Source organism: Stenella coeruleoalba (genome assembly GCF_951394435.1).
Source record: "Stenella coeruleoalba genome assembly, chromosome: 16".
Lineage (NCBI taxonomy): Eukaryota > Metazoa > Chordata > Mammalia > Artiodactyla > Delphinidae > Stenella > Stenella coeruleoalba.
In genome coordinates, this window is record NC_137162.1 from 12,006,120 (window position 1) to 12,073,034 (window position 66,915).

General features: G+C 45.1%; 3 protein-coding genes across 11 annotated transcripts; 2 read left to right on the forward strand and 1 right to left on the reverse strand.

The window, feature by feature from the left end:
- The first annotated feature begins 4,320 nt into the window (after positions 1-4,320).
- PRDX3 (peroxiredoxin 3) lies at positions 4,321-13,209 on the forward strand. Its single transcript, XM_079900247.1, has 7 exons — positions 4,321-4,384; positions 5,778-5,913; positions 7,439-7,580; positions 8,516-8,651; positions 9,492-9,595; positions 11,742-11,907; positions 12,233-13,209. The coding sequence occupies exons 1-7, from the start codon at positions 4,349-4,351 to the stop codon at positions 12,284-12,286; spliced, it is 774 nt and encodes a 257-aa protein (XP_079756373.1). The 5' UTR covers positions 4,321-4,348; the 3' UTR covers positions 12,287-13,209.
- A 2,259-nt stretch (positions 13,210-15,468) lies between these two features.
- Positions 15,469-39,908, forward strand: SFXN4 (sideroflexin 4). 2 transcript variants are annotated; one of them, XM_079900877.1, is made up of 15 exons: positions 15,469-15,625; positions 16,982-17,047; positions 18,921-18,995; positions 20,108-20,134; positions 20,218-20,272; positions 20,836-20,861; positions 21,778-21,831; positions 21,916-21,972; positions 22,100-22,165; positions 22,834-22,912; positions 23,894-24,009; positions 31,174-31,259; positions 33,021-33,138; positions 34,203-34,282; positions 39,133-39,908. In XM_079900877.1, exons 1-14 carry the CDS (start codon positions 15,587-15,589, stop codon positions 34,278-34,280), a joined length of 942 nt encoding a protein of 313 aa, XP_079757003.1. In that variant the 5' UTR covers positions 15,469-15,586; the 3' UTR covers positions 34,281-34,282; positions 39,133-39,908. The 2 variants fall into 2 exon arrangements, with proteins under 2 accessions (XP_079757003.1, XP_079757002.1); XM_079900876.1 differs by lacking the exon at positions 15,469-15,625 and having other exon boundaries at positions 15,648-17,047.
- Positions 26,933-55,051, reverse strand: DENND10 (DENN domain containing 10). Of its 8 annotated transcripts, none has more exons than XR_013824380.1 (10): positions 54,763-54,844; positions 52,264-52,460; positions 50,858-50,937; positions 47,560-47,708; positions 46,140-46,251; positions 44,210-44,310; positions 41,495-41,602; positions 39,520-39,614; positions 35,617-38,070; positions 26,933-27,167 (listed from the first exon to the last, which is right to left on the reverse strand). XR_013824380.1 is itself a non-coding variant. In XM_079900869.1 (10 exons), the coding sequence occupies exons 1-9, from the start codon at positions 54,815-54,817 to the stop codon at positions 37,894-37,896; spliced, it is 1,074 nt and encodes a 357-aa protein (XP_079756995.1). In that variant the 5' UTR covers positions 54,818-54,844; the 3' UTR covers positions 35,205-37,462; positions 37,892-37,893. The 8 variants fall into 8 exon arrangements, 7 of the variants coding, with proteins under 7 accessions (XP_079756995.1, XP_079756994.1, XP_079756997.1 ...); XM_079900869.1 differs by lacking the exon at positions 26,933-27,167 and having other exon boundaries at positions 35,205-37,462; positions 37,892-38,070; XM_079900868.1 differs by lacking the exon at positions 26,933-27,167 and having other exon boundaries at positions 35,205-38,070.
- Positions 55,052-66,915: the final 11,864 nt, after the last annotated feature.

Genomic DNA, 66,915 nt, shown 5'->3' on the forward strand with positions numbered 1-66,915 from the left:
TGTGGACTTTGTGTTGGGTTTTCTTTCCCTTTTAAAATAGACCTCACATCATGGAAGTGACCTAAGCCTTTTTGATCACCAAGAGGCCCTAAGAAGCTGTGAAAATTCCAGGGGAGAAATGACGGTGGCCTGGGCTGAGGTGGTGGCAGTGGAGGTGGAGAGAAGACCGTGTATCCTTTGGGTGCTGGTCGACTGGGATGGTGGGGAGGGCGCCGTGAGGCATAGCTTTGAGGAGAGAAAGCAAGAGTTTGGTCTTGTGTTTGGTAAGTCTGGGCTGAGTAAGAGCCATCTGAGTGGGGATGTTGGCAGGCTGGATGGGAGACACAGCTCTAAGAAGGGGATAGGTAGCCAAGGGTATGGGGAGGGAGGGATGACTGGGGGGCACAGAGGATTTTTAGGGCAGTGGACTATTCTGTATGATGCTATAGTAGTGGATACACGTCACCACATTTGTCCAGACTTGTAGGATGTACAACACCAGAGTGAACCCTAATGTAAACTAAGGGTGACAATGACATTATCAGTGTAGGTTCATGGACTATAACAAATGCATCACCGTGGTGTGGGATGTAGATATGGGAGAGGCTGTGCAGGAGCGGGGACAGGGAGGAAACGGGAAGTCTCCTGTACTTTCACTAAATTTTGCTGTGAACCTGCAACTGCTCTAAAAAATATGATCTACTGAATAGGGAGCCGGGGGAGAGGGAATAGGCAATAAAGACAGGAGGGGAAAGGCTCAGAAGGAAGCCGAGGTGTGTCGGGGTGGCAGGAAGGGAGCTGCCCTCTGAGTGAACGTGAGGTGACCAGGGGCCTCCAGTGGGCAGGCCCTCCCAGCCCAGCCTCACAAGAAGCTTCACAAGAAGCCTGTGAGGTGAGTGTTCCTGCATGGAGACTCTCAGACTTGGGAAGGTGAAACAATCTGTGGGTCCGTGGGGTTTTTTTTTTTTTTTTTTTTTGGCTACATCATGTGGCTTGCAGGATCTTAGTTTCCCGACCAGGGATTGAACCCACAGAGTCCTAACCACTGGATCGCCAGGGAATTTCCCCATGGGGTTTTTTTCTTTTTTAGTACACGGGCCTCTCACTGTTGTGGCCTCTCCCGTTGTGGAGCACAGGCTCCGGATGCACAGGCTCAGCGGCCATGGCTCACGGGCCCAGCCGCTCCGCGACATGTGGGATCTTCCCAGACCGGGGCACGAACCCGTGTCCCCTGCATCAGCAGGCGGACTCTCAACCACTGCGCCACCAGGGAAGCCCTCCGCATGGGGTTTTGAACTGAGGACAAGTCGACTCCACCCGCTACTCCGCTGCCTGCCCTTGAGGAGCTCACCGTGGAGCAGCACGAGGCCATGCAGTGGGAATCCGGGGGATAATGTTCTCAGGAGAGGCCTTTGCTAGCAGACATGGCTCAGTGTTGAGACTGCATCTTCCCTGAACCCAGGGGCCCTCGTCAATGGGAAAAGAAGAGGAAAAAAATGAATGTTTTTTGCCGTGGAAAGAGGAAGAACTCAGCAAAACCCAGAGTAATGTTTGTCATCTCTAATTGTAGCCCTACTTACCAGAATATTAACTTGTGGTTCCAGGGAGGTATTTTCCTAATCATCATAAAAAGTAGCATATATCTTTTCATTTGCCTTTCCCTCGACTAGGTCCAAAAATTCTTCTCCCAAACTCAAAAGCAAGAATTTCAGTTATTTTCTACCCTTTTGGTAATGAGGACAAGTTCAGTTTGTCTTTTTTCTTCAGGGGAACAATCTGTGTCCTTGTTGTGACAGCTAGAGAAAACTGAATAAAGAGATGTCTTTTCCAGAATGAATGTGGAAAGAACGTTTTGGCCACCATGTCAGCCACTGCTTATTCATTCATTTGACAAATTTTTCTGAGCAGTCGCTATGAGCCAGGCACTAGCCTAGCCATGGGGACCACAGAGCTGAGCAAGACATGAGCTCTACCCTCATGAAGTTCACAGTATGGTTAAGATCTAGAGAAGACTATAGAAAATTCCAGTGTGATGTGGCAAGAGCAATGAGAATGAGAAAAACGTGAGAAATGAGAATGAGAAAAGCTTTCTAGGTACCTGCAAGGTTTCTCTAACCCAGACCCATGGGGGGGGGGGTAGTCCGGGAAGGCTTAGCAGAACAGTGCTCAAATACCAATACTAATTAAGATGATCTGTTCTTGGAATGAACAAGTGGAGGACTCTGCTTATCCTCCCAGGGGAAGTCCTTGGCTGTAGCCTGAGATTTAGCTGAAGGCCACTCACTTTGCAATTCTGAACAGGCTTGAAAGGCTCTGGTATGAAATTCCTTCTGGGCCTCTGGGCCTGAGATTCTAGGTTATTTCATTCCTTTTAGGACAAGGGAGATAAGCTTTAGACAGATATCAGCAGACCAACGTGTCCAGTGAAGAGTTCTCAGTTCTAATTATCCCCTTGCCAATGGATCCCTGTGTGACTTGAGGCAAGCTGTTGAACCACATGCAATTGCTTCAGCTTTCTGTTTAGAAAAGAAGCGATAAGCAGTGAAACGTCCTCTCCAGTGGCCAAAAGATCTGGGAATTGGGCTGCTGTCTTGGGCCTGTAAGTAGATAAGGTGGGGGGTCCTTGGAGAAAGAGAACCAGGCATGGCTTTCTTGACCTAACGGAAGCCATTTTTGGCCTAAGCTATTTTGTGATCTAAGCCTGGCCACAGAACTTGCCCTTGAACAGGTCTCAGTAATTAATGATCTAAAGGGAACAGAAGAATGCAGAAACAAATTACTTTATCAGGCAAGAGAAGAAACTATAGCAAAGATAATACATCAGTTGTAAAGACTTCCAGGTCTGTTTCAATGTTTAAGATTGGCCTGAAGCGTTCAACCACCAGATCGACTGGAACTTAAAGCTTGGACTTGGGGACTTCCCTGGTGGCACAGTGGTTAAGAATCCACCTGCCAATGCAGGAGACACAGGTTTGATCCTTGGTCTGGGAAGATCCCACATGCTGTGGAGCAACTAAGGCCATGTGCCTCAACTACTGAGCCTGCACTCTAGAGCCCACGAGCCACAACTACTGAGCCCGTGTGCCACAACTACTGAAGCCCACATGCTTAGAGCCCACGCTCCGCAATAAGAGAAGCCACTGCAATGAGAAGCCTGTGCACCGCGATGAAGAGTAGCCCCTGCTTGCCTCAACTAAAGAAAAGCCCGCATGCAGCAACAAAGACCCAACACAGCCAAAAATAAATATAAAAAATAAATTAATTAAATAAATTAAAAAAAAAACTTGGACTCTTTCTACCACCCAAGCCCCTTCATGAATATGCATGTACCCTTAGCTTAAAACTTCCCCAGTTTTCCTGTTTGAGGAGATAATGCTTTGGGAAAGATCCCTGGTGTTCTCCTTACTTGCTGCAAGTAATAAATCCTTCCTCCTCCGGATTTTGCCTCGGTTGTGTCTTTTGGCTCCACACCCAACAAGAGGCGAACCTGGTTTTTCAGGTAACAGGCCTGGTGTTTGAAGAATACTCACCTAGAATCTACATTTTGTCACACTTACTGTAGGGCCACTGTATGATTTTTATCATGTTTGATGAATTTGCTTCAAAGTACCCTGCTCACCACTGAGAACTTGGCTTTACTAATCAACAGAAAACAAATTTTAGATATGTCCTAATTCTCCCAATTTTGGCAAAAGAAGACAAAACGGAAGCCCATGCATCATCCTAAAGGTTTTGAGGACAACACAAACCTTGATGTGCCTGACCCACTCATCTTATTAACGGACTAAAATTGCATTAATAATTTTTTTTTTTTTTTGGCCACGCCATGCAGCATGCTAGATGTTAGTTCTCCGACCAGGGATCACAACCTGCGCCCCTTGCATTGGGAGCTCAGAGTCTTAACCACTGGACCGCCAGGGAAGTCCCTGCATTAATATTTAATTTCATTTCATCCAGAAGCCACAAGGCTACACCTCTGGCTGAAATAGGAAAGGGATTCTTTTACAGAAACAGTAATCCACAGGTTCACAAAAAGTAGCAAATATGGAAATATCTATCTTCCCACCTGGATTAGACCTTTTTAGGTTGGGGCGACAAATAGAAATAAAGTGTCGCTTTCCCAAGCATGCAGCTACTTAGAAGCTTTAACAGGAATTAGCCCCGTATGAATTGGGTCAAGGGACGCGACCACAAGGACGTTTACACGCGGAGGATCCCCAGAAGGCGAGGAGGATGCAGCTCTTCCCCGCCGCGTCTCCGGCCGGGCCCCGCCCCCGCCTACCTAGACCCCGCCCCTGTCCCCGCCCTCCCTGTAGACCCCGCCTCCTCTGCTTCTCCGTCTGCCCCGTGGGTGCCGTGCACCCTGAAGATGGCGGCCGTGGCGGGAAGGTTGCTCCGGACTTCGGTGAGTGGCTGGCGGCGGGGCACAGGCGCGGAGACACTGTGATGGCTCCGAGAACGTGCTTCCCAGATGGGATCCCGCTCCCCTGCGGCCTTGGGGTCTTTCACCCTTCTTGGAGTATATCGGAGGGTAACGGACCAGAGGCCTCCTCCTCTACGGAAGGCTCCCTGCGCCTGCGCAGAGCCGCCCTTCCCCCCACCCACCCTTCTTGTGGTGCCCTGCCCAAATCCCTTTCGCTCCAGGTCGTGGGTCCCCGGTCCCCTCTCTACCTAAGCATCTGGCTCTCGATGCAGGCGACCTGGCCCCTGGTCCCGGTTCTGTAACCGACTCTGTGACCTTGGACAAGTGACGTCTCCTTTCCGAACCTCAGTTAACTTTCCTCACCTTAACAAAGAAAGAATGATGTTTCCGTGAGCAGCCACTTAAATGCTGGATGAAAACCAAAATGCCAAAGTAACCAAAATGCTTACGTGCAAAAGGCGCTTTTCTCCTCCCCACCCAGGGCGGTCCCAGGGCCGTTTTCTCCAGGCAAAGCCTAGTACCCTCTTGCTACCCGCCCTCCCTTTCTCGTGGTGGGGTTCAGCGCAGCCTCTTTCTTCTTCCTGAGTCATGCTGGACCCTGAAATTGAGCAAACGTTTCCCTTGAGCCCTGTCCAAACTTTCCCGGAGGCTGAACTTTGCTCTGCTTGTTTGCTTCTCTGTGGAGCTGGAAGGCCCTTGTCTTTTCTAGGGAAAACCTTGACCATAGTAGAACATGCTCAGCAGATCTGCTGGTAAAGGGCTTAATACACAGGGCCTGGCAAAGTTTCCCGGCTTCTGAATCCTCTGGGTTGCTCTTAAAAGCATGGAGTCTTTATGTTCTTATAATTCTCTGCCTTGCAGTCTTTTTTTTTTTTCCATTCATTAATTTATATATATTTTTAAATAAAAATTATATACTTGAGGTGTGCATCATGATTTGATATACGTAATGAAATGATTACTGCAGCCAAACCAATTGACATATCCCTTCACATAGTTACTTCTCTGTGTGTGATGAGTATACCTGAAATCTACTCTTAACATATTGCCAGCTTCAATACAGTATTATTAAGTATAGTCAGTATGCTTGTACTTTAGATCTCAAGACTTATCCTACATAACTGCAACTTTGTACCCTTTGACCAACATCTCCCTTTCCTCCTCCCCAACCCCCTTTACAATCTTGAAGGATAAGGAAGCAGAAGGGAATTTTAAGAACATGGAGACTCAATCCATGCCCTTAGAGTTTGGAGTTTGGTATTTTTGTTCACAGGAATAAGGACAGCCGAGGCCACTACTGGCCTGATGCCCTCTCAGCTGGGATTCAGCCACCATTCTGGGAATACTTCCTAATTTAAAGTGTTTCTCTTTTTAGCTTGTCCGACAAGTGAGTGCCATTCCTTGGGGCATTTCTGCCTCTGCAGCCCTTAGGCCTGCTGCTTCTCGAAGAACGTGCTTGACAAATGCACTGTGGTCTGGCTCTGCTCAAGCAAAATTCGCCTTTAGCACCAGTAAGTGTTGTTATGCTTTGGTTTGAACCAGAAAATGGCAACATGTGTCATCTCTGTACAGGGGCTCGGAACCCTGGCAGTGTATTAGACTCCGCTGGGGAGCTTTTGCAAACATACCACTGCCCCAGTCCCACCCCAAACAAAATGAGTCAGTCTCTGGGGTGAGACCAGAACATCAGTATTTTTCAAAAGCTCACCAAGTGATTTTGGTGTGCAGCCAAGGGCTGAGAATCACTGAGGCAATCTGCCCTTGTGTCGCATTTCCTTGTTGGTTCCAGAGGTTTTAATCCCGTGTTGGGGAACTTGAAGTGGGGTGAGAACACTCAGAGGCCTCTGGGCCTGCTGTGTTTGAAGGGGTGTGAGCTGACTGGGGACTGACAGTGCAGCTCCTCTAAAGGCATTTGGATTCAAACTTGTGGGCGGGCTCCACTTGGCCATGTTAGGCCAGTCGAATGGACTGCTCCGTGATCTGAGTGACACACAGCTATTTCTTGAGATTTACACTCCATTATCTAGAATCTGAGGTTTGCTAAGTACAGCCTCAGATATCTGGAAATGCCTCCTTTAGATCTATCGCACCTTTTAAAAAGAGTGTATTTAACATGTAATGGTTTCGGGGGATATACTTTAGCAAACCCTCTGTGGGTGAAATGTTCTGAAAAATTTTACAATTTTACTTCCCCAGAGCTTTAAGAAATTTCTGGTAGCGATTTGATGCCACAGGTTTAAACCTTTCCTTGTCACCTGTCCCAAACCCCCCTCCCAACAGCTCCTCCTGTTTCTGAAGCAGGCATCTTGACCCTTGGCCTCCTTTGTCCCGCCTTCCCAGGTAGAAGCATGTCCTCTCCAATTCTGACACAGCTCTTAAATCCTTTCCTTTCTTTCTGTTCCTTCTGCCGTACCCTTTCCCTCCACACCTCTCACTTAGATGCCTGCAGTCACCTCCTAACATCAGGCTCCCCCCTCCCTGTTCCTCTTACTGTCCCCTGCAGACTGATCTTCCTGAGAACAGCCGACGCATCATCCATCTCCTACGTGAAAGCCTCCAGTGATTCCTGTATCTCTTCTTTTAAGAACAGATTCATCGGCCTGATATATAAGGGCCCTTGCAGCATGGCCTTCACCAGCCTTGCTTTGTCTCCCACATGTCTTCCCTCCATGCACACCTGCTCTCTATATCAAGCTCTGCCACGGGCTGTCCCCCACACCTGCCCTGTTCTTTTGTGCCATCAGCCCTGGTCTTGGCAAAATCCGAACCATACTTAGAATCCACCTCGAGGGTCATGTTGTCCTTAATTCTATGTTCATTCCATCCCTACTATCTCCTGTCATTTTAGTTTCCACAGCACTTTGAATTTGTGTACAGTCTAGAACTATGAAAAGAGAAAAAATTACCTAAGATGTATAATTGAACTGAACTTTTAATTACACTATTAATTAATTACTGTGAGAGGATTAAATAAAACCAAATAAGTGCTTGGCTTAACCATGAACTATATACGTGTGTGCTATGTTTTGTTTTCAGGTTCCTCATGCCATGCCCCTGCCGTCACCCAGCATGCGCCCGATTTTAAGGGTACAGCTGTTGTCAATGGAGAGTTCAAAGAAATAAGCCTTGATGACTTTAAGGGGAAATATTTAGTGCTCTTCTTCTATCCTTTGGATTTGTAAGTGTATTTTCTGTGATGCTTTAATGTCATCCTGAGAGCAAGCAGAGATCCCCGCCCCGCCGCTGACATTGCCTGTCTCTAGTTACTCTTGTCAAGGGGAAGGTTGCTGCTGACCCTTTGTCACTGATGGTCTTGTTGATACAGTTTCCATCTGTAGCTAATTTACAAGTGATAAATATAGGGGGTGAAGTGGCATTCCTCTTAATGGGGCAGGGGTTTAATGTACGGACTCTGGAGTAGTGGTTCCTGTAAGCCAGTCTGTGAGGAAGTTTTCACTGGTTCGGGGGGAAAATGAGAAAAGTAAGGATAAAATGAATTTTCTCATGAAGCTACTTTATTTAGATAAAATTTTGTCTTCTTGGAATATGCCTCCCCTACCCCCATTTTTTTAATATGATTCTTAAATAGAAAGGTGATAAATCTTTTTTTTTAAATTGGAGTATCATTGTGACCAGGAGTCCAGTGAGGATGGTTAACCATTTTGCCTTTCTCACCTTTAAGCAAACTGAACTAGTTTTTTTTAAATTAATCATTTATTTATTTTATTTTTGGCTGCGTTGGATCTTCATTGCTGCGCGCGGGCTTTCTCTGGTTGCGGCGAGTGGGCTCCTCACTGCGGTGGCTTCTCTTGTTGTGGAGCACGGGCTTTAGGCTCGCGGGCTTCAGCAGTTGCAGCACGCAGACTCAGTAGTTGTGGCTCATGGGCTCTAGAGCACAGGCTCAGTAGTTGTGGCACATGGGCTTAGTTGCTCTGTGGCATGTGGGATCTTCCTGGTCCAGGGCTCGAACCCGTGTCCCCTGTATTGGCAGGCGGATTCTTAACCACTGTGCCACCAGGGAAGTCCCTGAACTAGTTTTTAGACACCTATTGTTCAGATTTTAAAGCCTTGTTTTTCAATTCTCTGATGAAAATTTCTACCCTTTTTTCCTAGCACCTTTGTGTGTCCTACAGAAATTATTGCTTTCAGTGACAAAGCCAATGAATTTCACGATGTGAACTGTGAAGTCGTTGCAGTGTCAGTGGATTCCCACTTCACCCACCTGGCCTGGATAAACACACCAAGGAAGGTATAAACATCATTCACGCTGTGTCTGCACTTGTGATCTTAAAAACTCAAATGATCCCATTAAAGACCAACGTAGAAGCTGTTAAAGCACGACTAGCCTGAAATGGGCTATTTGTCAGGCCTAACCTACTGGCAAATTCTGTTAAACTCTACCCACCCGTATCTCCTTTAACATTGCATGTACTTACTCCCCACTACACTTGTATTTTCCAGAGTACAAACAGTAACAGAGAACAGACTCTGCAGGGCAGGGGAACAGTTGGGGTTCATTGCCTCCCCTCTCACGTGTACCCTGTAGGTCCCCGGGACCCTGCGAGCCATGTGGGACAGTGATTAAGTTTTCTGATTTCACTGCTGTCCACGGTCAGTATTCTTGCCTAGAAACTTGCTTGGGAGAATCAAAATTTCTAGCTATGCTGCCGGACTATCAATCAAATTATTCAAAGTATTCTTTTTTTTTTTTAAACTGTTCCATTTTTATGCTTCAGAAATTAATCTTCAACCAAAAGGATACTGTAAGAATTAGAAAAAGAAAGGTCTGTAGTATCAGCTGGGTTTAAATCCTGCCTCTGCCCCTTTCTAGCTGTGACCTGGAGCAAGTTACTTAACCTTTGTGTGTCTCAGTTTCCTCATCTGTACAGTGGTGGTGATGATAGTAGCTACTCCAGAATGCTTAGAGGAGGAAGTGAGACAACAGAAAGAGCTTAGAGCAGCGCTCGGCCCATTGTTGGTGCTCGGTCACCACTGTCCGTTGCCACCGTCAGTCAGACATCGTGTTGCCGGGCCGAGGCTGCTGCGGGAGCCACAGTATAACAACCAGCCCTGTTTGCATTTTTATTAGAATGGCGGTTTGGGCCACATGCACATCGCACTCTTGTCAGACTTGACTAAACAGATTTCCCGAGACTACGGTGTGCTGTTAGAAGGTCCCGGCCTTGCACTACGGTAAGATCTGTTTCTTATGAACTTAAAATTGGTTTTCATGTTTAGCATCATCCTACTTCACAGGGGATTTATAGACACCTTGGTAGGGAATTTTGAGAACCCCAAATCCTTAATTTGTCTTTTAATACGCACTGATGGATGCTTCCTGCAAGGGTTTGCAGTCTTTCAGAAATGGCTGAGACATGTGTGCCCCCTGCGTCACCCTGGGCCTGTTTCTGAAGAAGGATATCATGTCTTGATGGTCACACTGCTCCACTCTCCCTGACTGTCTGGGAGCCACTCCTGGTGGTGAAGCCATCAGACTGTTTGGAGATGAGCGGGGGCGGGGCGGGGGGGGGGGAGGTGGCCAGCAAGGGTAGGAGTCCGTTTTCTAGAATGGTTAGGATCTTGTGCAAGCACTGGAACCAGACTGGAGTTTGAATTTATTTAAACTCAGCTACTTAATAGCTGTATGACTTTGAGCAAGATATTTAACCTCTTTGAGTCCCATTTTTCCTGTAACTAAAATGAGAATGTACCTCCCAGGTTGGTTGTGAGGATTAAATAAGGTGAGGCAGCTATAGAGTTTTGGGCACAGGTTCTAGTACCTGTCCCAGCCTGTCAGCCTTGCCGGGAGGGATGAGAACTTAGGCCTTAGAACTGGCGTCCTGATGGCTGCTGAATGAAGGCGGGATTGGGCAAAACCTTACCTCCAGGAAGGAAGCGAGAACCCCTCTTGGATGCGCCTCCCAGTTTTGCTGGGGGCGGGCTTGAACCCGCTCACCTGCTTGCTCTTGTAGCTGACGTCTGGCCTGCTTGGGTCACACCTGCAATTTTAGCTCCAGGAGCCACCTTGGAGCTTGGGCCTTTTTGACTCCAAGGGGATTACAGTCTTCCTTTAATAAACTAAAGCCTAGCTTTGACAGAGGTGGCAAGGGAAGGAGAAGAGTGCTGGCATTTTCCTCCCAGGATCTCCTCCCCTGTAGAGTCGTGCTAATTTTGCAGTTACCTCCCTACTGGTTTCACTATCAGGATTGACAAAGGGGGAGGAGTCGAGTCTGACTTGTAAGATAAGGCTTTCTTTCTGGAGTCTGTGGGCCCTGATCCAGCCTAGCCCTGGGTCTGCATCTAAACGGTGGACTCCACCTTGCCTGCACCTGCAGGGGCATATGCGCCAGGACCCCTTAGCCTCAAAGCCTAGACCCCCAAAGGCCAGGCCCAGGGAGGGGGAACCACCTTTTTATCTTCTGAGTTCTCTCTAACTTGTCTTTTTCCTGAGTGATTAACACTTGGAATGCCACACCCTTTTAAAGATGGACTGTTAAAAACCTAGGAGTTTTATGACATCTGCATATGTCATAGTAACACCAGCACTCATATGGAAGATGAGCACAGACCCCAGGGTGGGTCACCTCATTACATTGCTGCCAAGTGACAAAGAGTGATGGGCTTGGACAATCTGACAATAAAAGTAATAACTAGAAGTGATTGAAACACATCAAATATGTTTAAATCGATGATTTGAAGAGTTCCAGGGAACCAATTCATTATTTTGAAAACTATTAATAATGGAATAGTACTAAGCACTCATTCTGTCTTTCCTGTACCAACTGTACCTCAGGGTAACCAAAATAAATAAAAGTGATGGGCTTGGTTTTTCCTTTAGATTTCTGCTCTGCATAGCCTCAAGGCCAGTAAATTTTCCCATGGGATTTTCCCCCCCTCTACGCAAGAATTCACTCATTTCATAAGTACTTACTGAATACAGATAAAGTACATCTCTGTCCCTTCCCAGTTGCTTGTGGTTTCTTGCCAAGATTTGATGCAGCAGCCCGAAGAATGCTTACTACATCACTAATAAGAAGTCTTCGGTCTCTGTAGTTCAGTGACTTACAGATTCTGCGACATATAGGTCACATTTGTAAATGTGACCGTACTGCCTGTTTTCCATGGTGGCCTTGTCCAGTCCTGTCTTTGTTAAAGCATCTGTCATCAATAAGAGATGATAAGCTGTTTGTATAGCAAGGAAAACCCCATTTTTAAGCATATGATAGAGTTTATTAATAAGTGCTCTATCAAGGATAATTAAAGACAAAAAGGGGTAGAAGTTAGAGTCTGTCTAGCTCTGGTAATGTTGAAATACTGATGATGGTAAATTCTGATGCAGAGGTCTCTTCATAATTGACCCCAACGGAATCATCAAGCATTTGAGCGTCAATGATCTCCCAGTGGGCCGAAGCGTGGAAGAGACCCTCCGCTTGGTGAAGGCATTCCAGTTTGTAGAAACCCATGGAGAAGTCTGCCCAGCCAACTGGACACCAGATTCTCCTACAGTAGGTTTATTTTCCAAAAGCAATGGGACCCCAGCAGAGGGTCCCAGGTCCTCACTGCCTCAAGGGCTGCTGGCCTGGAATATCCATGAAAGAAGCCCAACCTTGGAGCAAGGGTGTAGATGGTGTGCAAATGGGTGAAGCTGGTGCAGGTGGGGGTGGGACCAGGCACCAGGCAGGCTGTTAATGTAAGTTTCATCCAGGTATTTTAAAGGAAACAGACCAATCTTTAAAAAGTTAAAGAACTTTAGATTAAAAATTGATGGCTTTCACCTCACTTTTGAGATCATAAAGTCACTTACCCAGTGAAATGTTTTTGTATTTTCAGATCAAGCCCCATCCGACTGCTTCCAAAGAATATTTTGAGAAGGTAAATCAGTAGACCATCCCACGTGCACCTGCAGCTTCCCACACCAGAAAAGAACCACAGCTGGAACTCACTTTTAGCATTTCAAAGATTATTATTTATAGAAGGCAAAAAAACAATTATGCTTGTATTCGTAAATATTACTCTAAATGTTTTGTTTTTGTAACATTGGCCAAGGCTTTTAAAATGTGGTTAGTTACTAATGTAAGGAGTCCTTTATTAGCAGTGTATGGATGGATGGCTAGTTGCTATAGAATGTGCAGTTCCCCTATTTCTTGGATCATGTCTTCAAAGGGAAAAGGAAACAACTCTTCTTTATCAGCCTTACTTGAACCTTTGTGTACACTAGCGTAGTGTGACAGGCATCAAAAGCTTCTGATCAAGGGTCCTGAAATTTTCTTCTTGAGTTTCTTTATATTAAACTGAATTTTCTTTTAAGATCATAGTTTTAAGTTGTTAGCATCAATTGTCTAATTTAACACTTGCAGGACTTCCCTGGTGGTCCAGTAGTTAATACTCTGTGCTCGCAATGCAGGGGGCGTGGGTTCGATCCCTGGTCAGGGAACTAAGATCCCACATACCATGCAGTGTGGCCAGGAAAACCAAAACAAAACACTTGCAATGAATGTGTATGTGATTGAAGCAGATGTGAATCATGTTTTTTAAAAAACCACCTACAGTGGCCAAGTGACTTAACTGACCATGCATGTTCCCCAGTCCTGAGATTTATACTTTATATAATTATTTTACTTATTTTGTTAGCTGACTTAGTGCCTACATACATTTCTAATATTTATTGGGCATAATTATAAAGGATAATTATTGAATCCAGGGATTGCAGTTTGAATTTGAATCATTCATGCATTTGAATCATTGTAATTATTTTATTTCCTGAAGTGTTCAATGTAAAAAAATATAAAAATAAACATTTTAAAATACTTGCATTTTTTTTAATACTTGCATTCTTAACACCATTAATTTATTGGTTCAGCTTATGCTGTGGGACTCTAGTTTTCCTTCTCTGATTATATCAACAAACATTTATTGAACATTGAACTCAGTGGCTACAAAGATGAATAAGATGCTGGCTCCACATCCAAGGAACTCAGTTTAGGGGGTGAAAGAAACATGGAAGCATTTGTTAATTTTAATAAATCCTGGAGTTCCTACCATATGCTGTGTACTATTTTGGAGGCAAGAGAGTGAACAGAAAAGACACACCCCTTCCTTTATGCACTTAAATTCTAGAGGGAATAAACATAATAAAAATACATAGGGGGACTTCCCTGGTGGTCCAGTGGTTAAGACTCCATGCTTCCACTGCAGAGGGCGCGGGTTCAGTCCCTGGTGGGGGAAACTAACATCCCACATGTCTTGCGGCATGGCCAAAAAAAAATACATAGGATGTTTGGAAGGACAATAAAGTGGAACAAGGGACTAGAGCAGAGTGCTGCAGGTGTGTTCTAAAAGGGTTTCAGGGAGTCAGTCTCTCCAGGTCTGTTTTCTCATCTGTAAAATGAGGACTGTAATTGTACCTATCTTAGGGTTTTGATGATCAAATGAGATAAAACATGTAGGTGAGAGAGTAAGGAGGATAAGAAGGTTCTAGGCAAAGGGCATGGCAGGTGCAAAGGACCTGAGGCAAGGGTGGACTTGGGGTGGTGAAGAATTGAAGGGCCATGTGACCAGAGCTGTGAAGGAGAAGCATGGTAATGGGGAGCCCAGAGTGCTTTATGGGCAAGCTAAGGACTTTGGATTCTATTCTGAGATGGGAAATGTCAGGAATGTTCTTGAGAAGAGTTACATCAACTTGTTCTAAGAGGATCACTCTGGCTCCTTTGTTAAGGCTAGACAGTCCAGAGAGGGAAGCAGGTCAGGTGGGCTGGATCTGTGACATACCTGCAGGGAGAGCCAGCAGGATAATACAGGTGTGCTAAACTGTGGTACAATAGATAACATTCCTGGGGCATCGAACACTGGGGAACAGCGAGGAGGGGGCACCTTACCCAGCTATGGGCATCAAGGAAGTCTTCCTGGAGGACAAGATGAAGTCTTGAAGCCTATGGAAAAGTGAGCCAAGTGAGCTGAGCAGAAGTGGGAGCTGAGAGGCCACATGGGCCTCTGATAAGCTGGTTTCATGTTCCCAGAGGGGAAGGCAAAGCAAGGGAGGGCAAAGGCCAGCTGCCTGTAAGTGGCCCAGACGGAGCCAGCACTGTTAGGGCTTTTACACGTTTTATCTCATTGGATCCACAACAAAAACAAAATAGGTACAATTGCTGTCATCATTTTACAGATGAGAAGGTAGATTTGGAGATATTGATTTGACCAGGGTCACACAACCAAGTAGTGGACGGTGCTGGGTCCCCAGCCCAGGACTCCTGAGGAGCCCCCTGGACACCCTAAACATCCACACGTCTTCCACAAACACACACAACCCCCCCCCCCCCCCCAGTGCTGGGGGATGGGGTGGATAGGCGGAAAGAAGGCACGTTTTTCTCTGCAGATGGTCCCTACCTGATCTGGTATCCAACAGAAGGAGCTGGATTTGCCCCGGCGCTGGGGAAAAACCCTTGGGCAGAGAGAGAGAGAGTGCACTGAAATCAGGGCCAGCTTCACGGGCTGGCGGCAGGGCCCGACACTTAACTTAGAGGGGCCCCGGGGTTTCGGTTTAATGCTCTGATATCGACTTTTGAAAATTCGCAGTCTTTTTTTAATAAGGGGCGCCACGTTTTCACTGGGCCACGCAAATTATTTAGCGAGTCCTGACTACCCCTGATCCCGTGTACGCTGGACTTTAGGTGCAACTGAAGGGATTTTCGAGGGTGATATCCAAAAGCCTGTGCTGGGGTTGGGGGGCGGGGGGCGGTGGTTGGACGCTGCAGGAGCGCAGGGCGAGGCTGTGGAAGGCGCCACACGCCACCTGATCGGGTCTTCGCGGTAGGTACCGTGATCCGGGGGTTCCATAGGTGACCCCTCTAGGCCTGGAGGCGACCAGGCTACCCGAAAGGGCTGAGCAAGGGTGGGAGGCCTTGACCTGTGGGAGAGGTGAGCTCACGGCAACAGCAGACGCGCGGGGCCCGGGGCGCCAGAACAGCAGGCGCGTGATGCCGAAGGGCGGCGGGCGCGCGGCCCCGGGAGCGGGGAAAGGGGACGCGCGTGCGCCCGGGGCGGGGCTCGCCGCCCGGCTCCTCCTCCGCGCCGGGCCAGGCGGCCGCGGCCTTTCCCGGCAGCTCGTAGGTCTCAGGAAGAGGAGCAGCTGGAGGAAGAAGCGCGGGGGATGGGCGGCTCCTAGGGTGCAGCAGCGCCGCAGCCCGCATGGAGCCCAACGTGCGCTTCTGGATCACCGAACGCCAAGTACGGCCCGGGCCTGGCGCGTCTGGGGACGGGGAGGGCGTGGGCCGCGCGGCGTGGAGTCGCCGCTGGCCGCGGTGACCTTGGGCAGGCCACGTGGTCGCAGCACCCGCCTTCCCATTTCAGACCCCGGGAGGGGACGAAGGAAACCCAAGTGTGCCGGATGCCGACGGCCATGGCTGTTACCGTGCGTGGCCTCTGCCCCAGGCCTCGCAAGCGAGGGTCGCACAGTATCCCCCTGCAGATCGCACGAACTGAGGAGTCACTCCCCACCACTCAGGGGTCTGCCTTCCGCTGCCTAAGCTGTTGCAGGGCATCAGGTTGGAGAGGAACAGGTCCTCCCAGGAGGCCCCAGCTTCCCCGAGTCTGTAGGCTCAGCCACCGGACAGTGAGACTCGGGGCTGCGGGAAGCCGCCATGGCCGGAAAGTAACCTGGGCCCCATCTCAGAGTGGGGCTGGGCGGCGCTGTCCAGTAGAAATAGGATGGGAGATGCATAGGTAATTCCAAATTTTCTAGTAGCCACATTAAAAAACGTGGCTTTTAAAATTTAAATTTTAATAATATATTGCATTTAGCCCAACAGATATTAACATTTCAACATGTCGTCGATATAGAAAATTATGAATGAGGTATTTTACCTCCTTTTCTGTAGGAAGTCTTCGAAATCCCGTGTATGTTTTTACACATACAGCACATCTCAATTTGGCCTGGCCACGTGTGGCTAATTGGACAGTACAGTTCTAGAGTGTTCTCTTTCAGCCTTTACCTAAAGTAGAGCCTAGCCTGGTTCTCTTAGGTGGGGATGTTGAGGAAGGACAGGGTACTCAAGGTGTCCTGGCAGAGCCAGGCGTCAAAGCTGAAACCACTGCAAAATTTGGGGACTTTTAGGAGCAAACCATGCCTGCTTTCTCCATATGTGAACTGCCTTTATTGAGCCTTCACTGGGGTGTCTGGTTCTTTATGACTAGAGTTAAGCCTTATAACCACTGCAGGAGGGTGAAGAAACAGATTCTGAGACCTTTCTAGGTAGTGCTTCAAGGTCATATGTGGGGTGTCAACATAGGCCCATTTGACCCCAAAGTCTGGGCTTTTAACCCTCAAGAGCACTTTGATATTGGAGTGGTTAAGAGCACAGGCCATTGGGTCATTTCCTGGTTGGGTTTCCTTGAATCCATTCGTGAGTCCTTGGAAGCCTCAGTTGCCTCACCTGTAAGATGGGGTTGTTGTGAGGATTCCAGGAGATGCTGCAAGAGGAAGGCCCTATTAGGTTCTCAAAAATAATGTCGACTGCTCTTATTACCATGTATCTTGGTTTTTCTGCTGCCATTAACCTCTCTGGTGCTCTTGCCCCTCTTAAGTCTTTTATTCAACGATTTCTTCAGTGGACAGAATTATTGGATCCTACAAATTTGGTCGTTTCAATTGTAAGTATTTTCTTGTTTTCAGAGATAGTGAATTTCACATTTTATTCTGAAACGTGAAGACTGTGTGTCCCTTTTGAAAGCAGCTGAGATAACAGAATCCATATATATTATCATGTTTTTATTCCTTGCGAATGAGCTTGTTGGATTGGAAGGGTGGTACATAAAAGCAGACGTCTATTCAACAGGTAGTAACAAAGGGGATCCAGACAAACCTCCCTGGTAATGGAGAACAGACCGGCAAAGCTAGTTGCAGACCTTGACCTAGGGTTCTGAGGGCAAAAGGTATAGCAAGGAATTGGGGGAGGTTGTTTAGAGAAGGCAGGGAGGGAGGGAGGGCGGGCCAGGGAGGAAATGTCAGGAAGAGCGGACTGTAAGCAAAATGGGGGAGGGGGGGCCAGGTGGGCCAGGTCACCCAGTTACTAGGGTTTTGTTTTCCTTTTTTTCTGCTGCGCTGCACAGCATGTGGGGTCTTAGTTCCCTGACCAGGGATCGAACCCGTGTCCCCTGCAGTGGAAGCGTGGAGTCTTAGCCACTGGACTGTCACGGAAGTCCTACTGGGGCTTTTATTTTAATTCAGGTGAACCAAGCACTTCTTGAAGGTCCTTGTGTGTCATTCAGATGAGGGGGGTTTGTACCTAGCCAGGTGGTGAGTAACCAGAAGGGACCAGACTGAGAGCAGTTCCGGGGATGGATGGCTCAGCTGTCCAGGTAAAAGATGAGAGTTTGAACTAGCTGTGGCTGAGTGATGAGGAGGAGGAGAGACCCTGTCACCAGCAATGACCCTCGGGGCCAGATCCACAGGGATGATCCTGTCCTTGTGCTCAAATGTTCCATATAGTCTTGTTTACGATAGAGAAAAACAAGAAACAAGCTGAATGCCCATCGGTAGGGAAATAGAGAAATATAATGTAGTATATTCATGCAGTGGAATACTGATTAGCTGTTAAAAATGATGATCTGGTGATCGACCTATGATATGAAGTGGAAACATATGATATGTGTGATGTTAAATGGAAAAGCATGGTATCCATGATGTTTTGTAAAGAAAGCAAGATGCATATAGTACAGCATTTATGCAAATTACAACATAAAAAACCAAAACTACATATTTGTTTTATGGATACATGTATTCATGTACGTACAAATATAAACAATGGACTGGAAGTTTATACCTTGAATTCATAATAGTGGTCGCCTCTGATAGCATGGAGGGGAAATTGAGACTGGGGGTGATGGATCTTTTGGGGGAAAAAATTAGAAACAAATATAACCGAATGTTCACAGTTGTTAATTCTGGGTGAAGGGATTGTATGTAATCATTTTTTAAATTTCCTTGTTTAATTTTTTTTCTCAGATTAAGTGAAAAAGAAGAGAGAAAATAAGACTGAACTGATTAGATGTGGGTATGCGAGAGAGAGAGAAGGGACTTCCAGGTTTCTGACCTGTGTAGCCAGGAGGATGGTGACAGTCAGAGAGGAACCGGTGGAGGAGGTGGGGCAGGTGGCAGCAGCAGTGGGGTAAGCCGCTGGAGCTGTCTAAGAAGCAGGGTGGGGGACTTCCCTGGTGGTCCAGTGGTTAAGGAGCTTCCAGTGCAGGGGGTACGGGTTCAGTCCCTGGTTGGGGAACGAAGGTCCCATATGCCGCGAGGTGTGGCCAAAACATAAATAAATAAAAATTAAAAAAAAAAAAGCTGGGTGGTCTGACTCTGAATGACACACAGGACTATCTAATGGAAACTCAGGGAGTACAGAGCCTTAGCTCCACGTTGCTTTAAAATTAAAATCAGGTGTGAGTGAACATGCGCTTCTTAAATCTGTGGATAAATCGGAACAGTGTTGAGATCATTGCTTGATTTCCTTATCTCCGATTATAGGAAAAAATAGAAAAATCAAGGCAGCTATTGTTAACACATGAAGATGCATCCGGAAGTGACCTGGAGGACAAAAGGGTACGGCTCTTATTCCCAGGTGTGCCTGGCTCAAGGCTGAGTGAGGTTGCCTTTAGGTGATTTTACTTGCATGGTCTGAAATCAGGTGGGATTTTGCCATTGTAAACACTGCCCAGTTGGGTTAGCTTTTTAAATGTAGGTAGGATTCCTTCTCGTAAACCAGATTAATATTAGTTACTAGTGTTAGGGACTGGTATTAAGAAGAAAAGGCATAGGGTTCCTCCTGTGCAACAGATATTTGCAGTTGCAATATCTGTTGTGAGGATTCTCTGTAGCTGATTCCTGGAGCCCCATGGCAAATTCCAGAATTCAGGCAGGCCTCCAGAGTCAGAACCTACTTCCTACTGGAGGCAGCGAGGTTATAGTCCTGCCCAAAGACTCAAACCAAGTGTTTGTTATCTACCTTGCAGTGTACGGGGCTTTCCGGAGGCCACAGACATCAGTCCCTCAAGGCAGCCTGCGGAAAGCGCACACTTTTTTTTTTTTTTGCGGTACGGGGGCCTCTCACCGTTGTGGCCTCTCCCGTTGCGGAGCACAGGCTCCGGACGCGCAGGCTCAGCAGCCATGGCTCACGGGCCCAGCCGCTCCGCGGCATGTGGGATCCTCCCGGACCGGAGCACGAACCCGTGTCCCCTGCATTGGCAGACGGACTGTCAACCACTGCGCCACCAGGGAAGCCCAAGCTCACACATTTAACTTGGTTTTTCTGGGAACTTGCTGGGGCCTCTGAGCTCGCAGCCTGGCTCTGTTAAAAGTGACTTGGCTAATGGCGTGGTCTGCACACAGTTCACTCTGCTCTGAGCCAGGGAGGCTTGCTGCGCTCAGGGACTCGCCCGAGGGACGAGTTAGGTGTTGGCCTCTCCTCGGTTAGAGACTTGGGGCTTTTTAATGCTTTGGTCATTTTCATGTGGATCTTCTCTTTGCTTCCTGTCAGTTCATTCGTTTGATTCATTTGACTCACTTGTTTTGATTTGTTCAGTCCGTGTGGTAGAGAGCAGTTTGCCCTCCAGCCTGTGAGAGGTGGAGCAAACATGGCACCAGAAATGAGACTGTAGAGGAGATTGGCTGCTAAGCCACCATTAAAAGCTATTGCCTGGTTTTTCTCTTTTTAGGTACAAGAAGCTTGGAAGAGAAGTCTCGTAAGTTTCTGCCCCGTCCTAATTTTTAGCCTAAGGTAACAAAACCAAACATCACACTCACCTTTGTGTTCACCCTTCTGAAGTCAACAGTGCATCCTGACAGTAGCAAGCTGATCCCTGGTCCTTTTCGACCTGCAGGTGAGTTGATTCTCATTTTCAGAGTGGTTTGTGACCTTTAGAAAACCTTGCCTCCCTCTGGTCAAGTGTTTGGTTCCCCTGGCAACCAGCCCCCTTCCTTAGGTGCTTTCCCAGGGTCACTGCATTGACATTATCTCAGGTGTGGTTGAAAGGGGCTTGTTACGAAGAATAAGAGACACTCCTTTCACCTTTATCGCCCTTCTCACTTAGGAAATTTCAAGGATTTTAGGCTGTGTGCCAGGAGCAGGGATGAAGAGCAAGTATATGTGTCTTATTCTAAGTCCCAGTGTCACAGATGTATTGAATTCATGTGGAAGGGCGAACAAGGACTTGGAATAAGGGACCACTTACCTTCATTGGGCAGGAGCCTGGTCAGATCTAGCTCTGCTGCACTGATTTAAAGTTCTGCCACGTGCACAGCTATTATTTTTATTAGGAACAAAACAGCATGTGTAAAAAATACCCTTTGACGTCCATGCCTTCATTCGGCCTGAGAAGAGGTTTTTGGGTGGGTGGTTTTCCACTCTCTCTGCTGTCACTGACCCTCTTGTCTTTTTTGCCAGCTCTCCTGCCTTTCACGGCGCCCATGGTGAGTAAGCTGCCGCTCACCGCTCTGAAGCTGGGGCCTAGGAAGATGTCCCCCCATCTCCTAAGCTCAGTGGCTGGTGTCCTCCAGCTCTGGACCTCTGTCCCGTGACTGCCTGATAGATGGTTAGGACCCTGCACCTCCGACCCTTGTCCACTCCCCACCCCACTCCCACATATCCCCACCGGGCACCAGGGCCTCTTGAGGTCCACAGTGTCATAGGTAATCCTTTCTCTGAACACCTAGCGTGCAAAGTGCTGTGGAGCAGACTGATGAGTTAAGATGTGCTCCCTGGCACAAGCCCATGTCACTGGCTGTCACCTTCTCCCCGCAAGCCCTCCCCTTCATTCAGGCCCTCCCCTGGAAACCGGAATCGCCCCCAGCGAGGCCGTCCACCTTGGCTCTCACGAGGTGCTCTCACCAAGTGACAGCACCCCTCTGCCCCTGCAGGTGCTGCTTCTTAGCTGCCCAGCTCAGTTGCCTGGAGATGGGGACCACTGTGAGGCACCCAGGGGCTCCCAGTGCCCGTGGGTGCCCATCCAACATCACCTGTCCACTGCCCACTAGCCCCCTGCATCGCACCTTCCTCTACTTTCCCTGCTCCTGGGGTCTCAGGTCTGCGTCTCCCTGGGCAAGTTCTTTGCTCCACAAGCCCTCCCTCCCCCCAGACACTCACAACTCTGCTTTATTTTCTTTTTTATTTATTTATTTAATTGGAGTATAGTTGATTTACAGTGTTTCAGGGTTACAGCAAAGTGATTCAGTTATACATATATACCTATTCTTTTTCAGATTCTTTTCCATTGTAGGTTATTACAGGACATAGAATCTAGTTTCCTGTGCTACACAGTAGGTCCTTGTTTATCTGTTTATTTTATAATATATATAGTAGTCTGTATCTGCTTTATTTTCTTTACAGGTATTTTTGTCAATGCTGCCAGTAAAAAGTCTAAAGTCCATGATTTTACCTCAGGTAGCAACTCTTTCTATTTCATAATTATTGAATGTTTTGTGCTTGAAACCAGAATGTGACATGTTAGCCTCTGTCTTCCTGCAGGTTTCCTTCTACACGTACAGTACAGTCTTCAACATTGTCAATGGAAATGCAAGTTATGTGAGTATTATGAGGCCCAGAGGGTATGCAATTTCATATTGTTTCTTTTGGCGATTTTGTGTGTTTAATTATCTTTCCTGGGTAAAACTCTGGTATTTGCTAACTATGAACTTTTGTTTTTCCCTAGGATCGTCGCCCCCATGAGAGTATCTTAGTAGGCGCAGGAGTGATTGCTTCATCCACCTTTTTTGGAGTGTGTATTTTAGAAATCTGTCGAATCTCTTTTATTCCTCAGAATCAAAATTTTACGTTCTAACTTAATTTAGAAAGTGTGATTAAGACACAAGGAAGAAAATAAAAGTCGTCTGTAATCCTGTCGCCCCAAAATTGTGTGATTATGTTCCAGGTTTCTAGGCATGGGCTCAGTACTGTTATCTTTAAAAACAAATTAATTCAGGGGACTTCCCTGGCGGGCCAGTGGTTAAGACTCTGCGCTTCCACTGCAGGAGCTGTGGGTTCGATTCCTGGTCAGGAAACTAAGATCCCACACGCAGCGCGGCACGGCCAAAAAAAAAAAAAAAATTTATTCATGTTTATAAACATGTTACACAAATTGTGTATTGCTTTAGATGTCAGGATACTAATAGGAGAAAATGTCGATTTCAGAGTCCAGTAAGCCTGGGTTCACATCTTGGCTCAAATTTTTAATGGCTTAGTGACTCTGGACAAGTTCTGTTACCTCTCTTAAGTCTCCAAGAGTTCCTCTGATGATCAGGGAGAACATGTCAGTGTTGCAGGAATTAAAACAAGAAATACACGGAGAGCACTTGGCAGGGGTCTGACCTGTAACAGGAAGTAAGTTGACACTAGCTGCTCTCTGCTGGTCCCGTGCAGTAATGATTTTTCTCTCCTATTTTCTAGTTATTCCCTCGTTTGCTCCAAGTAAGATTTTCACTGAATAGCATTTTGAGCAGAAACGTCATTCCTGTCGTCATTCTCGGTAAGCAGGGAGCCTCCCTCCATCTTCGGGGATACCCAAGTCCCTGGGCCACACTGTAGCTGATGAGGGCCGCTGTTTGCATCTTGCCGGTGCCCCCAGGCCCAAATTAGGTCTTTGGTTTGAGAGGTGACACTTTCTCTGTAGATACTCCTTTAGTTGTCCAAGGGTGAACACAAACCTGGAAGCACAAATTACATTTGAAAGACCCTGTACAAGCCCTGTCCATGTATTATTTCATTTAATCTTGACAACAACTTAGGGGTAGGTAATGTTATTATTCCCATTTACAGATGAGGAGACTGAGTCAAGGGGAGGTTAGGGAAGTTTTCTGGGGTTTCACAGGGAGAAAGTGGTGGTCTAGGGGATTCCAACCCAGTGGTCTGACTCCAAGGGAGTGACAGAGATATTAAGCAATTGTTTTACGTTTGCCAGCCTGCAAGTTCACTAGTTCACGCTCCACATTTGGGTTTGGGAAACATAGCAGCTTGAAGAGTTAGCAGAATTATGTCAGTGGTAAACTTTGGGAAATTATGTTACAGAAACTTGGTCAAACCAGCTTCAGTAGGGATTTGCGCAGTGGTCCAGTGGTTAAGACTGCGCTTCCACTGCAAGGGGCACAGGTTCGATCCCTGATCAGGGAACTAGGATCCCACTTTCCACGTGGCGCGGCTAAAGAAACATAAAAAAACAAAAAAACAGCTTCAGCAAAGCAGGTAGGCGTATTTCAAGGACCCCAGGGTTTCTCCGGGAATCCTGTCGGGGTGTCAGAACCTGGTGCTAGTTTGTGGTCAGGATCCAAGACCGAGAGCCCAGCAATTCTGACCCTACCCCACAGCCCAGAGGAGAGCTTGTTTGGCCCAGTACCACCCGAGGATCAGGAAGCGCAACCATCAAAGAAACAGGCATGACACTTGAAAAGACGGTGCTTTATTGGACCGACACTTATCTCTCTGTTGTGTGTTTTCTTCTTTACATCCACAGCCCAACTCAGTGGAATGAATGTGGTCGCATCGAGAAGTTTGGAGCCCCTGCGAGGAATTGAGGTCATGGACAAGGAAGGCAGTGTCATAGGCTATTCCAGAAAAGCTGGGACAAAGGTAGGGGGACACACGAGATGGAGCTGTAAGCCGCTTGCCTTTTGGGCAACGAATTGAATTGCCTGTTTGAGAGCTGGTAACAAATTCATGTCTCCCTTCAACCTTTTGTTATCTGTCTTTTCTTACGATGCTGAGAGAGAGAATTTACATTTTGTACTCTGATGTTTATTTTTTAAATTTAAAAAAATTTTTAATCTGTTCTCTGCAGTAAGATCTTTTTCTTTTTATAAATTTATTTATTTTATTTATTTTTTATTTTTGGCTGTGTTGGGTCTTCGTTGCTGTGCGTGGACTTTCTCTAGTTGTGATGAGCGGGGGCTACTCTTCTCTGTGGTGCACAGGCTTCTCATTGCGGTAGCTTCTCTTGTTGTGGAGCACGGGCTCTAGGTGCGTGGGCTTCAGTAGCTGTGGCATGAGGGCTCAGTAGTTGTGGCTTGCGGGCTCTAGAGCGCAGGCTCAGTAGTTGTGGCGTACAGGCTTAGTTGCTCCGCGGCATGTGGGATCTTCCTGGACCAGGGCTCGAACCCGTGTCCCCTGCATTGGCAAGTGGATTCTTAACCACTGTGCAACTAGGGAAGCCCCACCCTGATGTTTAAAAGGTGATGCATTAGTCTGGGTTCTCCAGAGAAACAGAACCAATAGGATATCTGCCTATCTATCTATCACCTATCTATATATATAGTAAGACATTTATTTTAAATAATTGGCTTGTGCAGTTTTTGCACTGGGAATGTGTAGGGCAGGCCTGAAAGCTGGAAAGTCAGGAGCTGATGCTGTGGTCTTGAGGCAGAATTTCTTCTTTGGGAAACCTCAGATTTTGCTCTGAAGGCTTTCCAACTGATTGCATGAGGTCCATCCACCCTATGGAGGGTAATCAATCTCCTTTACTTAAAGTCAACTGATTGTAGATGTTAATCACATCTACAAAACACCCCCACAGCAACACCTCGGTTGTGTTTGATTAAATACCTGGGAACTACATCCCAGCCAAACTGACCCCTAAGATGGGTCACAGATGGACGTCCACCAAATGTTTGGCCCCTGTCTGAAGGTGAGATCTTGTCCTCCAAGCTCAGCATCTGCCCTCCCAGCCTGCTCTGTACTCGGGGAAGTCAGTGCACATGTCTCTGGGTTTAAGAGAAGCCCTCCGTGTCCACCTCCCAGTGGATTTTCTTAGAGTCTTCATCTTTAAGCACCAGTCTGCTCTCAAGAATGGCCTGAGGAAATCCAATGCTCTGACCTAAAACTCCTCTAAAAGGCCTCCATTTCTAAGACTTCTTATTGTTAAATAGTTTACTCTTTTGCTCAATCCAACACAGTAGCTTCTGTCTGCATTCAGCTCAAAGAACCTGCAGTAGTCTATGGTTTCATTTGGGGTATAGACTTTAAAAAAAAAATACCTTTCGGGAAGTGAGATCTTTTTTGATCTCAGTGAAGTGACGTTAGCTAAAGAACTGTAACGTGAGGCAGTTGCTCACAAAGCAAAGAGAGTAGCTGGGCCTCTCAAAGTGTCTGCGTTCAAGGGGGCTCCCTGAGCCAGCTGGACCTCCTTCCGCCCAGAATGCTGGTGGGAGAGGCGGTCAGATAAGATGGCCTCTCAGTTGATCAGTAAATACATCATTATTTGGCTCGTGAAACATGTTACTCTAAATCCTGTCACCGATTTACAGAGCTGAATTGTAAACCACTGGATACGTGCTACAGTATTCCCACCAGCCCGTCTAATAGTAGGTCTGGAAATAGTGGCCGCCTTTACAACAGGGACATCATAATTGCAAGTAACAGGAGAGAAATTGCTGCCAGAAATAAAATACCTTGTTTTGGAAATGAAGGTTCTATGTTTAAGAATCCACCCTAAAGGGTCCACCAGAGGGCAGACAGCAGAAGCAAGAAGAGCTACAGTTCTGCAGCCTGTGGAAGGAAAACCACATTCACAGAAATATAGACAAAATGAAAAGGCAGAGGACTTGGTACAAGATGAAGGAGCAAGATAAAACCCCAGAAAAACAACTAAATGTAGTGGAGATAGGCAATCTTCCAGAAAACGAATTCAGAATAATGATAGTGAAGATGATCCAGGACCTCGGAAAAAGAATGGAGGCAAAGATGGAGAAGATGCAAGAAATGTTTAACAAAGACCTAGAAGAATTAAAGAACAAACACCTAGAAGAATTAGAGAACAAACAAGCAGAGATGAACAATACAATAACTGAAATGAAAACTACACTAGAAGGAATCAATAGCAGAATAACTGAGGCAGAAGAATGGATAAGTGACCTGGAAGACAGAATGGTGGAATTCACTGCTGCAGAACAGAATAAAGAAAAAAGAATGAAAAGAAATGAAGACAGCCTAAGAGACCTCTGGGACAACATTAAACGCAACAACATTCGCATTATAGAGGTCCCAGAAGGAGAAGAGAGAGAGAAAGGACCCAAGAAAGAGATTTGAAGAGATTATAGTTGAAAACTTCCCTAATATGGGAAAGGAAATAGCCACTCACGTCCAGGAACCGCAGAGAGTCCCAGGCAGGAGAAACCCAAGGAGAAACACACCAAGACACATAGTAATCAGATTGACAAAAATTAAAGAAAAATTATTGAAAGCAACAAGGGAAAAACGATAAATAACATACAGAGGAACTCCCATAAGGTTAACAGCTGATTTCTCAGCAGAAACTCTACAAGCCAGAAGGGAGTGGCGCAACATGTTGAAAGTGATGAAAGGGAAGAACCTACAACCAAGATTACGCTGCCCGGCAAGGACCTCATTCAGACTCGACAGAGAAATCAAAAGCTTTACAGACAAGCAAAAGCTAAGACAATTCAGCACCACCAAACCAGCTCTACAACAAATGCTAAAGGAAATTCTCTAAGTAGGAAACACAAGAGAAGAAAAGGACCTACAAAAATAAACCCATATCAATTAAGAAAATGGTAATAGGAACATACATATCAATAATTACCTTCAGGGCTTCCCTGGTGGCGCAGTGGTTGAGAGTCCACCTGCCGATGCAGGGGACACGGGTTCATGCCCCAGTCTGGGAAGATCCCACATGCCGCGGAGTGGCTGGGCCCGTGAGCCATGGCCACTGAGCCTGCGTGTCTGGAGCCTGTGCTCCGCAATGGGAGAGGCCACAACAGTGAGAGGCCCGCGTACTGCAAATAAATAAATAAATAATTACCTTCAATGTGAATGGATTAAGTGCTCCAACCAAAAGACACAGGCTCGCTGAATGAATACCAAAAAAAGAGACCCATATATATGCTGTCTACAAGAGACCCACTTCAGACATAGGGACACATACAGACTGAAAGTGAGGGGATGGAAAAAGATATTCCATGCAAATGGAAATCAGAAGAAAGCTGGAGTAGCAGTGCTCATATAAGATAAAGTAGACTTTAAAATAAAGAATGTTACAAGAGACAGGGAAGGACAGTACATAATGATCAAGGGATCAATCCAAGAAGAAGATATAACAATTATATATGCACCCAACATAGGAGCACCTCAATACGTAAGGCAACTGCTAACAGCTATAAAAGAAGAAATCAAGAGTAACACAATAATAGTGGGGGACTTTAACACCTCACTTACACCAGTGGACAGATCATTCAGACAGAAAATTAATGAGGAAACACAAGCTTTAAATGATACAATAGACCAGATAGATTTAATTGATATTTATAGGACATTCCATCCAAAAACAGCAGATTACACTTGCTTCTCAAGTGCACACGGAACATTCTCCAGGATAGGTCACATCTTGGATCACAAATCAAGCCTAGGTAAATTTAAGAAAATTGAAATCATATCAAGCATCTTTTCCGGCCACAATGCTATGAGATTAGAAATCAGTTACAGGCTACAAACAACAAATGCTGGAGAGGGCGTGGAGAAAAGGGAACCCTCTTGCACTGTTGGTGGGAATGTAAATTGATACAGCCACTATGGAGAACAGTATGGAGGTTCCTTAAAAAACTAAAAATTGAATTACCACATGATCCAGCAATCCCACTACTGGGCACATACCCAGAGAATACCATAATTGAAAAAGACACATGCACCCCAGTGTTCATTGCAGCACTATTTACAATAGCCAGGACATGGAAGCAACCTAAATGCCCATCAAGAGATGAATGGATGAAGAAGATGTGGCACATATATACAATGGAATATTACTCAGCCATAAAAAGGCACGAAATTGGGTCATTTGTAGAGACGTGGGTGGACTTGCAGACTGTCATACAGAGTAAGTCAGAAAGAGAAAAACAAATATTGTATGTTAACGCATATATGTGGGATCTAGAAAAATGGTACAGGTGGACCAGTTTGCAGGGCAGAAATAGAGACACAGATGTAGAGCACAAACGTATGGACACCAAGGGGGGAAAGTGGTGGTGGTGGGGTAGTGGTGGGATGAATTGGGAGATTGGGATTGACATGTATACACTAATATGTATAAAATAGATAACTAATAAGAACCTGCTGTATAAAAAATAAATAAAATAAAATTCAAAACAAAAAAAGAATCACCCTAAAGAAACATCTTTAAATAGCTTGAGGAGAAATTTACATAGTATAAAATTCATTGTAAGAGTACAGTTGCATGAATTTTAGTAAATTCAAACAGTTGTGCAACCATCACCACAGTCCAATTTTAGAAGATTTTCATCACCCTAAAAATTTTTCATGTGCCCATGTACCATCACTCCCCCTCCCAGCCCCAACCCCAGGAAAACACTGATCTGCTTTAAAATTTATTTATTTATTTGTTTTTGGCTGCATTGGGTCTTCGTTGCTGCATGCGGGCTTTCTCTAGTTGCGGCGAGTGGGGGCTGCTCTCCGTTGCGGTGTGTGGGCTCTCATTGCGGCGGCTTCTCTTGTTGCAGAGCACGGGCTCTAGGCACGCAGGCTTCAGTAGTTGTGGCTACGGGCCCAGTAGTTGTGGCTCACGGGCTCTCGAGTGCAGGCTCAGTAGTTGTGGCGCACGGGCTTAGTTGCTCCATGGCATGTGGGATCTTTCCAGACCAGGGCTCGAACCTGTGTCCCCTGCATTGGCAGGCGGATTCTTAACCACTGTGCCACCAGGGAAGTCCCCTGATCTGCTTTATATCGTCATAGTTTTACCTTTTCTAGAAGTTTCATACAAGTGAATCATACAGTCTTTTTGTGTAGGGATTCTTTGACTTTTGAGGTCCGTCCAACTTTAAGGCATCAGTAGTGTGTGGCTTTTTATTGCTGACCAGTGTTCCATTGTATGGCTGTACCACGTTTTGCTTGTCCACTCCCCAGGCAATAGATACTGGGATTGTGTCCAGTTTTTTGCTATTACATGTGATGCTGCTCTGACCATTTATGTACGACTCTTTGTGTGGATATATGTTTGCATTTCTCTTCAACTCAAATTTAAGTGCAGGGCATGGGTATCGTTGTGAACTGTTCACAGAGCTGGAGAGAAGAGTGACAGCAAATGTTTAATCTACAAGTTGTTCCTCAGCACCTCCTCCCTGCTGGGCGCTGTGCTGGGCTCTGGAGACCCACACCCTCACCAGTCAGCATCCCTCTTCTCCAGGGGCTGGGGGCGGGGAGGCAGCCTCGGGCCCTGCTAGCTACCCACTTATCTAGCCCAGCTCATCGAGAGAAACTTCCTTTTTTGCATGAAGGCCAATTTAGGGTAAAAGAAAGGTTTGATGGTCTGCTCTTTTTTAAGTGTTTATCTTTCTCTTAAGAATAAAGTGTCTGCGACCGTGCGTAAGCATTCTTTTATCACTTCCCTGTCACCGAAAGGTTTATTTTCTTTGGCTAAAATTTCAGAAACTGCGTAACCAGCAATATCTGATTGTAATAGGGCACCTTTGATCAGATTTCAGGAGCCTAGTCCGTGCTGTTTTCCTTGGCCTGGCCTTGTCAGCTACTCAGTTGCAAGCTGTCACGCGTCTTGCAGCGTCTCCTCATGACCGGTGTCTGGTCTGGAATGTCTTCTCTTCCACACGAGACAAATGGAGTGAGGCTGGCCTCGCCTCACTGACGTTGAAACACAGCATGCTCCGCAGCCACTTTTCTCCTCCTGGAGGCAAACAACTTTATCTTGTATTCCTGAAAGTTTATTTTAAAAGCCACCCTTCTTGGCGCCCTCTGTCCTCGTGGGGGAAGGACATTCCCGCAGAGGATCGGGTGAGCTGAGCGTTAGTGTCCTAAGCAGAGAACAGGCCTGCTGGGTACAGCAGAGGAGCCCAGACAGCGGGCTGTAGCCCCAGGGTCACAGGGTCCTGGGGTTATGGGAGGACAGAAGTGCACAGAACAGAGTTCAGGGGAGCGAATGGTGGGGAGAGTGCCTGTCCGTCTTACGCTGAGCGGTGCTGTGTGTGGAGCTGTGTCTTATCCAGGGCTTGGGTTCTGAAGTTCACATGCAAGTGTCATCTATAGTCAGAAATTTCCCTTGAAAGTCTCTGACATTGCTCTTGAGTACACATGATTTTGTGCATATAACCCATACAGTCAATCATATGTTTAAATGTTCAATATAGAGAGTAACGTATATTCTAGAAAAGATGACAACATGGTAGGAAATGTACATACGTGTTTACGCAAAATAAAATTTTATAGCACATTGTTAATTACACAAGCAAAAGATGGGTGCATACAGGAAGACATATTCATGCTACATGTGGGTGTGATGCCACACCACTGCACTCGGAGCTGGCCTTCCTCCACTGGAAGGGGTGGGAATAACTTGGAGGGCCTGTTCAGGAGAGGAAGGCCGGTGGCAGAGTCCTGGACTGGAAGGAAAACATGGAGCGGTCCTCAGTGGCAAGTCCAGTCCAGCATTTCCATCAAACGGACTGCCATCTGGTTCTAAGTAAGGATTTGTCCGTAAGCTGCTTTTGCTTGTGCTTGGTATTTTATTTGGGGTGGTTTGGGGGAGTGATGGAGACCACTGTGGAGTCAGGGAGGTAAATCCCGTCTCTGGTTCCTCTGGCACCAACCCCAGGCATCCTCTGTAGGCGTGCACGTCAGGCGCTGCCTTCACCTTTTGCACGTGCATTGTTTTTCTAAGAGAGAAGGGAGAGCTGCTGTTTGCCGGCCTCTGTCGTGAGTTGCAAGATGCCTGCAAACTGTCTTACTCCACGTGCTAAGCTGCTTTCTTTTCATTTCCACTAGGCCGTTAAAGACACAGCAACATCCAGAGTTGTGCTGTTTGGGACCTCAGCTTTTATCCCTGAAGTCTTCTCATACTTTTTTAAAAGGTAAGAGGTATGCTCATCTCCCCAGGTAGGAATAAACATTTTAACAATCAAAATTGTATAAAACTGGTCAAGTACTGAACCTGGTTGGAGAGGTGGGAATAAGTTGCTTCAGGAATCTTCCTTCTAAACACGCTTCATCACAGTTAAGATAGTAGGATTGATTTAGGGCAGATGTGCAAATCCCGATGTGCACATTCCAGCAAACCTGGAATCTCGCCCAGGCCCTGTCCTCAGTTACATCTGCTCCTGGGCATGTCCCGGCACCTGCTGAGGCTCAATTCCTCGCTTCTAGAATGATGAGTGTGGATGATTTGCGGGTTCTCCCAGCTCTGATATGCAATGAATATTGCTCAAGCCTCTTTTTCCCCCTTCATTCCAAGCATGTGTTAAATTAGCTTAAGTGGCCCAGAATCAGTAGACTGCCATCCCTTTTGAGAAGCGAGACATGGCCTGTTAGGAGGAGAGCCTGGGATCAGCCAGTATGAGAGGCCCCACTTGCAGTGAGTAGCTTAGGGCAGAAGGGAGCTGCGTTGGTTTAGATATTGGGTACGGTCAGGGTACGCTGCCTGTGGCAGCTGATCAGAAGCTCTGGTGCAGGACGGTCCTCTCTTCTCCTTCGTGGGTGTTGTCTTCCTTCTCTCCCACCACACACTGGCTTCTTCATGTTGAGGGACGTGACTGTAGCCACCTCCCAGCTCATATCCTCACAGTGTCCTGATGAGAGAGAAAAACACAGGAAACCCTGGGGGTTTAGGGGCAGGGAATGTCTTCCACTCAGTTCACAAACTCCCAAGGAAGGATTCTGTTGGCCCAAGAGGGGTCACCTGTCTGGTGCTGAACCAGTCTGCTCTGTCCAGGTGGTGAGCTCGGAAGTCCCTGCTAGGACCACACAAGGAGCACATTTCAGGAAGTAGCAGTGTCCTGGGCAGAGGCAACTGTTACTTCCCGTGGTTGATCCAGCTAGGTGGGTGTGGGGACTTCTGTTGGGTTGGGGTCTTCCTGAACCTCTCTGGCTGGCCTCAGAGTGGGGGCTTCTGGAAAAGCTGGGGTCCTGCGGTTCGTCCCCTGAGGCCTGCACAGTGGCACCTGCTGTCTGGTGAGGAGAGATGGTCCTCATTTCCCAGTGGGCCTTGGGTGCCTGGAAGGACCTCATGTCATCCCACAGCTATGATGGTGTCCAAGCTGGAGTGACCACCTTGGCTCTTCCGACTCAACCCTTTCATTTTACGTATGAAAAAACTCAAGGCTCAGAAGGGGAAAGTGACTTGCCCAAGAGCACACAGTCTGTCAGTGGCCGAGCCCCAGCCGGACCCCAGGACCCCAGGTCTCTGACTCCCAGGCTGGGCTTCTTGCACCTTCTTCCCACACTCTCAAAGGTCATGGTCAGAATGTCACATCCGTGTCAGTGTAGCCCAGGGGAGAGCACAGGCTCTAGAATCTGACCTCTCGCTTTTAAGAATTCGGAGATTTTTGACAAGGGACTTACACGGTCTGTGGCTGCAGCCTCTTGTTCGTGTGAAGGGTATGATGATAACACAAACCTCACAGGGTCATGGGAGGATCTAATGAGCAAATGCGTGTGAAGTGCTTGACCCGGGCCTGACGTGTAGTGAGTGCTCTGTGGGTGCAGCTGCTAGTATCGCCTGTTTGTGGGGCAAGTGGGAACCAAGTCTGGGCCTGCAGCTGCTGGCAAGACAATTGGACACCATTCGAGCAGAGGGCTGACCTCTAAAAAAAGCCCTGGTACCTTGTCTCTTACAGGACCCAGTTTTTCCTGCAGTGTCCGTGGTCACTGTGGACCCTAAAGCTTTCTTGTACTATCCTTGTCATGGGACTCATGGTGCCAGTTTCTTTCAGTGTATTCCCACAGATTGGACGGGTAAGTGTCCCCCTTCGACTTCCTCTAAGAATATATATCTCTTTCTTCCCCTCGTTATCAGAGTGAAATAAATTATTCTCCTAAAAAATCTGCGAAATTTTCAAAAGTATAAAACAAAGTAACATTATTTATGCATAATCCCATCTCCCAGGTCACTTGTACAGTTTTGGATTCTGTGTTTCTTAACTGTATATCTGAAGCATGTTTCTGGGACGTTAAAAGAAGACCTTTGAGATATTTTAAATACTTCATAATATACTATAGCGACACCCCACCCAATGGAACTTTCCGCAGTGATGGAAATGTTTTATATCTGTGTTGTCCAGTGTTTGTAGCCTCTTATCACATGCGGCTGTTGAGCGCTTGAAACGTGGCTAGTGTGACTAAAGAACTGAAATTTTAATCTAGTTTAATTTAATCTTACGTGCTCACATGCAGCTAGTGGCTGCTGTTCTATAGACCATGATGATCTATGGTGCGTCAGACTGCCTGGACTCAGATTCCCAGCTCTTCCATGACCCTGGTCAATCTGCTTAAACTCTCTGAGGCTTAGTTTCTATTAAAGACATGATGATCATAGTACCTCTGCAGAGCCTTGTTGCTGGTATCAAGGACGTTATTGATGTAGCAGATATCAATTTCTAGCAGTTCTTGGCTGTCACCCCCCTGTCCCCAAACCCCGCCAAGCAAGTCTTGGCATTTGCTGGACTTTTAAAATACCTTGTTGGTCCAAGGTGGGCATGACGTAGCTGAATGGTGGTCCTGTCCTGCCTAGGGTGGTTTGCAGAGAGAGCCCAAGGCTAAGAGGGATTCTGCCAGGCCCCTGCCCAGGGCACCTCCTTGGACATTACATGGGCCACAGCATTTGTTTATATTTGAAATTTTCCATAAGAAAGTTTTTAAGAAGTTAGGTTAATGTTTCTTTGTTATCGATTAGACATCACTGAAAAGGTTATATGAAATAGATGCTTTCTGAAATTGTGTTGTTTTTTTTTTTTAAACTTGGCTTCTAAGGCAAGAAGATGTCTTAATGTGAATATTAAGAATTTAACTTTGTGTTTTAGATACAGTGCAGTGAGCTTGAAAAGGAAATTCAGTCTGCAACAGAAGAAACAGAACTCTTCTATAACAGAGGGGTGTAGGGGTGAGTTTTAGGTGAATTTGTTTGGTACCTGCGTGAAAACCTTCCTCCAAGGTTTCAGTTTGGACAACCCTGCCAGGAGAGTCCTGGAACCCCCAGAGGTGTCTGCACCAACAGGATGGCTTCCGATTACACATGCCAAGACTGTTTTGAGGCTGATCGTGCCTAGGGTTAAACAAGCTTGGGTGGAAGGAGAGAAACGGGGGCTGTCCTGTCTAACCCACCACACGGGGTTGCTGAGGGGATGAATGTGTGATGTAAGATTCAGTTTTCTATTCGTCAGCCTGTGAAAGGATACTGTGAACTTACTAGTAAACTTTTCTAAAGTTGAGTATTGGAAAACGAAGGAGAAAGGTCCACCAATGCCCACGTGCCCAAGGCACAGCATTAAACTGATGGCCCATCTCGAGGTGTACATGTGGGGAGCCAATGAAGGCCTCCAACCCCCAAAGCAATCTTGTGTCCCTTCTCAGCTTACTCCTGTTAGACAGCTGCTTAAAATCTTTGCCAGCTGCTGCCCAGCTGCTTCTTTCTCCTCATTGGCAGGTGACCCTGTCTCCTCCTCCACTGTGAAAGCCAAGGCTATTGGCCTCCTGGCTCCAAACCTGCTGACCTCCCTCCACACACGCCGGCCTCCCCTCCTCCGTGCAAAGTCAGCTGTGCCCTGGGCTTGAGCCCGACCCTTCCTGTTTGCTCAGGGCCTTTGCTCTGCGGCCTCCTCTGCCCCTCTGGCTCCAGCCTCCCCGCTCTGCTCCTTCTCCGTAGCATTTCAACTGCTTGAGTCACCTGCCTCATGCAAAAAGCAAAACCCCCCCTTTGTAGCCGGACTTTTTCAGAGAGTTTTCTACCCTCACTGTTTCCACCCCGCCCTCCACTGCTGAGACTGCCGTCATCCGTGCCCCCACAGATGCTGGCCATACTGCCACTGCCCCCTGTGCGGGCCTGTCGTGGGGCTTGCTCTCCCCTGCCCAACAGGCCCACGTCCAGCGGCCCCCTGCGCTTCGCCATCTGGATGTCCACTTGAGACCATCTTCCCCTCCTAACCTCAGGGAACGGCACCACCACGTACCAGTTTCGTCAGACAGGATCACTGGCCTCGGCCTTACTCCCCCATCGCCCCACCCCATTCAGCACTATTGGGCTGAGTCTGTTAAGTCTCTAGAACTCACCCCTCCGCGTCCACTGCCCGGCCCAACAGCATATCCCCTGCTGGTGTCGCTCATCAGTCCATCTCCAGCCCGCTCTTCGAAACCACACCTGCTTAAAAGCCTTAAATGGCTTCCCAGTACATCAGGATCAAGTCCAAATTCCTCGCCATGGCAGGCGGGAGCCTTTACCTTATTCATCTCTTGCCACTCCCTCTCCTCACTCTGGACTGACATCCAGTTCCTCAGATGTGCTGTGGTCTCTCTTCTCTGGCCTTCCCACCAGCTGTTCCCTCTGTTCTGGGCTAACTCCTCCCTGTGCTTCAGGTCTGACTTGGACGTCAATCACTCTTCTCCAGGAAGCCTTCCAGGATTCACAGAACTGAACTAGGTGCCCTTCCAGTGTGTTCCCATAGTGCTTGTATCATGCCTAGCACTTGCCACACCGCGTGCAATCCCGTTTGCTGAAGCTATGTGCCCATAGACTGTGCACCTTGATAGCAGGAACTGTTGTCTTGGGCATCAAGGAAGCCCCAGGATACGCAGTCCACGGTGTAGAGTAGGTACCCAAACGTATGTGTACTGGATGGAGGGCTGTTTCCAACACACCCTGCCCCAAGTCCTCTAAGAATGCACCTGTGGCTTTCAGTTTTCCCTAGGCCGCAATGACAGTTGTCTCCAAATTGGGTAAAAGATGTTTCACACAGCCTAAAAGGACAAAATCAGTAAAAGTGATCTATCAGTCAGCTCCATGTAGCCACAGGCTTATACTAAACAAACTTAACAAAATGTGCAACGGCTCCAAGTGGAGGTTCAGCCACTGACAGATAACTGAGTAGTAATGTGAGAGCATCTTTTCAGAGAAGGCACTTGGACCTTACAGTCAGCTCCAGGAAGTGCGGGGTGGAGGAGGGCCGGGCAGAGAGAGAAGGGCTGAGCCAGTGGTGGAAGGAACCAGACTGCCTAACTTTCAAATCGGTCTTTGGATAATTCCCCGGTGGGTTTGCAGTTGACTTTTAGAAAAGGGTTTTTTCTTTTGTTTGTTTGGGGTGGGGAGAATTAGAGAAAGAGGGCACAATTTTTCATATGCCTAAAACTGCCGAGTATCAAAATATTTTATTTCTGTATCATAAATTTGTCATTTTAACAACTTTGATCATTAGCTAATAGAGTAATACAAAAAAAACACGGGCAAAAATGATGTTAGTATTCATTCTCATAAAGTGCAGATTTAATTTTCAATTGTTGGCCTCAGTAAACATCATCTCATTTCAAATCCTCCCCTGCCCCCACCCAAGGAGGGGCTATTTTTAAAATTTTTTCCCTAACAAATGTCTAACACCGGGAATAAATGAACGATCCAATAAAGACAAGCTTTTTTGCAAACATTTTTCTGGGTAAGATTTCTAAGGACAACAGTACTGAGTGAAAAATAACCTTTCATAATGAATATGAACACATATAATAAGAAGAACATAATTTAGACCCTCATGCTTATTTTGCAATTTTTAGGTCTCCAGTTATGAAAAAGTTACCTAACTAAACAGAGAACGGTTATCTTCATACGTGGCCAAATTATTTTTACTGATGTTGTTTGAAGACATTCTCTGGTTTTGGCCTTTACAAGAAGTTAATTCTCACACTCTCTCACCAATTACATAAGGCTGCTGTTTCAGCCATAGGGACATTTATATTCCAAATGGGCTTTCTTCTTTTACTCTACTACATAAGGACTGGCATCTTTTTCAAAAGAATATTGCTAGCAACTGGGTTAATTAAAGAGTACTAATGGCTTAAGTTTGCCAAATGCTTACCTCTGCAACAGTATAAATATGGATCATTAAGTTGTCTACTCCAGTATAAAATCTATGCAGAACCCTCATACTATAGGCAAAATGTTCAAAGGCTAAGGAAAAAAAAAATTCTTTTACAAGAAAGTGCAACTGCAGGGTCTTTTGAATGATCTTCTAGACGGTTCTGCAGAAAACTTAGTAGTTTGGCTCAAAGTAGAGTTCCTCATGAGGAATTAAAGTTCTTCCTAGAAGAATACAAAGCACAATTTCAGGCAGCTTTCTGAAAATAAACCATTAGTTTGTGGTTACACACTGAGACAAACTGGAACTTATAATAATGAAGGCTTTCGCATTTGCTGTGATTTGCAGGAGAACTTGACAGAGCTGTTCTGCTCTTACTCCAGGACATCAGGCTGTTTTATAATGTTATATATATAGGTGGTTACAGCACTTTGTAAACATTGAGAGTAGGCATGAAATTAATCAGATAGGAGGAAATCGGAAGTGTTTTCGTATGTGTTTCAGTGCTTTTTCAGGTCAAATTGCAATGCTTTCAAATAAATCATTAAAAATATAACATTTTCTTTGTTATTTCCAGTATTTTACACAGTTAATGGATAATCATGGTGCTAGGGCTTTAGATCAGTTATCAGTAGTGATACATTCTGTCCCACCATCAGATTTTCAGCATTTGTTCCGCGGCTGCTAGGTGGTAGAGGAAGTTTTCTGTTGCTGGTGGAAATCGTCTTTGCTTTAGTGCCTCATAATTGAGCACTCGCTTTTCTCCATCATCCGAAACTTCTGAAAATGGAGCCAGGTTGGTGAAGATTTCTTTTGTTTTTAGGGAAATATCCTTTAATAGAACAGGAAGATACACAATATGTTAGTATCAAAAAAATCTGAGTTCTCCAGAATTCTTCCTGCTATTCTTTTTTAAGTTTATCCGACTAACTTTATAAATTATAAAAAACGAAACAACAAAAAATACATGTCATGGTTAATTTTGAGCAGCGGTGACGGTGGGATCGGTGGGGGCGGGGTTAACCATTTTTAAAGTGTGTGCAACTCAGTGGCGTTTCAAGTGCGTTCACAGTATTGTGCAACCATCGCCACTGTCCATCCCAGAACTTCTCCATCATCCCAAACCAAAACTCCGTACCCATTAAACAGCAACTCCCCACCGGCCTCTCCCTAGCCCCTGGCGATGACCATTGTGCTTTCTGACTCTATGAATTGGTCTATTCTAGGTACTTCATATGAATGGAATCACGATATTTGTCCTTTTTGACTGGCTTATTTCACTTAACGTGTTTTCAAGGTTCGTACACGTGGTAGCACATGTCAGAACTTCATTCTAAGGCTGAGTAATATTCCACCACGTGTATGTACTACATTTGTTCCATTCATCCGCTGATGGACATCTGGGTTGTCTTCACCTTTTGGCCATTGTGAATAATGCTGCTGTGGGACACGGGTGCACAAATATCTATTTGAGTTCCTGCTTGCAGTTTTTGATATATACCCAGAAGTAGAATTACCAAATCTATGTTAATGCTATGTGTAACTTTTTGAGGAACTGCTATTGTTTTTAGAACAAATCTCTCCCCAAAGTCCCCTCCTGCCTGGGATGAGTGACCCAGCACCTGTCGCACGGGCTTTATTCCCCTTCACTGACTGACATTCCCCTCAGGTGGCTGAGGACTCAGCAGAGCTCGCCTTAAAGTCATGTCTTTCTCCTGGTTTGCTGACATCATTAACTTATTCAAATACTGTGAACCTGTACAACATGGTAGGCACTCTCATCATACATTATACTGAGTCATCTGTGTACCCCTTTCAGTCCATGAAAAACACAGTAATACAAAACTCAAATTTACGCATTTCACTAACATTGTTTTCCCTCTAATGTTGACAGGGCAATGACCATCTGTCCGGTAAGACAGTCTCAGTGTTTGGGTTCTCGGGAAAAAACCTGCCCACTCCTCCCAGCCACAGCACCGAAGAGAAAGGACAGTGCTGCTGGCGGGTCCCCGCCAAACCCTATGGCCCCTCTCACCACCTGGCAATCACATCTTTCACTATAAACGCTTGGCTTTGGCACCAACGCCCTCTGTCCGTCTCTCCCTGGAGCCTGATAACTCATTGGCTCATCTTCGCCAGGGCCAATCCTGCAGACCTCATCTCAGCAGCTGCCCACTGGCCTCCCCAGTAACTTCACTCTGTGCCCGTGAACAGCAGATAACCAGCCGCTGCCCAGCGATGCCGTTTCGAGACTCAGTCAGTGGGAAGATTAAGGCATTACCTGTATAACTTGACTGTCTGATTTCTCTGGATCTTCTGCCGACTGGACAATTAACTGACCGATTTCTTTATGTAGTTTGCCCATTGTCATGGCCTCTGGTGAGATCAAGAAAAATATTTAGATGTTTACATAATGAAAAGTAATCATCTATCTGGAAACTTGAACGATCACACAGAGGGAATTTTCAAAAAGCAACTGACAACCCCCCATTTCCATCTTATTACTACACACAAATATGGTGACACAATAGGAGGTAAGGCATGATCATGGTTTATATACTTCATGTCCAAAATAAAAATACACCACCACCAAACCAAAATTCTGATAAGAATTATTTTTCTTTCTAGACAAAACCTAATGAAATCTGACTGCCTATGGGTTGTGATTGTAAGCCAGCAAACAGCCTGACTTTCCTGTCCAGGTCTTCACAGTTGAGAATTCACGTTTATCTTTCCGGCAGGGATATTGTGAAAGCAGCACTTCCTGTCAGTTCTGCAGAAGCAGCTCAACATTCACTGTGTAAAGGCCCTTAGAAACGAGCTAAGGCAACAACCCAAGTTACATTAATTATATACACTGCTATTTTCTGCAGCCAGAAGGTTAACAAAAATTTCTGTTTGTTACTCGTGAGGGACAAACTCCACTGGGATGAGCCCGTTTTATAGACTCAGAGCAGCAGAGGGCAGCAGGGAGTTGCCAGGCTTTCCAGTCCTAACGCTTCAGCAGTTTCAGTGGCCCCGGCTACAGCTAGTTTTCTATCACTCCGGCTTTACAAAAGGCAATATCCCCTAAAGACCTGATACTATATTTTGAATTTTCCACCATGAATATTTATTATATTTGTAATTTCAAAGCAAAAACAAGTTCTGGTTCTACTAATTTGAGGTTGCTAGATAAAACCTCACATTATCAGAACCTAGCTAACAAAAATCCCTAATTGGCTGGCATTCAGCTGCTCCCACTTTTAGGAGAAAGATAAATGACACTACAAAAGCTGATATCTGTAATTCCTGTCTAAAACCAATACCTCATAGTGTCCTAGGCTCAAAACGCATTTAACCCAATCTTTTCTACTCTGTGCAGCTGTAATTTAGGATAATTTACAGTTGCCAGAGATGACCCTATGACACTAGAACACCCTTTCTTGGTCATTAGCCCCAAGAATACTCTCATTCCCTGCTGCTTACTGAGACATCCTTCAAAAAGATTTTCCACACGGGAGTCATGTTCAACCCTCGTGTGGTGACAAATGTCTGCACACACTTTGATACTCCTTCCTTTATAAGGTGGAGTCTAATTCTTCTCCCTTAATGACTTGCTTTAACAAATAGAATGTGGAGGAAGTGATCATGTATGACTTCCTAGACTAGGTCACAGAAGGCACTGTGGTCCCCCCTCTCTTGAATTGCTCACTGTTGGGGAGACCAGCAGACGCGTGGTGAGAACACTCAAGCTGCCCTATGGAAAGGCCCATGTGGTGAGGCCTCCTGTCAACAGCCATGTGAGTCAGCTTGGAAGTGGATTCTCTAGCCCCAGTTGAGCCTTCATTTGACTGCAGCCCTGGCAATATCTTGATTAAAACCTCATGAGAGACCCTGAATCAGAACCTCCTAGCTAAGTCACTCATAAATTCCTGCCCACCAAAACTGTGAGATAAGTATTTGCTATTTTAAATCACTAAGTTTAGAAGTCATCTCTTATGCAGCAATAGATAACAAATACACCTTGTTTGAATATGAAACTGAAGAAACAAGACAAACAGACCATTTATCTTATTAACATATAACCGTACAGCGTAAGCACTCAGATGTATCCCTAAAAGGGTCAGGTCTATTAACATGAATGCTGTGTTCTAGAAACAGAAAAATCCCTCCAGCACAACAGGTGAAGCAGGCCTTCAAAAGGGAGAATCAGCCTAAAAAATACAACTGCTTGGCTTACATCTTGTGTCAACAGAACAGAACAGAGAACTAACCTTTTGCAAGCGGGGCAATGGTAATCTCACCATCTGCCAGATTCACAAACACATCATACAGGTCAGATCTATTGCTCACCTCCGAGTCTACAAATCCAGCGACGTAACCTGCATTACAGAGGGGACCAGCGTTACTAGAGTAGGAAGAAATCACATTGTGAACATACCAAGAAAGGAGTGAGTCTAAAAGCTCATCAGCTGCTTTTCTTCTCTGCTTTATTTATCCAGGGCATTTTAGCCATATCCCGCGGCATTTATTAAGATGACATTTTTGCCAATTGCCTGAAGAAACTCAAGCAACTCAAAATGTTCCAAAACTAGGTTTCGGTGTCAAGGAGGAAGGCTGAAGCAAAGCATCTGCTTTTCAGTCATCGTTATTTGGGTCAAGAATGACAGAGGAGGCAGCAGGCAGCAAGGATTCTCTTGACCACTGTCCCCCCTAGGTCTCTGTCAACAGGAAAGTCATAGCCAAACACTCGGGTTCCTCAGGGATAGCACAGTGGAAACAGCATCATCATCCCCAATTTCAGATCTGATACAATAAATGCTAAAGGAATCAGGGCAACTCAAGAATTAGCAGACTTCTGGAATTGGTGTTAAGACTGGTTCCCAGACTGGATTTCACACAGCAGTATGATTTAAAAAAAAAAAAAATTTTTTTTGTTTTTTGAGGACCAATTTTTTACTTCAGCAAGTGACAGCATTTAAGAAACAACAGCAGCGGACTTTCCTGGTGGCGCAGTGGTAAAGAATCTACCTGCCAATGCAGGGAACACGGGTTCAAGCCCTAGTCTAGGAAAATCCCACATGCCGCGGAGCAACTAAGCCCGTGAGCCACAACTACTGAGCCCGCATGCCACAACTGCTGAAGCCAGCGTGCCTAGAGCCCGTGCTCTGCAACGAGAAGCCACCGCAATGAGAAGCCTGCGCACCGCAAAGAAGAGTAGCCCCTGCTCGCCGCAACTAGAGAGAAAGCCCACGTGCAGCAACAAAGACCCAACAGAGCCAAAAATAATAAATAAATAAATTTATATATTTAAAAAAAAACAGCAGCAACAAAATCAAAAACCTGGAGCTCAAGATGGCAGCAGTGGGCCGTGTGCAGAGAGACTGCGGCCCGGCACTGCCACCTGGAGCGTGAGCCCTGCAGGCAACTTGCGAGAGCTCTGCTGTCCCACCCACAAAACGAGATCCCTATAAAACAGCCCCGACCCCGGTTTGCGGGGGAGAGCGTGGATGCACCAGCTGCGACCTCTCCATTCTTTGATCGAAGGATGAAGCTTTCCTTTGCTTCCGAAACGAAAACTCATTCTATTGGCTTGAATGGCACTGGGCAGAAGGACCCTTGCTGGAGACGGACTCCAGAGGTGGAGAAGAAGCTGAAAATGGCCGAAGCCAATTTGGACCTTCACAGAAGATATCTGTAGTCTCCTGCAGTTAGAGGTGGTGACCTGGCTGCTCCTCCCTTGATTTGCAACTGTTCGAATCTGCCCTTTGGAACTCAGGGTAAGTCATGGAGGCTGGAGTCTTGTCTACAAAAAATGGGGGACAAAAAGGCCTCTGTGCCTGGGAGGCCCATAGGGCCCCGCTCAGTTTCAATTTCTTCTTGCCAATTGGATCATAAAGTCACTGAGGAAAAGTGTCTTGTCTTATATAATACGGCAACTTGCCAAGACCTCAGCATATACTAGGTGCTTAAAAAATGTTTATTGCATGATGACTCGCTTCCTTGACTAATACACACCATAATTCTTCCATCATTTGGGAAATAAAGGGGCTGTAATATTGTGATATAATAAGAAATGTATATTTGGTTATCGAGGCTCCTGGCCAGAGCTCCTACAACACAAGCCTGCGCTCTAGAGTCTGTGCTCCACAACAAGAGAAGCCACCGCAATGAGAAGCCCGCGCACCACAACGAAGAGCAGACCCCGCTCGCGGCAACTAGAGAAAGCCCGCGCGCAGCAACAAAGACCCAACACAGCCATAAATCAATCAATCAATCAATCAATGAAATGAAATGATACTGCAGATTCCTGGAGAGGGGACACTATTCTGTAAGTGTTCCTGAGCCAAGTTGCCATCCAAGTGGAAAAATGGAACCAGATCCCAAACCCACACCCTACAAAAAATAGTAATGCCAGGCAGATTAAAGACTTAAATGGGGATGAAAAAGCTTTAAAAATTTTTACTAGAATATATAGGAGAATACCTTTCTACTGTTGGGATAGAACTTTTCTTAAACAAAATATAAAAAATAAAATCATAAAAGCCTAAAAAGTCCCAACACATTAAAATTAAGATTTCTAGGGACTTCCCTGGTGGTCTAGTGGTTAAGAATCCGCCTTCCAGTGCAGGGGACGTGGGTTTGATCCCTGACCGGGGAACTAAGATCCCATAAGCCATGAGGCACAGCCAAAAAAAAAAAAGAGGGTAACTTTTATGTGATGTGTATTTTACCACAATGTTTTTTGTACTTTATAATTTTTATTGGAGTATAGTTGATTTAGAATGTTGTGTTGGTTTCAGGTGCACAATTTTTTTTTTAATTAAAAAAACTTTTTAAGGGAAAAAAAACGGTTGCATTTACCAAAAAAAAAAAAAAAAAAGATCAGTATGCCCCTTAGGAATGCACTTAAAAAAAAAAAAAAATCCCCCGAAACAAACACCCCTGGTAAAGCTGAGCTTCTCATCCCCTGGGAGCCTGCTGTCTACCTGGGCACATCTGCAGGGCTTCCAGCTCGTCGGCATCCAGGTGCACGTAGGAGTGAAGTATGGTCCAGTCCTGTCGATGCCACACCAGGGCAGGCAGAGTCCTGGGGTCAAGGTGAGAACACAGATGGTTGCCAGCCCACACCTGAGACTCAGCCCATCCTCTTCCCTCTTCTTCTGGGGGAGGAAACTGGTTACCAGATGCAGAGGGAGAACAAGCCCTAAACATGCCAACACCTCCTCCAGGCTTCAAAGTAAAGTAATGCAATGTTTTAAACACCGACTGTTGGGTCAGATTGGCTACAAAAGCCTCAAGGTAAAGTTTCAAAAGATCTCCATGGTGGCAAGGAAGGATGCTTCTGAAGTGTTCCTCCCAACGCCCACTCTGCAGACTGCCATGGAGGGAGCCTGAGGGTAAAATCCAAAGTGGGCCCTGCAAGCAAGAAATTTTTGTGAAGTCTCGCATTTCATATTTAAAATTCCAGCCAAACTTGCAAACTACTTTGTGTTTGTTTTTATACAAAAATAAGTTTTCTTAAAGAAACTTCCAATAAAACAGGAAGAAGTAGGTGCCGAATTTATCTGTGGTTTTGTGAACCCCCTGGTGGCCTGCTACATATCTCAGAAGCTGTGGACACTCCCGTTTCAGAAGCATAAATGGAGACGAAAAGGGTAATTGGGTGGAAAAATACAAGGTTTGGGAGTCAGAGCCGGGCAAAAACTCTGGTCCTGTTACCTAAGATCTAAGGCAATCACAATCATAATAACAATGATCGTCTCTAGAGTGCCCACTATGGACAAGGTACATGCTGAGCACGATACACAAATTATTTCCAATCCTGAAACCAAGCTAACGAGGCAGGTATTATCATCTTCATTTTACAGATAAAGAAACTGAGGCGTAGAAACATTACGTACACTTTATGTGGTCACAAGGCTAAAAAGTTGCCTCCCAGGACTTTAACCCAGGTCCTTCTGACTAGCAAGTCTTTCTTCTTCTCAATATCTCACCCTTCGCCTCCATCTTCTCATCTATAAACAGGGCAGTAACACTTCCTCCCAGGGTTCTTGTCATAAGTAAAGTTAATAATTTAAGGTGACTTATACAATGCCTGGCATACGGTAAACAGCATAAATACTAGTTCCCCTGCTTTTAAAGAAGGATCTAAGTTCGATTTGGCAAGGAAAACAAAACAAACTGTATTTATTATATAAATAATACAGTCTGTAATAAAATTGAATGGAAGAAACAACTTACCTAAAACAGGGGTCAGGCTACTATGGCCCAGGGGTCAGGCAACTATGGCCCATGCCCGTCTTTGCACATAAGATTTTACTGGAACATAGCCGAGCTCATTCATTTACGTATGGACTGTCCATGGCTGCTCTTATGCAACCTGTGGCAGTTAAGTAGTCGGGACAGAGAGCGTATGGCTACAAGCCTAAGATATTTACTTTCTGGCAAGGGAAAGTTTGCAAACTCCCCGCTCCAAAATATTCATATTTCAAAATTTAAAGAAGAATGTTCAAATTCAGTAACCTTGAACTACTCAATCTAAACTAAAACATTACACCAAAATGGTATTTCACCCCCAACCTAACTCAGCCTGTTTATATCAGTGTGCAAAGAACAGGGTACACAGTGACACAGAGGGCCCCAAAGTGGCTGCCAACAAAGTTTACACTTTTTGGGCTTCTCTGGTGGCGCAGCGGTTGAGAGTCCACCTGCCGATGCAGGGGACACGGGTTCGTGCCCCGGTCCGGGAAGATCCCACATGCCGCGGAGCAGCTGGGCCCGTGAGCCATGGCTGCTGAGCCTGCGTGTCTGGAGCCTGTGCTCCGCAACAGGAGAGGCCACAACAGTGAGAGGCCCGCGTACCGCAAAAAAAAAAAAAAAAAAAAGGTTACACTTTTTAATGATAAGAGACCATACCTGGTAAACTCCTGAACAGCTTCTATTTTGGGGTGATAGACGACAATTCTTTTCTTTAGCATCAGTGCTGTGTGTAAGATAACAGTTTCCATTCCAAACTGAGATACAATGTCTTAAAACAAAAATAATTATGTTACTGCATTAAACATTATACAAGGAAATCAAGTTTTTACTGGAAATTATTCTTGTATGAATGCAAAATTATTTTCAACACAGAATAAATTTAGGTAAATGTTATAAGTACAGAAGCACCTTATTTGGTGGATGGGCATATCAATTCATACATCTGCTCCCCAGGATGGGCGTTACAGTAGCTACACCTGCTCCCTCAAGGGACAGTACGCTGGATGCACAGATGAAGCCAGACTCACAAGAAAGTGGAATTATATGAAGGGAACCACCATCCTCGGTGTCGTGCAAACTTAAATTTTAAAAAATGTTCACTGACCCCCCCCAAACCCACATACACATCATTGCATAAGTCCTTGTGAGACAGTTGGACAAACACCTAACACCTCAACAGGGATGCTTAGAAACCATATAAAACAGTAGGATCAAAAGTGGAGACAGGGCTTCCCTGGTGGCGCAGTGGGTAAGAATCTGCCTGCCAATGCAGGGGACACAGATTCGATCCCTGGTCTGGGAAGATCCCACATGCCGCAGAGCAACTAAGCCCGTGAGCCACAACTACTGAGCCTGTGCTCTAGAGCCCGCGAGCCACAACTACTGAAGCCCGCGTGCCTAGAGCCCATGCTCCGCAACAAGAGAAGCCACTGCAATGAGAAGCCTGCGCACCGCAACAAAGAGTAGCCCCCGCTCGCCGCAACTAGAGAAAAGCCCGCGCACAGCAATGAAGATCCAACACGGTCAGAAAAAAAGAGTGAAGACAGGTGCTGTGGGAGGATGAGAAAGAAGGCCAGCATCGCCCTAGGAGTTCTCCTCTCCTCCCTTTTAAGGACCTGATGTCTCGGTTTAGCCCTAGGCTGGACTTTCCAGCGAGGAGAGAGGGATGGGGAGTTAGAATGGGAACTCTGGGTCAGGGGCTTGAGCTCCCCAGGTGGAACAGGTCACTGCTAAGATCTAAGGAAAGGAAAATGATGGAAGTCAGTGGAGACCTCAACCCATGAACTTTAGCTCACTGGTGAAAGTACATTTCTGTCTTAACAGCTGCAATCATATGGAAAGAAACACCACAGAAGTCTGCTTTCCTGACAGAGTTCTAACCACATAAGGAAATGTAGAAGTTGAACTACCCTCCTGCATAGGAAACAAATATCATGTAGATGAAAATATATGGAAAGATGAAATAACAGAGTCTAATGACAGATTGTCCTTGGCTTGGGGATTTTGTTGTTGCTGGGATGGACTCATCTGGGATGGGTTTTTGTTTCTTTTTTGCTTCTTTTTATTTATTTATTACCTTTGATGGAGCCTGCAAGGTATGCCTTTCGGGCATCAAAATCCTTGCTAAGGAAAGAGCCATTTTCTTCACTCTGGCATATCCCCTTTGTGAGAACCGCGATGTAACTCTCCATCATCTTAACTGGGCTCCCATGTTTTAGGTACATTCTGTGAGAAAGGACAGAAAGCAAGTGTGCTACTAGTTAGCATGAACCACCTGGAGAAACGCACCGAGGCCAGGTATGGGTACGTTCTAAAGAATCTAAGCCAACTTGCTAATACACCTGTGAATGCCTGAATCTTTTCATGATGTGGTTACTTCTATAAATTTAATTAGAAAATCTATTAGAAAAACAAAACAACCACTTGAACAACCTTCAACAATTCTGTGAAGTCAGCCCTCTTGTTACATCTGGGGAGGCCTGCTGTGGTCCACTTAGGCAGGAGAATGAACTATGGACTTTCTGAGGCCCTGCTGTTCTCAAGAACATTGTATCCTTGTCTCTTTTTATGTCTTACATTCACAACTGTTTTTGTTAGTCATAACAACTGTTTTATTGCTGGATATCCTCTGACAAGAAAGGAGTTTTATGCATGGTTCACAAAGAAAGCAGTAATTAGGTGTAGAACCTATATTTATTATCAGAGTTCTCAGAGGTAGCTGTATTTAGATAATTAAGAAATCAAACTCCTTTAAGTTTCTGGTGATAAATGCACACTAGACACATTCATCAAGTTAAAACTTCCAGAAAATGCTGACAGGAAACTGGCTACATTTATAGCCAGTGATGTGAAATCAGCCCTTTCCCCTGAAATATCTTCCTATAAGTAAGTAAATGTAAATTCTTCTGGAGAAGCAGGACTGGGTCTACTTGGGCATTTTAGTAGCTGAAGGGATAGAAAATTGGGACGAAAATAAAATAATTGTTTAAGAAAGATCACTTGAAAACTATATTTTCTGTAGACTAAGTGAAAAAAGCGTGTGATTTAACTGCTTACTAAATTTTGTCAGTCATCAGTGTTTTAAAATTATTTCAATGCATAAATTGGGGAAAAAAGGCAAAGAACAATGAATATTGTAAACTATCATATATATAGAACAGTCAACCCCATATACATGCTTATATATGAAGAAAATATCTCCAGTAAGATATAGAGAAGGGAAGCCCAGGAGCTGCCTTGGGGTGGGGAGTCCGTAGGTAGAATTAGAGATGGGGAAGAGGGGAAGGAAGGGACTTAGGGTTCACTGTATACTCTTCGGCATTATTTGCATTTCTTTTTACGATGTGCTTACATTACCACCACCAAAACAAAGCAGGAAACCAAAAAACACCATTCAAATTATTAAATTTTTTAAAATAAAGTAAAATTTATTTTTTAAAATTTAAAATTATAGAAAGGGGTCATGGATCTGGACCCAGATCCCACAGGGGGAATGAACCCCTCCATGCGGGTTTCCATGGCCACGTGAGCAGCGTACTGTGGAGGGCACCTCTCACCGGAAACGGGAGGGAGCACCTCACCACCATCAAAAAGTGTGAGTCTAGGGCTTCCCTGGTGGCGCAGTGGTTGAGAGTCCGCCTGCCGATGCAGGGGACACGGGTTCGTGCCCTGGTCTGGGAGGATCCCACATGCCGCGGAGCGGCTAGGCCCGTGAGCCATGGCTGCTGAGCCTGAGCGTCCGGAGCCTGTGCTCCGCAACAGGAGAGGCCACAACAGTGAGAGGCCCGCGTACCGCAAAAAAAACAAAAAACAAAAAAAAGTGTGAGTCTAACTAATACAACTTTGTAAATCAACTATACCTCAATAAAAGTAAAATAGAAAATAAAGGGAAAGTGAAAAAAAAAACAGTGCTTGTCTCTGTGTGTGTGAACAGGCACACGTGCACACGGGGAGAGTGAGTGTGTGTGCACATGAGCACGTGAGCGTGGACAGGCGCTAGGGCAAGCACTCAAGTGCGGTAAGGGGTGGGGTCAGAGCGGGTGGCTGGTGATAGCTTGAGCCCTCATTTCTCTTGTAACTGTGACAGAGAAGAGAATCCGGAATGTGACAAAGCCACAGCTCTGCACAAGCGGAGACACCCTCTGGGCTTCCTCCTGGGCAGGAAGTGGGGTCTAAGGCAACTTCGCCTTCTGGGCCCCAGAACATTTCCCAGTGAATTCAGTTGAGTAACCTAACCCTGACTCAATCAAATGAAATGGGAGTCCAACATTTGTTCAAAAACAACTTTGCAGTGTTTTTAGTTCACGGCTTCTGGATGGAGCCCCTTCTAACAATAATCATCTCCCTTTGTGTCAGTGCCGCATTTGCGAGCCATACACCTGGAATTTATCTCACTGAAAGCAAGAAGCCTTTCTTATCACAGCTGACTGCAAAAACAATAAAACTTCATTTTGTCAAAATACAACCTAACCGAAACACTTAGGTGATAAGATTGTATTCTTGCGCTGTGTGCGCACCCATGCGTGCATGTGCACGTGGTCATACACAGAAATTGCAAATAAGACAACCATATATCAGACTTATGGTGAGAAAAACAGAAACAACTCCCCTTATCCACCCCCCCAAAAAAAACCTACTTATTGGGCATAAACCTGAGGGCTGAGAGTAATACATAACACTGAGAATTATAATTTTATCTAGTAACAATATTAGAAAAAAAACAAAACCCCAAACCCTGAAAAAGTCTTGATTAAAGAAAAAGCCAATATCCCTAACATATAAGACGGATTTCATTAATTCCACCAGATATACTTATCAAGGCAAAAAAGCAGACTGTATATTTTAGTTAAATTTTTTCAACCGCTGGGATGAAACTGAAGGCGTCTATCCTTCAGTTTAACGATTAACCAAAAAATCAGTTTCTCAGCTCCTCAGCATTCCAGCTAAGAAATATTTTCCTGTGCTTTAGCATAATTCAAAATGCCCATTAAACTTTCCCCAAATGACTCCCACACACAGACCTTGCCACAAATGAACCAGCTTACCACTTCCATCCTAAGGAAAGTTCCAGATTGGAAACGAGCAGAAGTAACAGACCAAAAGTGGCAAGTGACTCAAAGTACCCAGAAATTACAATAGTTGTGCAAACTGCCTCTTCTCCTCCCCGCTACCATTTTCCCTAATAAGAGGAGCAGTACCATGGAAGCAGAAGGCAAAGTTCCTCTTGATAAAACAGTGTTTGTAGGGCCAGTAAAGGTTAAGTTGGGGAAACAGAAGGCTGAAATATGCTTCCTCAGTGTAGAAATCTGCTGTATTACTGTTGAGTAAGATCTTCATTTTTGTGTATTAGCATTTAATACAGTTTTCATACAGACCTACACAATATCCTAGTGAAGGCGGCATATTTCTCTGGATTAAAATCTTTGGCGGTCAGAACAATAGAAAAATGAGTCACCTGTCCAAAACAAACAAACAAAAGTACACTCTTTAAAGACACTTTAATAGAGTTATCTTTATTACTATATCCTAACAAGCCTCTTACATAAGACATACCAGCATTAAAAAGAAAAGACCAAAATGTACCAAGTCCTCACTTGCCTCTTTATACTTTTACGTATATATACACACATAAAAAAATTATATATACATATATATTTAATATTTTAGAGTTATTTCCTCAAAAACATAAAAATATTTCAAAAATATCAGAAATGTGACTTTTTATTTAAGCCCCCCTACCCTCAACAAAGCAGAACTAAGAATGCCATATCAGACCTACCACATAGTGACTGTTTTCCACTAATGAAATAGAAGGATGGAAAACAACAAAAATACGTTTCAGTAAAATTCATACAGTAAAAATCATACAGTTCCCAAAATAGTCAATTCTCTGTAAAATGCTATATAGGCTAAAGGGCATTGTTATAATAACCTTCATTTATTTATATGCCTCTATTATTATACGTATAAATTTCCGATAATCGTATACCTATTATTCCCATTAATGAGTATCTTTCTGCAATTTACATTTTCTAATTACTAATCTCTGTTTTATCTTAAACCTCTTACAGTTTCTAAATTGTTGCCTTCCTGTTATTTTAAACGTAATTCCTTACATTTAAACTGGACATGCTGCATACTGTCTGGTGATTGACTATAAAATCAGCCCTGAAATTGTAAAAGAAGTCCCCACCCAGAAACCGACCAGGAGCTCAGCCACTTCTTTCCAATATTCTTTCCTCTGAAAAAGCCACTGGCTCTGTGGGACTAGGAAAGTGCACAACGACCACATACTTACTGGTTTTTAGTCTGTCACCTGATGGCATTCATATGAAATGACACACACACACAAAGTCTACAGAACACATGAATTTCCTCAATTATCCTTTCTATTCTTAACATATCCTTATCATCCATAAACAAATGAAAAGGTTTCCTTAACTAGGATAATTATAACCTTTAAAATAGTTTTTAGTTATGGAAATATACTTCTTCCCACTTTTAATCAGAGTCCAGGCTTTGAAAATACTTCTACATTTCTACTCCATCCAAGTATAACCTGGGAAAGGCTTCGCTATACCAACCCCAGGTCAGTCAAATAATATACACCAATAAATACAATGAATGAGAGTGAAATGTGAAAGAGAACATTCCCAATTAAAGTCATATATTTAATATTTTTCCAAAGCGCATTGTGAATGATGAAGTCTAAAGCTAAGGGTTATTGGAATCTTACATCACTTAAAATATTTTTTGTTTTTTGACCCTCATACAGTCATACCTTTTTCAAAATGGAAGAATCTGGAACTTCAACTGTTGTGATATAAAACCATGTTCTTCTGTACTGACCAAAGACGAAGGGATGGAGAAGTTTGTTTTCCTCTGTAAGGCAGCATTTTCTCAGCAGTAGGTTCCTTAAAGTAGCTGTCGTGGAAGGATAACACCACACCCACAGAACTTCTCCATTTGTGTCCTTTTCTACGGTGGAAAGATGGTCACTGTGAGAATGTCAAACAGCAGCAAGGAAGTGAATTGATTGGTTACTCAGAAGCACTTCGTGGAATCAGTTTTAACACCCCATTTTACAAAGCAACCCAGAGCACGTGAGAACCCCCAATTCTCACCTACCTCTCCTGGTTACATTAGCTAGCTCTCCTGATCTTGAATTTTAGGCCACCTGAGTAAAAAGCTTTTCTAACAAATCATGAATGAAAATGTAGCCTTAGAGGTTTGCTAGGGGTCTTCCCTATCTCCTCCCACACTTTACCTTTTAATCTAGTTGGAAGGATCATTAATAAATACATAGAATGGGCTTCCCTGGTGGCGCAGTGGTTGGGAGTCCGCCTGCCGATGCAGGGGACACGGGTTCGTGCCCCGGTCCGGGAAGATCCCACATGCCGCGGAGTGGCTGGGCCCGTGAGCCATGGCCGATGAGCCTGTGCGTCCGGAGCCTGTGCTCCACAACGGGAGAGGCCACAACAGTGAGAGGCCCACGTACAGCAAAAAAAAAAAAAAAAAAAAAAAAACAAAAATAAATAAATAAATACATAGAATGGATGGGTTTGTTGAAAACTGGAAATTAAGAAAATGGTGAAATCTCTGTCATATGCTATGTACTGACAGTATGCATTCTATACTTAAAATTTTAATAATAATGGTTAAACAGTCATATATGTAGTTTCACCAAAGTCAACACCTCAGTAACAAAATAGGAACAATTTGCTAATATTACTCCAGGCAAAAATAGCCTAAACGTTAGAGAAACAGTAACTGAACATATAGTAGTAAAAATCCAGTTTTTGATCTATAGACTTAAAAACAAACCCTTTTATTATGGAAAATAGCAAGTATTAAAAAAAGTAGAATGATAAAATGAGCCTCCATCCCACAGCTTCAGCAGTTATCAACACCTGGCACTCCTCGGTTCATAAGGGTAAGGAGCTCCCCCCCCCACTTATTTTTAAGCAAATCCCTTTTAAATTCATGTCGACATGAAAAATAAAAAAAACTGAATTGAAAATACGATAAGCCATCTTTTTCTTTGCTGTTACCAGATAAAGTCAGAGTTTAATTCAGCCTTAATTCCGAGGTACCTTCAAGAAGGACTAAGATGCCTGAGGTACTTAGGTTTTGCTTTGAAACAGTTTTAAAAAATCACATTAGAGATGAGCACAGGAAGCCGTTCCCAGATAAACGCACTCCTTTGATACAGTGAAAATAATCAGCAACATTTCGCCGCATTTCCGCCAGTTTTGCTAGATCCAAGCAATGTGCTTGTGTACTAGGGTTTAGGGGTATATAAAAATCTCAGAATACTTTTTCAAAGAACAATGGCACTCAGGGAACCGACAGAAGTTCATTCAAGCAACCCCGTGCTCACTGTCGCTGTTGGATGAATGGTTGCTTCAAAAACTCTGCACCAGGTTCAGGCACACACTCCAGACTGCCCAAAGATCCCAACGCACTTCCATATCCATTAATTCCTCAGAACGAACTGGGATTCCACCCACTGTGATTATGTAGACACCTGTGTCATATGCACGACCTCTGTCTTAGGATGCAGTTCTCCACTGGTATGAGTTGGGGTTCTGGGGCTAGACTGCAAGGGTCCCCCATCCTGGGTCTGCCACTTCCTAATGTGCGTTCTTGCACAAATGACACCCTGGGCCGCCACCTGCTGCGTAAAGTGGGCATCAAACATTACCCAGATCCCCTGGAGCCGAGGTGAGAGTCAAACGGGAAACAATCCATGCATAACGTGCAGCACCCCGGGCTGGCAGTTGGCCACCGCGTCTGGAATCGCTCGATCACATGACCGGGGCCAGACGGGCGCCGGGCTGGCAGTCACGCGTGGCTCTCCCTCGTTCGGAGGGACCCCGGCCCTGCAGCCTCACAAACGCGCGGCCTGCAAGCTCCTCTCTGCATGACCGGCGACTCGCCTACGCGGCTCGGTCACCTCCACGTCCGGGCTCCTCTGTAGCCCGGGGCGTCCGGGAGAAGCTCCCTCCCAGAGCCTAGGAGGCCTCCAGGGTACCCGGCCCCGCCTCCCGGCCCGGCAGGCCCCACACAAGGCCGCGGGCGCCCGGGCCCAGGGCGGCAGGCCGGGGCCCTGCGCCGAGGAGGCCGGGCCCTGCAGCCCCTAGCCCAGGCCCAACATGGAGGGGGCCGCGCCCTCCCCACCGCGGGCGGTGCCGGGGACCGCGGGAGCAGGGGCAGTCCCGGGCCCAGGCGAAGTCAGAACTGGGTGCGAGCCTGCGGGGCAGGGCGCCTTCCTCCTCACCGATCAGCCCGACTCCGAGCATCAGCAAAGGGTCCGCAGCCTCAGTTGCAGCCATCTTCCGCCGCCGCCGCCGCCGCCGCCGCCGCAGCCGCAGAGCACCGCTCCCAGCTCTCTGCTCATAAGCTCCGCCTCTCTTCGGGACCCGCCCGCCCGCAGGCCCCCGCCCCGCAGGCTCCCGCCCCGCCTCCCTCCCTCCAGGCCCCGCCCCCGCACTGGAGGCCCCCGCCTCCGCCGCGCTCTGCCAGGGGTGTGCCCCTCCGTTCACCTTCACCGCAGGCTCCTCACCCTCAGAGATCTCCCTCATTTCTCTGCTCCAGATCTTCATTCCGCTCCCTCCTCAGCCCACTCCAATCTTCGCTCTTCTCTTCAGGCTTTCCTCACTCTACCTCTGCCCTCCAGTCTGGCTCAAAAGAGGCGTCCTGAGGATGAAGGAATGGACTCCATTCATTAAGTCCCTTATTCATCCAGCCATCCAAAACAAAAAAAATAATTGAGGATTTAAAATGGCTTTAGGACTTCTCTGGTGGTGCAGTGGTTAAAAGTCCGCCTCCCAATGCAGCGGACATGGGTTCCAGTCCAGGAAGATCCCACATGCCGCGGAGCAACTAAGCCCGTGCGCCACAACTACTGAGCCTGCGCTCTGGAGGCCATGAGCCACAACTACTGAGTCCGTATGCCACAGCTACTGAAGCCCGCACGCCTAGAGCCCATGCTCCGCAGCAAGAGAAGGCACCGTAATGAGAAGCCCGCGCACTGCAACGAAGAGTAGACCCCGCTCGCCGCAACTACAGAAAGCCCGTGCGCAGCGACGAAGACCCAACGCAGCCATAAATAAATTAATTTAAAAAATAAAAATAAAATGGCTTTAGAAATATAGTATTGACTAAGACAGAGCATTCCAATGGGGAACTTACTAAAACAGCCCAGAGGGATAAGCCTATTCAATAAAATAGTGCCGTTTGTTAGAGAGTGGATAGGGGTGCGCTGATCTGAAATGGGTGTTAAGAAGGATTCCCTCAGGAAGGGACATTTGAACCAAGATCTGAATGATGGGAAGGAGCCAGACAGTTTGGGTGGCTGCAGGATCTTTTCTTCCGGATTCTCTGTGCCTCTAAACCCAAATCACACAAAACTAATCAGGGAAAAATCTTTGGAGTCTATAGGAATACAATCCCACCCTCATCTCATTTGATCTTTAAAACAAATTTTTATTTTTAATATGACATATTTCATACACACATACCAATCTAAGAAAAACATATGGTTACCACCCAGCTTAAGAAATAAAGTATTACAAGGACGTCCCTGGCAGTCCAGTAGTTAAGACCCCGTGCTTCCACTTCAGGGGCAGCAGGTTGGATCTCAGGGAACTAAGATCCCACATGCCTCGAGGAGGGGTCAAAAAATAAAAATAATAAAGTAAAAAGAAACATAGTATTACAAATGTAGTTGAAGCACTCTCCTTCTCTTCCTTAATCTCTTAATTAAACTTCCCTATCCTACAGAGGTAACCACTATTCTAAATTTGTTGTTGTTTTCCTGTATGTTTTTAAACTTCGGTATATGTATCACTCAACAAAATATTATACTCCTTCTAAAACTTTATACCATTGCAACAATAGTTAACATTTATTGGGTGGCAGGCATTGTTCTCCGTGCTTTACTTGTATTACTTCCATAAATCCTCACAGTACCCCTGCCTGTAAGTCCTATTATGATCCCCAATTTACAGGTGAGAAAGCTGAAAGGAGATGCAACTTGCTCAGGATAACAAGTGGCAGTGCCAGGATGTGACACCAGGCCGTGGGATTCTAGCCACACACCGGGTCACCGTGCTCCACAGCCTTCCATGGTACGGCGCGCTGTTTGTATTCGTCTGTAAAGTGCTTTTCTTTTTTCCTTCTATTTTTTTGGCTCAGCGTTATGATTTATCCAAGTTAATATTTATAGCTCTGGTTCAGTAATTTTAACTGTTGAGTGATATTTTGCACGTGAAAATATGATTATTTCCATTGTCTGTTGATGGACATTAAGTTTGTTTCCTGTTTTTCACTGTATCATTACAGTGCTGCTATATTTTAAAAGTCTCCTCATTCTACCTGCTCTTTACCTTGAGAAATTCTTCATCATCAAGTCTCAAGTATGATTTCTTCCCTAAACCCAGGCAAAACTACATTGTCTCTCTTCCAAAGCCTAATAGTATTTGGCCGTAGAGCTAGGATTGGTGTATATTTAGGTGTGTATATGGCTCTTCTGTTTCTCCCATTAGACTGAACTCCTGGAGGGCATACACTTTTGGATTCCCTGTGCTTACTATTGTTGTAAATAGTTGTTAATATTTCTAGTTCCCACAGAAAATACGCAAGTATTGGGGGCTGAGGAGTGGGATGCAGAGTCAGAATCAGTTTGTAAGCCAAGCAGACATTTGCACTCCTGTTTCATTGGCCTTTGAAATGTCTAGTGGGGTTCTACAGAAAAAGTGTTTACAAGGGAAACAGATCCTCTTGTGGATTCCCTTTAACAGGCTCAATAATACATCAGCCTGCATCAATCATCTGTGCCTTAAGTACCTGCTTTTAGTGAAGGCCACTGCCACCCAGTCAACTAGGATAACTATATAAAATCACATATAGCAGCTACTGATATGAGCTGAAATAACCCATTGTTATATAGCATGGTCCTAACCCCCATTACCTTGCAATGTGACTTTAAAGAAGTGATTAAGTTAAAATGAGGCTGTTAGTGTGGGTTCTAATGCAATCTGACCTGTGTCCTTTTAAGAGGAAATTTGGACCCACAAGAAGATACCAGGGATGAGCTCACATAGAGAAAAAGCCACGCGAGGACCAGAGAGGCGGCTGTGCAAGCCAAGGAGAGAGGCCTCAGGAGAAACCAAACCTGCTGACACCTTTTTCCTGGACTTCTAGCCTCCAGAATGGTGAAAAATTAAATTTCTGTTGTTTAAGCCACCCAGTCTGTGGTACTTTGTTATGGCAGCCCTAGCAAACTAATATAGCTACTCTTAGGCAATTAGTTTTAGATACATATGGAGTGCTCTGCTGGATATTATATTTCTGTAGGGCTTTCCCCCATTCTCTTACAACAGAGAAGTTTGAGAAAATTACCTTTGAGTCATTATCTCTGCAGTAAAGGCGTGGGGCCATTGAGTTCACCTAGATAGTCTTCCTTGGATGGGCAATAGTTCCCACATCTGTGATTAAGACATATAGTCACCTCCTTTTGTGTTTGGGAGTTTAAGAGGAAATGTGCCAGACACCTGAAGGGATCCCAACACCTCCAAGGAGAGAAAGTGACATGGGGTCTGTGTGCATGGGGTGATGGACCCTGAAACCAGCCCTACTAACCTGCTGCTCCTGAGGCAACTGGTTCCCCTGAGGAGCCAGAGCAAGAGTTCCTCAGAGATTCAGGGTCCCCCACAAAACTCAGCACAAGGATCCATGCCCTGAGGAACATCACAGGGTCCAGTACTGTAGTGGACGCTGCAGGCTTAGTCTTTCAACAGTGATTTGTGGGGCTGTGAAAACCACAGTCACATGTGGAACGCCCAGAACTAGTTCACAAACTCCCTGGATTTGTTTGCTGGGCATCTGGGACAATTGGAAAGAAACCCTTAATAAGGCAGCTGCATACTCTAGAATTTCATACGAAAGATAAAAGCAACATGAACATAATTGTTTATAGAGTTTGCAGTAGTTCATTCTGATTTAACTAGGAAATACCATTTTGTTTAATATGGGTTTAATGTATTTAAAGAAAAAATGTTAATGAAGCCTTTTTTTTAAAAAAATTATTTATTTATTTATTTTTGGCAGTGTTGGGTCTTCGTTTCTGTGCAAGGGCTTTCTCTAGTTGCGGCAAGCAGGGGCCACTCTTCATCGCGGTGCGTGGGCCTCTCACTATCGCGGCCTCTCTTGTTGGGAGCACAGGCTCCAGACGCACAGGCTCAGTAGTTGTGGCTCATGGGCCTAGTTGCTCCGTGGCATATGGGATCTTCCCAGACCAGGGCTCAAACCTGTGCCCCCTGCACTGGCAGGCAGATTCTCAACCACTGCGCCACCAGGGAAGCCCTAATGAAGCCTTTTTAAAAGGCAGTTTGGCAGTATCTATCAAAATGGAAAAGTGCATACCCAGCAATTTACTTTTAGGACATACTTACACATGGACACAAATATGCATGTGCAAGGATCTTCATACAGCGCTACTAGTAACAGTGAAAATGTGAGAAGAAGAATTACAATCCTGCAGCCTGTGGAACAAAAACCACATTCACAGAAAGACAAGATGAAAAGTCACAGGGCTATGTATCAGATGAAGGAACAAGATAAAACCCCAGAAAAACAACTAAATGAAGTGGAGATAGGCAACCTTCCAGAAAACGAATTCAGAATAATAATAGTGAAGATGATCCAGGACCTCGGAAAAAGAATGCAGGCAAAGATGGAGAATATGCAAGAAATGTTTAACAAAGACGTAGAAGAATTAAACAACAAACAAACAGAGATGAACCACACAATAACTGAAATGAAAAATACACTAGAAGGAATCAATAGCAGAATAACTGAGGCAGAAGAATGGATAAGTGACCTGGAAGACAGAATGGTGGAATTCACTACTGTGGAACAGAATAAAGAAAAAAGAATGAAAAGAAATGAAGGCAGCCTAAGAGACCTCTGGGACAACATTAAATGCAACAATATTCACATTATAGGGGTCCCAGAAGGAGAAGAGAGAGAGAAAGGACCCGAGAAAATATTTGAAGAGATTATAGTCGAAAACTTCCCTAACATGTGAAAGCAAATAGCCACCCAAGTCCAGGAAGTGCAGAGAGTCCCATACAGGATAAACCCAAGGAGAAACATGCTGAGACACATAGAAATCAAACTGGCAAAAATTAAAGACAAAGAAAAATTATTGAAAGCAACAAGGGAAAAATAACAAATAACATACAAGGGAACTCCCATAAGGTTAACAGCTGGTTTCTCAGCAGAAACTCTACAAGCCAGAAGGGAGTGGCATGATATACTTAAAGTGATGAAAGGGAAGAACCTACAACCAAGATTACTCTACCTGGCAAGGATCTCATTCAGATTCGATGGAGAAATCAAAAGCTTTACAGACAAGCAAAAGCTAAGAGAATTCAACACCACCAAACCAGCTCTACAACAAATGCTAAAGGAACTTCTCTAGGCAGGAAACACAAGAGAAGAAAAGGACCTACAAAAACAAACCCAAAACAATTAAGAAAATGGTCATAGGAAGATACATATGGATAATTACCTTAAACGTGAATGGATTAAATGCTTCAACCAAAAGACACAGGCTTGCAGAATGGATACAAAAACAAGACCTATCTATATGCTGTCTACAAGAGACCCACTTCACACCTAGGGACACATACAGACTGAAAGTGAGGGGGTGGAAAAAGATATTCCATGGAAATGGAAATCAAAAGAAAGCTGGAGTAGCAATAATCATATCAAGACTTTAAAATAAAGAATGTTACAAGAGACAAGGAAGGACACTACATAATGATCAAGGGATCAACCCAAGAAGAAGATATAACAATTATAAATATATATGCACCCAACATGGGAGCACCTCAATACATAAGGTAACTGCTAACAGCTACAAAAGAGGAAATCAACAATAATAGTGGGGGACTTAAACACCTCACTTACACCAATGGAGAGATCATTCAAAAAGTAAATTAATAAGGAAACACAACCTTTAAATGACACAATAGACCAGATAGATGTAATTGATATTTATAGGACATTCCATCCAAAAACAGCAGATTACACTTTCTTCTCAAGTGCACATGGAACATTCTCCAGGATAGATCACATCTTGGATCACAAATCAAGCCTCAGTAAATTTAAGAAAATTGAAATCATATCAAGCATCTTTTCCAGCCACAACGTTATGAGATTAGAAATCAATTACAGGGAAAAAACCGTAAAACACACAAACATATGGAGGCTAAACAATACGTTACTAAATAACCAAGAGATCACTGAAGAAATCAAAGAGGAAATCAAAAAATACCTAGAGACAAATGACAATGAAAACACGATGATCCAAAATCTATGGGATGCAGCAAAAGCAGTTCTAAGAGGGAAGTTTACAAGCCTACCTCAAGAAACAAGAAAAATCTCAAAAAACAATCTAACCTTATACCTAAAGGAACTAGAGAAAGAAGAACACACAAAACCCAAAGTTAGCAGAAGGAAAGAAATCATAAAGATCAGAGCAGAAATAAATGAAATAGAAACAAAGAAAACAATAGCAAGGATCAATAAAACTAAAAGCTTGTTTTTTGAGAAGGTAAACAAAATTGATAAACCATTAGCCAGATTCATCAAGAAAAAGAGGGAGTGGACTCAAATCAATAAAATTAGAAATGAAAATGGAAAAGTTACCACAGACACTGCAGAAATACAAAGCATCCTAGGAGAATACTACAAGCAACTCTATGCCAATAAAATGGACAACCTGGAAGAAATGGAGAAATTCCTAGAAAGGTACAACCTCCCAAGACTGAAGCAGGAAGAAATAGAAAATATGAACAGACCAATCACAAGTAATGAAATTGAAACTGTGATTAAAAATCTTCCAACGAACAGAAGTCCAGGACCAGATGGTTTCACAGGTGAATTCTATCAAACATTTAAAGAAGAGCTAACACCCATCCTTCTTAAACTCTTCCAAAAAATTGCAGAGGAAGGAACACTCCAGAACTCATTCTATGAGGCCATCATTACCCTGATACCAAAACCAGACAAAGATACTACAAAAAAGGAAAATTACAGACCAATATCACTGATGAATATAGATGTAAATATCCTCAACAAAATACTAGGAAACAGAATCCAACAACACATTAAAAGGATCATACACCATGATCACGTGGGATTTATCCCAGGGATGCAAGGATTCTTCAATATACGCAAATCAATCAATGTGATACACCATATTAACAAACTGAAGAATAAAAACCATATGATCATCTCAATAGATGCAGAAAAAGCTTTTGACAAAATTCAACACCCATGTATGATAAAAACTCTCCAGAAAGTGGGCATAGAGGGAACCTACCTCAACATAATAAAGGCCATATATGACAAACCCACAGCAAACATCATTCTCAATGGTGAAAAACTTAAAGCATTTCCTCGAAGATCAGGAACAAGACAAGGATGTCCACTCTCGCCACTATTATTCAGCATAGTTTTGGAAGTCCTAGCCATGGCAATCAGAGAAAAACAAGAAATAAAAGGAATACAAATTGGAAAAGAAGAAGTAAAACTGTCACTGTTTGCAGATGACATGATACTATACATAGAGAATCCCAAAGATGCTACCAGAAAACTACTAGAGCTAATCAATGAATTTGGTAAAGTTGCAGGATACAAAATTAATGCACAGAAATCTCTTACATTCCTATACACTAATGATGAAAATCTGAAAGAGAAATTAAGGAATCCCTCCCATTTACCACTGCAACAAAAAGAATAAAATACCCAGGAATAAACCTACCTAGGGAGACAAAAGACCTGTATGCAGAAAACTATAAGACACTGTTGAAAGAACTTAAAGATGATACCAACAGATGGAGAGATATACCATGTTCTTGGATTGGAAGAATCAATATTGTGAAAATGACTATACTACCCAAAGCAATCTACAGAATCAATGCAATCCCTATCAAATTACCAGTGGCATTTTTTACAGAACTAGAACAAAAAATCTTAAAATTTGTATGGAGACACAAAAGGCCCTGAATAGCCAAAGCAGTCTTGAGGGAAAAAAACGGAGCGGGAGGAATCTGACTCCCTGACTTCAGACTATACTACAGAGCTACAGTAATCAAGACAACATGGTACTGGCACAAAAACAGAAATATAGATCAATGGAACAGGATAGAAAGCCCAGAGATAAACCCACGAACCTATCGTCAACTAGTCTATGACAAAGGAGGCAAGGATATACAGTGGAGAAAAAACAGTCACTTCAATAAGTGGTGCTGGGGGCTTCCCTGGTGGCTCAGTGGTTGAGAGTCTGCCTGCCAATGCAGGGGACATGGATTCGTGCCCCAGTCCGGGAGGATCCCACATGCCACGGAGTGGCTGGGCCCGTGAGCCATGGCCGCTGAGCCTGTGCGTCCAAAGCCTGTGCTCCACAACGGGAGAGGTCACAACAGTGAGAGGCCCGCGTATCGCAAAAAAAAAAAAAAAAGTGGTGCTGGGAAAACTGGACAGCTACATGTAAAAGAATGAAATTAGAACACTCCCTAACACCATACACAAAAATAAACTCAAAATGGATTAGAGACCTAAATGTAAGACCAGACACCAAAAAACGCTTAGAGGAAAACATAGGAAGAACACTCTTTGACGTAAATCACAGCAATATCTTTTCTGATCCACCTCCTAGAGTAATGGAAATAAAAACAAAAATAAACAAATGGGACAAAATGAAACTTAAAAGCTTTTGCAAAGCAAAGGAAACTACAAACAAGACAAAAAGACAACCCTCAGAAGGAGAGAAAATATTTGCAAACGAATCAACAGACCAAGGATTAATCACCAAAATATATAAACAGCTCATTCAGCTCAATATTAAAAAAATAAACAACCCAATCAAAAAATGGGCAGAAGGGGCTTCCCTGGTGGTGCAGTGGTTGAGAGTCCGCCTGCCGATGCAGGGGACACGGGTTGGTGCCCCGGTCCGGGAAGATCCCACATGCTGCGGAGTGGCTGGGCCCATGAGCCATGGCCGCTGAGCCTGCACGTCCGGAGCCTGTGCTCCGCAACAGGAGAGGCCACAACAGTGAGAGGCCCGTGCACCGCAAAAAAAAAAAAAAAAAAATGCTGTATTTCTTTGCATCCAATAGTCCAAATTTTTAAATCTCTGAAATTGGGGTGCATCCTAAAATTATAATTAGGAGTGCTTTTTTTTCTCATAAAATGATGTGTTTAATCACTGATGGCATTTCTAGATTTGAAGAAACATGGTAGACAGAAAAAATAAGTTAAATTCATAGACCCCAGATATCCTGTCTTTTCAACTTCACTAAGGTCATTTGCTGAATCTTAAAAGAGACACATTTAGCCCAAAATACTTTATAATTTTATGTGGTATTTGGGCTTGGGTAATCATCTTCCATTAAATTAGCAAGAATGTAGAATCAGTCAGACTTGATTTCCTTTGCTCAGTGTGCTAGCATCTGCAAAACAGACTGTGACGTGGGATAAAGGCTGCGGAGAGGTACAGACATAAGCACAGCAGAGTTCTTTCCTGTGACCACCTTACGACAGGTGGGAAAACAGAAAAGAGGGGAGGGAACGCATGACCAGATCTATTGTTTCTGGGATTTCAGACCTAGAGATCCACACTTGCGGAAAGAGAAAAAGGCGGGAAGTCTCAGAGGTGGAACAGGATGAGAGCCTCCGAGTCATTGCCTCTCCTTGCCCTGCTTGGGTGACTCTGCTGCGTGTGGGGACCTAAGGTGGGCACTCTAAGTACTTCCTCTAAGAGTAAGTTAGGGACAGCCCCCTGTGGCCAAGGCCCATCGGTGTCATCTTAGTCTCTGGCACATTCTGGAGGCATTCAGAAAATAAATGAGGATGAAGATGATGACCGATAGATACTAAAACAAAGGATTTGAGGGAGATGGTGGTGGGTACTGGGAGGGAAGGATAAAGAAGGCTGTGGCCAGGCTCGGATGGAGTGGGACAGAGGGTAGGGCTGGAGAGGTTATCTCTGGGAAGGTGGGAGGATGACTGGAACTGACGCCTTCCTCCCTCCCCTTTCACCCCCAAGCCCTGTCAGACCTGCCAGACAGGTTCTCCAGAGTTAAGGGGGAGAAGTAGAGGGTGGAGAGAGGGGAGGCACCCCAATCTTTGGCAAGAAGATTGACTGCTGGGTGTGGAAACAGAAAACTTGAGCTCTAATTCCAGCTCTGCCCCTCCAGTCTTCTCTGGGCTTGTTTTCTCAGTGATCAAATGCAGCTAACCGTATCTTCCTCTGTGCCCATCCTAATAAGGGTTGGACCAAGAAAAATCTTTATGCTAATGTTATAGATAAGAGTAGCCTTGTGGAGAGTATGAACTAAACTACGGTGGCCAGAGTCAGGGCAGGACAGGCATTTAGAAAGTTTTTCCCCCTCTTTGACCAAGTATTAGTTGAAAAGAGTGCAGTGGAAACTGTAACCAAGAGAGGCATTATGCTTCCAGAAAAATCTCAAAGAAAGTATTGCAAACAACAGTAGTAGTTACCGGACTGGGCTCTAAGGCACCAAAGCAGTTCTAGACAAGGATTATTTCTTCCTTAGAGATGGTGACATTCTTGGAAAGTATGTAGACTGAAATAAGTCACTACTGAAATGGCATCACGTGAAGCTGCCCATTCCACTGAGGTATTTCATCATGTAAATAATTTCCATGTTTCTCTTTTATAATAAACTAATGATATCCCCCCAAAAGAAGAATAGCCTGTGTAGGGCGTCCCCAAGACTACCCCCAGATTCAGTGATTTGTTCAGGGGATTCACAGGATTCAGCATATAGCTGTATTCATGGCTATAATTTATTACAGCTGCAGGATACAAAGCCAAATAGCAAAGGGGAAAGGCACAGGGGCTGATGTTCAGAGCAAAGTAGGCCCAAGCTTCCAGGAGTCCTCTCCTAGTGGAGTCACAAAGGATGCACTTGATTCCTCCAGCGACAAGTTGTGACAGCACACGTGAAATATTGTTGACCAGGGAAGCTCATTAGAGACTCAAGGTTTTTATTGAAGGTGCCGGTCCCGTAGGCAACTTCTGCCCAGCACATACCAAAATTCCAGCCTCTCACAAGGAAACAGGTGTTCAGCATGAACCCCACTGTGTGTACGAATCGTTTAGGCATAGTTGGTCACTCTTATCAATTCTGGGAATGGTGGGAGTGATCCCGAAATCCAAGTTCCCGACACCCGCTAAGGGCCTACCTTCCTGGCAGGCTTTTCTAAGGGTGACAGTCTCTGGCCCGCTATGACTGGTTTGTGCAGCCGGCTCCTTGCTCCCCAGGAAAAGATAAAGAAGTTGTTGGCACTGATGTGGATTTGGAAAACGCCCAAACTGTCTGCGTATGTGGATAAGGGACCCAATATTTTCCACAGATGTTCCAATGCCCAGGCTCCTGTGAGCCAAGTGTGGCTCTTCTTTTCATCTGTTTCCATAACTGGATTTAATCAGAGATTAGGCATGTAGTCAGTCAAGAGCTTCTTTGGGGTGGCAGCTCTTTTTTTTTTTTTTTTTGCGATACACGGGCCTCTTACCTCTGTGGCCTCTCCTGTTGCAGAGCACAGGCTCCGGACGCGCAGGCTCAGCAGCCATGGCTCACGGGCCCCGCCGCTCCGCGGCATGTGGGATCCTCCCAGACCGGGGCTCGAACCCGTGTCCCCTGCATCGGCAGGCAGACTCTCAACCACTGCGCCACCAGGGAAGCCCGGGGTGGCAGCTCTTTTAAGGGATTCCAGGCCTGCCAGGGGACTGGAAAGTCACTTCTGGAAGGGGATTCAGTCAACTGCCCTGACACTCTGTCTTGATGGTTAACTGGCTTCCAGGCTATTCGAGACTTCCAGAACATTCCCAAAAGGAAGTCATCCTTCTTGTGTTCTCCAACATTTTAGGATGCTAATATTGGAAACTGAATAGATCCTAGGCCCCAGGAAGCCCAGCTTTGGAGCCTTAAAAGAAACATTGTTGCATTAAAAGAAACATTTCAGTAAGGAAAATGCAATTAAAATTAATTCTGATCCTTATTTGCATTTTTCAAAGAGCATTAAAGATGACAGAATTCATTACCTACAGTAATATGTCTTAAAATTCCTTTCCTCTCATATTTTTAAACATTTTATTGTATTATTTTTAATTAAAAAATGTGGTACTGAAATCTGGGATAAATGTTTTGTTTTAGAACAGTTTTCGACTTACAGAAAAGGTGCAATAATACTGAGAGTTACCATATACTCCCTACCCGATTTCTTCTATTATTAACATTTTACATCAGTATAGTACATTTGTGGGACTTTTCTAGTGGTCCAGTGGCTAAGACTCCATGCTCCCAATGCAGGGGGCCCAGGTTTGATCTCT

Coding starts and splice junctions, on each gene's coding strand:
- PRDX3 (XM_079900247.1), top strand. CDS start 4,349: ATGGCGGCCGTGGCGGGAAGGTTGCTCCGGACTTCG. Junction 7,581..8,515: donor TTCTTCTATCCTTTGGATTT/GTAAGTGTATTT, acceptor CTTTTTTCCTAG/CACCTTTGTGTGTCCTACAG. Junction 9,596..11,741: donor GGTCCCGGCCTTGCACTACG/GTAAGATCTGTT, acceptor ATTCTGATGCAG/AGGTCTCTTCATAATTGACC.
- SFXN4 (XM_079900876.1), top strand. CDS start 16,865: ATGCTGCAAGAGGAAGGCCCTATTAGGTTCTCAAAAATAATGTCGACT. Junction 22,166..22,833: donor CTTCATCCACCTTTTTTGGA/GTGTGTATTTTA, acceptor CCTATTTTCTAG/TTATTCCCTCGTTTGCTCCA. Junction 33,139..34,202: donor TATTCCCACAGATTGGACGG/GTAAGTGTCCCC, acceptor TTTGTGTTTTAG/ATACAGTGCAGTGAGCTTGA.
- DENND10 (XM_079900869.1), bottom strand. CDS start 54,817: ATGGCTGCAACTGAGGCTGCGGACCCTTTGCTGATGCTCGGAGTCGGG. Junction 52,461..54,762: donor GCTCGGAGTCGGGCTGATCG/GTGAGGAGGAAG, acceptor TTTCCACCGTAG/AAAAGGACACAAATGGAGAA. Junction 39,615..41,494: donor CATTGCCCCGCTTGCAAAAG/GTTAGTTCTCTG, acceptor TGATCTCACCAG/AGGCCATGACAATGGGCAAA.